Source organism: Peromyscus californicus, unplaced genomic scaffold (genome assembly GCF_007827085.1).
Source record: "Peromyscus californicus insignis strain IS unplaced genomic scaffold, ASM782708v3 Scaffold_11__1_contigs__length_118956290, whole genome shotgun sequence".
Classification (NCBI taxonomy): Eukaryota; Metazoa; Chordata; class Mammalia; order Rodentia; family Cricetidae; genus Peromyscus; species Peromyscus californicus.
In genome coordinates this window covers 33,047,277-33,119,365 of record NW_026294402.1, presented here as the reverse complement: position 1 = coordinate 33,119,365, position 72,089 = coordinate 33,047,277, and the positions used below count along the sequence as shown (strand labels likewise).

The following is a 72,089-nucleotide window of genomic DNA, read 5'->3' as shown; positions in this document are numbered from 1 at the left end:
AGATGTCTGGGTTGTTTCCAATTTCTGGTTACAATGAATAGAGAAGCAATGAACGTATTAGAGCAAGTATCATTGTGACAGGATACTTTGGGTATATGCCCAAGTGTGGTATAGCCGGATCTTGAGGTAGATCGATTCCTAACTTTGTGAGAAACCACCGTACTGAATTCTGTAGTGACTGTACAAGCTTGCACTCCCACCAGCAATGGATGAGTGTTCCATGTATTCCATATTCTTGCCCACATGAGCTGTCACTGGTATTGCTCTTGCCATTCTAATAGGTATAAGATAAAATCTCAAAGTGGTTTTGATTTGCAATTTCCTAATGGCTAAGGATGTTGGACATTTCTTTGTTTCTCAGCCATTTGAGTTTACTGTATTGAGAATTCTCTATTTAGATCTGTACCCCATTTTTAAATTAGAATATTTGGCACTTTGATTTCGAGTTTCTTCAGCCCTCTGTCAACTACAAGGTTGATAAAAATATTTTCCCATCCTGTGAGCTTCTGCTTTGTCTGAGAGATGTTGTCTGTACCTCATTTTTAAATTGGAGTATTTGGCATTTTGATATCTAGTTTCTTGAGTTCTTTATATATTTTGGATATAAGCCCTCTGTCAAGTGTAGGGTTGATAAAAATATTTTCCCGTCCTGTGAGCTGCTGCTCGGTCTAAGAGATGTTGTTCTTTGCCTTACAGATCTTTTTAGTTTCGTGAGATTCCATTAATTAATTACTGATCTTAGTGCCCGCTCCAATGGTGTTCTTTTCGGAAAGTTTTCTCCTGGGAAAAAGTACTGGGACTGGGTTATATCAAATTGAGTTATTGGCCAATGTGGTCCTATGGATATCCACAAACAACCCAGGCTCTTGTCAAAACAATAGGTTTCTCTCCACAACTATCAACAATGCCACATTACTGAAGACAAAACCCAAACAACTCATTGTATATGGAGTGGCCAAGCTATTGCCTATATAGAACATTCACCCCTATGTTCTACTGTTTTGGGTTCTAGAGGTAGTTTGAAGTCTACCAAAAGAGAAACATACACCAACACTGCCATAAAACCTTTGATCTACAGTGCAGTCCTGCCTGCAAAATATGCTGAAGCAACATTGGCCCAAAGCTTGTGGAAGTAACCAACCATTGTCTGATTTTTACTTAAGGCCCATTCCCTAAGATGGAACCCATACCCAACACTGCTTGTTGATCAAGAACCAGAGACCTAGGGGAAAATCAAATACTATTGGGGAAAAAAAGCAGCAAAAAGAGACAAATGACTTCTAATGGTATTCTTTTATACTCATAGATCAGTGCCTTATTCAGCCATTATTCCTCTTGTAACAGATAGGAACAAATAGACCCACAGCTAGACATTACACAAAGAAAGTAAGAGACCTTGGAACACTCAGTCCTAAATGGGATGTCTCCATCAAATCCTTTCCCTCAAGCTTAGGGAGCCCAGTGGATGAGGAGGCAGAAAGAGTGTAAAAGCCAAAGGAGATGGAGGACCCCAGGAGAACAAGGCCCTCTAAATTAACTGAGCAAAGCTTATATAAACTCATAGAGACTGAAGTATCAAGCACAGGGTCTACGTGCATATCATGGCTTTCAATTTATCATTTTCATTGGATTCCTGAATGTGTGAACAAGGGAGGGGGGAGTCTTTGAGTCTTGTGACTTTCCTGAGGACTTTTCATTGTATTGATTTGCCTTGTCTAACTTCATGTAAAGTTTTTTGTTTTTTCTTATTGCATTTTGTTTTGTTGTTATCTTTTAGAAGTCTGTTCTTTTCTAATGGGGGACAGAAAGGGAGTAGATCCAGATCGGAAGGGAGGTGGGGAGAACCTGGGAGGAGTAGCAGGAGAGAAAATTGTAAACAGGATATATTGTATGAGAAAATAATCTATTTTCAATAAAGGAAAACATAGTGGAAAGGGGAATACACTGATTTTCTAGCTTTTATAATCTATCAAACACAAGTGAGCTAAAAGATGTTCCACATTTATTGTTTGTTAAAAAATAATTATTAGTTATAATCAAATCAGACAGGAATAGGGGCTTGAGAATCAAAATAACAGTGAACATGGGAATATATATCGTTTTCAACATAAGGAACCTCCAAAAAATAATATCTCTTATATAAGCATGTGTGTACACATATACATATATAATATCCCATTTGTGCTGACAATGCTCTCCCTAAGAGTCAGAGACTAACAAAATGCCAGTATTCAGCATGAGAAAACCCATTTTGATTTGTTGGTAAAGGGAGTCCAATAGACTCCAAGAGCTATATAGGATATTGCTATTGTCCTTGGTTGCCTCCAAGAAGTTGAGATTAAATCACTATTGCTGAAGACATCGTACACTACAGACACAACACTTAGAAGAAGAGGTTAGGATTTGACCAGTAAGCCTACCCCTAAGGACTAGCTTTCATAGTACTACAAGGTGCTATTTGAATTGCCAAAGAAGAGAAATAAGCAATAATCCTAGACAACAATGTCACTTATAACCACAGCAATGGTCAACACAGCAAGATACTCCTAAAGGTGAAAAATGGCACCTCATATCTAGGAGTATCTAAATGAACTTAATGTCAACTCAGTAGGAAGAAAATCATGCCTGATTCTGAAAACCTAGCCAATACCCAAAGCTAGTGAGGTCATGGCTATTAAAGGAGAACTTACTATGACCACTTTACTAAACCAGCATAAATCTTAACTGCATTCTAAATATTTATCCTTGTACCCACAAATAGGCATAGCTTTTACCATCCATCAATGAAGCTTCCCTTTGCAACAAATGAAGATTATTACAGAAAACTGCAAGTGGTCAAAATGCAGAAAACAATTGATCTTTGGTTCCCTGTCCCAATTTATAAATCTACACTACAACTCCTGCACCTAAAACTCAGGGAACATCAGGAAAGAAGGCCCAGTAAGATTATGAGCCAGAGAACCAGGAAAGCTGTTGAGAGACTGTATCCTTAGAAATGACACACCCATGATAACTCCAACAATATTTATGCCTAAATGGGACCTGAACAAAGAAAACACCATATAAATAGACATACTAATGTGGAAGGGGTGAAATCTCACTAGGCCCCACACTTACACCAAGAAATGCTGACAGTGAAAGAATTAGTCATCGTCAGGGATAAACTCACTAACTGGTTATTGAATACCAAGTAATCTGCCCTGAAATCATACACACAAGCAACCATGTGAGAGAGAGAGAGAGAGAGAGAGAGAGAGAGAGAGAGAGAGAGAGAGAGAGAGAGCTTGTATGTAAAATCAAAAGAGGCCATGAATTTAAGAAAGAATTGAAAATTAGGGGGAAGATGGAAAAGGGGGGAAAGAGCGCAATAATGTAATTATATATATTAATTAAAAAAAAAACACTGCCCCTGCTCCAGCTTAGAAGATGCAGATGTTATACAAAAATGGGCCCAGTCATGGCAACAGCTAAGTTTCACAGACCATTGGCTCTGTTGTGACCTGGTGGGACCACTAGTATCATGCAGCATGTCTGCAGAAATGTTGCTCTCAATGACAGGAAAGAAGAGTCCATCACCCTGAGATCAAGGTTACAATTAGAGCAAGCATGTTCCATCTGTGTGCTAAGAAGGATATTTCATTTTTTCTGTGCTTATTTCTTCTGAATTGAGACATTCCTTCCTCAAGAGAAGAATGTCCTAAGACTCAGCGGAGATCACAAAACTTACAAGTCCCCTCCTAAGATGATATAAGTCACAAACAGTTTCTCAAAGAAGGGGGACTCTTTGGTAAGTCTTGCCTGAAAGTTGGACGGGAACACTAGAGAAGCAGCTTTGGCGAATCACCATTCATGTTGGGTAGGTTTACAGTGACAAGGCTGCCTTTAGTTTTCCCATGCTCTTTAAGTAACCCAAATGAATCTATTGCTTCATCAAGTTGTACTTGCGTGGAATCCTTTCATTTACCTCTTTTGGATGAACCCTTTAGGATCAGTAGATGTTGAGCCATGTAAACAAAAAACGTCATGTGGCTAAACTATACTGAAGCACATCTACCATGAATTCATTCAAGGTAGTAGTAGAGGTTTCTTAGCCTGCCTTCCTCCACCACAGGGGCAGTGCCTAATGGTGAGCACCTGCTCTGCCACTTAGAAGAACAGATTCTACCAGCAACCTCACTGTGTTTTATCCCCCTCTATCTTTGACTGCTGTCCAGCTATAGAAGGACCCTGCTTCAGCTGTTATACTGAAGCAAGAAGTGTCATGTTATTTCATTCTTATTCCTGACAAAGCCATGATTTGCTTGTAAGACAGACCAGCTAAGTTTTGACCTCACCAGAGACCTTTCTAGGCTACCATCTGCCAGGGTAATGAGCTTAAATTCCAACTATGCCATCATATCCAACTGGTCTAGGATTAATTTCTTCATTGGAGATGCATGTGATAGTTTTGAAATTCTGTACTATCTATTCATGAAAGAGAAGGGGTGAGAACTGCAGAAAGAAGTATCCCAGATTTATCCACAGGTAAGTTGATGTTGAGAGCACATCAAGTGAAGAATTCAGTAGCATTTAACTTCATTTGAGTGACGTATTGAACTAGATGGTAAAACAGACACCGTTCCATGAGTACCAATACACTAAACTTCTGAGATTTCTCACTTCATGGTTTCTTTGCCAGTTCAATCCAGAGATATGGCCATTTATGTTGACAGTGCCTATTCTTTGTTATTCAAAGTTATTAAGCTTTTACCCCAAAAATGACTTAATATGATTTTAATAAGTTAATACCAGGTTTGACTTACTATGTTAATTTTTTAAAACTATGTCTATACCTAATAATTTTAGTAATAAATATTATTAAATATGAATTTAATTTAAATATTAAATCATTTCATTTTCCTACATCAACAAAAGCAATTAAACTTTTAAATAAGCCCATTATTCTGAGGTGATGGCTCAATGGATAAAGCACTTACCATGTAAGATGGAGGATTAGAGATCAAATCTGAGAATCCACATAATAATATCCACAGGTGGCTACCTCGATCTGCCTGTAATTGCCACACTCAGATGAGAGACGAGGAACCCTTGGAGCAGGCTGACTATCTAGACCAGCTATATTGGTGAGCTTTGCAATCAATTGAAAACTACTAAATCAATGACTAAGTGAATAGTGATGGAGAGAAACTCCTGATAACAACCACATGCACATGCACACTGTGTGTACACACATTCATATGAACACCACACACATGTGAAGATGGAATAAATAAATAAATAAAAATGTCTATTTGATTTATAAAACTGAGCCAGGCTATGTTCTGACTTGTTCTCCCCCAGTCTAAGCTGCTGTCTACAGAAGAATACTCAGTGATGCTTTGCATCTTGAACTTATGACTCAACACTTAATCTTTATCTAAGTAGACTTACTTTAGGTTTGAATTTTACACACCTGACCCTGTATCCTTAAGAAACATTGCATGTCTACTATAATACATATATATGAGTAGATTTCAAACCATTTTTCACAAGTCTGATTATTCATGTGCAGCAAAGAATACGGCAAAAAACAAAAATATAAAATATATGTGAAAAGTCAACTTTAAGCAAACTTGCTAATTATACAAACATGAATAATAATGCTTAATTCTAGTACCAATAATTTTATTCAGATTGATTGAAAGATTTAACTGGAATAAGAATTTCTCAGCCTATATATCCAAACAAATATTTTAGAACTTTTCAAGTATCATGATCTACATAAATAAAAGAATCACACTTTAAAGATCCAAGGAAGACATAAACACTGTTTTTTATACTACTGCCTCAGAACAGAAACACTCCTGGTGGAAAGGGGAAGGCTCCTGATATTCAGTACACACACAATATTCATAAAGCACTGCCTCAAGAATATGTTACCAGTAAACAGTTCCTGAGAAAACAAAAGCCTCTGTGTAGAACTGAGTGTTTATCAATGTTGAGACTTGAGTGAGTCATTAACCATACTGGCTAGGGCTTATCAGTGATGCAGCTACACCTGAGTCTCCCATATTCCTGTCAGACCCTGTGAGCAACCCCAACCTACTCATAGTTTCACCAGGATTGACTTGTGTTCAATCATTTCTTTGGTCTGTTGTTGGTATCCTAAGTAGACTAGTTGGAAGCTTATCCTTTTGTCCCCAGAAAAAGTCAAAAGATGTAGATGGAGGACTCTCTGTTCTGAACTGTTTTGGGTCCTGTGGACACACACACACACACACACACACACACACACACACACACACACACACACACATGCAAATGCTGTACAATACAATTAACTATTCTTTCTGTGCTCTACCTAAGTCATTTCTCTCTACAAATGAATATGTGACATATAACAGGCTCCTGAAATATATATTTAACTAAGGGAACATGACTCATCAGAAAAGCTTACTAAAGCTCCTCAGTCTCAACATCCTAGAAAAATGATCACCAATCATAAAGAGATGAAAACATTTATTACTCTGTCTCCCATGCCTGCACTGCTTTAATGTGAGGTTTCTGTAGGAATTTGTGTATTTTCTAGTTGGATCTCAAATCTTTGCATTATGGCATCATGGCTGAGTCTATTTCCTGAGAGAACCCCAACATCTGAAATCACTATGAAATAACTCTCTAGAAATTCTTTTTTTTTTCCCACAATTACCTACCCTTGCATTTCTTCATCAAATCCACGATGGGTGTGAATCTAGTATCTGATTCATATACTGTGTGGCCTTAAAAAGGCATATAAACTATTTCCTTATCCAGATAATAGATACATATAAAAATAACAGTATAGATTTATACATTATTTTTGTCCCTGAGAGTCAAACTCAAACAAAAGCAGGTATGCACTTTATCCCTAAACCTTAAATCCAGCTGTGGTTTTGTTTTTATAGGAAGCAGATTGATTTTACAAAACTGCATCCATCATATATATACAACAGAAGGAATAAATAGTCCTGTGTTCTGTATCCAGGAATGTGAATATGTCACTTTAAAAAAAAATCATAGATCAATCCTTGTACCATAGAAAGACAGTAACAATTTCAGTTCTATTCAAAACTAAATATTAGATTGTCTATGTATTGTGGTGGTTGATTAGAGGGATGAGGCTGATTATATCCTCAGAGACTTGCAAAAATCAAATGCTAAAATAGTAAAGAATTTCATTATAGATATGAGATTAGAAGTCTGACATAAGAAAACCTCTCTGAAGGACCTCAGATAATCTTGAAATTTGACAACTATGTTATATCTACATCTTTTTCCTTCCTTATCTCATCTAAATTTAGTTAATGAAACTCCATGTTGTCTCAGGAAGAAAACATGCAAAGAAAACCAAAATTGTCTCAGAAATGGAAGAAAGAAAGAAGTAGAACATAAAGAATACACTTCATGAATTTCCTTGAAGAGAAGGCACACACCAAAAAGCCATAGGTATTATTATCTTTAGGAACAGAAAGACAGGAGAACAGAGTCTTGATCTGATACAGGCAATGAACAACATCTTGGAGCCATAGTAAAGATGAAAACAACTCAAATGGAAAAAAAATAAGACACCAGAGTAACATCTCATAGTGGCAGGATGAGGGATTATAGTAGAAATCTCCAGACTCTAGGTAGATGAGAAGAAAACAGAACAGGAGAAATGCAATGAGAAAGACAAAGAAAAGAGAGGGACATATCAAAGCAGTGGGGCAGGGATAAGGAACCATCACTGTTCATTCAGCTGTGATTCTCTTCATGGTTTTCTTCACAGCAAGTTTGACATCTTTGTTCCGGAGACTGTAAATGAGAGGATTCAGCATGGGGACCACAAGAGTGTAAAACACTGAGAAAAATTTTCCCTGGCCCACAGTCTCAGCGGATGAAGGCTTGACATAAGCAAGCAGCCCAGATCCATAGAAGAGACTAACAGTTACGATGTGAGACCCACAAGTGCTCAAGGCTTTGGACCAACCCTTACCTGATGACATATGAATGATATTGAAAAGTATCATAGCATATGAGACTAAGATAATGAGGCTAGATAAAATGATAATTGTTCCAACAACAGCAGAACTCACAAGCTCATTGACATAGGTGCTACTGCAGGAGAGCTGGAGAAGAGGGAAGATGTCACACATGTAGTGGTTGATGATGTTAGAATCGCAAAAGCTGAGCCTGATCATAAACCCTGTGTGAACCATGGCCCCAGCAAAACCCATCAAGTAAGAACCAAACATCAGCAGACCACAGATCTTAGGGGACATAACAGTTGTGTACTGGAGGGGCTGACAGATGGCCACATAGCGATCATAGGCCATGGCTGTCAGCACATAACACTCCGAATTGACAAAAAAGCAGAAGAAAAACAGCTGAGTCATGCATCCTCTAAAGGAGATGGTGTTCTTCTCCAAAACAAAACTCATCAGCATTTTGGGAGTACAAACAAATGAATAACAGAAATCAATGCAGGACAGATTGAAGATGAAAAAGTACATGGGAGTGTGAAGGTGTGAGTTTAGGCAAATGAGATTCACTAAGCTCAGATTTCCCAGAACAGTGGCTGTGTAGTTTAACAAGAAGAGGGCAAACAGTGGCAGCTGGAGCTCTGGTTGAACTGTTAATCCCATAAGAATGAACTCAGTCACTGAAGAGTTACTTTCTCTAGCCATTTGCTTCATTGGTTGCATCTGTAATAATGGGAGTAGAAAATGACATTAACAAGTAACCCATTTTTGATTCCAGAGGCAGAACTGGAGTTACTGCTTACTAATTTGGGGGTTTAGTGAACACACAGCACTGACATACAATTTATCTTTTTTGTTCCTCAGAAAGCCCTGTTTCCTTTTCTCTCATACCCACTTTATTTCCATATATCTACAGGAAATGCATATAGAACTTCAATGTCTCTGAACATTATTTCCCCTGGTTTTCCTGGACTCTACCAGGAACTAGGGCAGTAAAGAGTAAAGTGAAATAACCCATAGGGATTTGTCAAGGCAAAGATCATTTACTGCTCACCTTTGTTACCTGGAGCCTTCCCTGCTATCAGAACTCGTGATTTCTTTCTCTTCACTGTCTTGAGAAGGTTGCAGTTAACAATAATGAAGCAGGTTATAGTCATCAATGAGATTTGCCTGTGCTATTCTAGGAGTAGTATAGGGGGAAGTAACATAATTTTGAGAACTTCACCAGAAATTTATTTTCACATATAGAAAAGAAAATCATTTTCTTCTATGTATCTCTAAAAAAATGAGAATATTCATCTTAAGACCAAGAGATCTTAGAAAATTATTAGAAATCCAGGAAATTATTCTCTTTTTTATAGGACTTCTTCCCACATTGGATGAGCTCTTGAGGGTAGATGTAGCTGAGCTTATGTTTGTATCCAGTGTCATAACTAGTGTTGGATGCTTAGAGATAATATAATTTCCCAGCAGGAGTACCTGTTCCTAAGGGCAGAGTTCTGACTGGTCCCCTTTCTCATTCTCCTCATTATACTTTGCACAACTCTGAAAGAGGAATGTCTAGGGACATGCCCACTTGCCATTTGGAACTTTCTTATGATCATAGTAACAAAAATTAGACCAGTGAGCAACATTGTACAAAACTATTGTACAAGGAGGATTTCAAATCAATATAAATTTAAATCTAAATTTCCCAGTTTGTAACTACAAAACTGCAGATTTCTCTGACACTTGTTTATATATAATTGCAAAATAGACTGATAAAAATGATTTGATTTAGTATCAGTATACACTTCTTCCCTAGAATACATAAATCTGTGGTTCAATTTTAGTACTGCAAAACAATTATACAGTAATAGTGTTAAGTAAAAGAGCTATCTCATTTCATGATTCAATGAAATGATTTACAAAATGTATTTGAACTCTACTGCATATATGAAAAGGGGCTGGTAAGTGTTAACTGTCCTTTATTCCACATTTTTATTCAGATAAATTAACCTTCTCAGTTTGGGCACTATTGCCATATGAAGTAGATATCATCTTGTGGTGCTATACTATGGAGTGGAGCAGAAACAATATCCTTGGACCCTACCCCCTTCACGTTAATCTCCTCTCAAAGATCACATATAGCAATTTCACCAAAGTATTTTTGTAGCTATTTTAAGACATTCTACTGGTACTACTTGGACTAAGAAAACTAGGTGCCAAAGCATGGTGCACCATTATGGTGAATACTGTGAAATTCAGAACTGCTGCTAATAGAGGATACACAAAATCAAATTTTACAAAAAATTACTAAGCTGTTTTCCCCTGGATAAATTTAAAATGTCAATTTAAAACAGTAAAATTAAAAATCAAAATGTTAACCCTTTGTGTATAGATAATTTACATGGTTCCTGGTTCTATCCTGTTTCTACCTGTAGACCAATCAATTGATCATGGGCTATTTTTGTAGTTGAGATGATGAAGTTTTTACTCAACCTTAATTCACACCAAGAGATGATATTTTATATTTTCTACAAATTATATTATGACACACATTATTTGTGTATGTGACTTGTCAATGCACTTTTTTCTTGAGTACTTGGGATCAAACATCTGGACTTCACATATATGCAAAGTGTTCTTATCCACCAAACTACATTCCCAGTCCTGTTTTACTTATTAATATTAATTTTCTGGTGATTTTTGAATGTATAGAATAAGTTTCTTTTTTCTTCTTAAATATATCCCTACTGTAGTTTCCCTTCCCTCAACTCCCCCCAGTTTCTTCCCACATCTCCTCCCCTCTGAATCTACTCCCTTTCTGTCTCTTATTAGAAAAGATCAGGCTTCTAAGAGATAACAACCAAACATAACAAAAGAAGATATAATAAGATACAAAAAAAGAAAAGAAAAAACTCACATTGAAGTTGGATAAGGCAAACCAACAAATGAAAAGGAGCCTTCAGAATAGTCATGAAAATCAAAGACCCATTCTTTCATATTTTCAGGAGTCCCATAAAAATACTGAACTGACAGCTGGAACATGTACACAGAGGACCTTGTGCAGACCTGTGTTGGCCCTGTTCTTGCTGCTTCAGTCTCTGTGAGTTCTTTTGAGCTTTGCTCAATAGATTTAGAGGGCCTTCTTCTGTCATCCAGCATCCTCTCTGGCTCTTACAATCTTTCTGGCTCTGCTTCTGTGGAGCTCTAAGGGGAGAAATTTGATGGAGATATCCCTTTTAGAACTGTGTGTTCAAAGGTCTCACTCTCTGTGTAATGACTGGCTGTTGGTCTCTGTATTTGTTCCTATCTACTGAAGCAGGAAGCCTCTCTGTCTCATAAAATCCATTCTATTTCCCCCTCCCAAAGAGATCTATATGCCACCCTTCCCTTCCTCTATACCTAACCTTTCTGGTTCAATAGATTGCAGTTTAGTTATAATTTATTCAATGCCTAATATCCAGATTAAAGCAAATGCATACCATATTTATCTTACTGGTAAAAATCAACTCAGAATGATTTTTTTCTAGAACTAACCATTGGCCTGCAAATTTCATGGTGTCATTTTTTTAACAGCTGAGTAATAATCCATTGTGTAAATGTACCACATTTTCTTTATCCATTCTTCTGTTGAGGGACATCTAGGTTATTGGCAGTTTTTGGCTACTGTGAATAAAGCTACAAAGAACACTGTTGAGCAAGTGTCCCTGTGGTAGAATGAAGAGTCCCTTGGGTGTATGCTAAAGAGTGGATCATGATGTAGATAGACTCCTGACTTTGTGAGGAAACACCTTGTTGATTTCGGTAGTGACTTTACAAGTTTGAACTCCCACTAGCAACAGAAGAGTGTTCCCCTTATTCCACATCCTTACCAGCAAGCAGTCACTTGTGATATTGATCTTAGCCATTCTGACAGGTGTAGGATAGAATCTCAAAGTAGTTTTGATTTACATTTCCCTAATGGCTAAGGATGCTGAATATTTCTTTAAATGCTCCTCAGTCATTTGTGTTCCCTCTACCGAGAATTCTTTTTAGATCTGTACTCCATTTTTAATTGAATTATTTGGGTTTTTTTTTTTTTGATATCTAGTTTCTTGAGTTCTTTATATATTTTGGATATTAGTCCTCTATGATGGCTATTCCTATCATCAACTGGACTATATCTGGAATGAACTTTAATCCAGAAACAGAGGGCACACAGACTTGAGTCAGGAAGACAACATGCCTTTGATCCAGCCCTTGAGGCAAGAAGGCACACTTTTTTAAATCTGGGCCACACCTTCTGTTGGAAGCCTATATAAGGACAATAGAAGAAGAAAGGGTGTGTTATTCACCTGCTTGCTCTCACCTCTGTCAGAACATTTATTTCTTCTTTGAGATCCCATCAGCAAACTGAGACACCCAGCCACATGGGACTAAACAGCTACTAGATTCTTGGACTTTCCATTCATAACTAGTCATTGTTGAACTGCAGCCTGTAAGTCATTCCAATAAATTCATATATACATATATATATATATGTGTGTGTGTGTGTGTGTGTGTGTGTGTGAGAGAGAGAGAGAGAGAGAGAGAGAGAGAGAGAGAGAGAGAGAGAGAGAGAGAGAGATTCATTCCATAAGTTCTGTGATTCTAGAGAACCCTGACTAATACATCCTCTATGTGATATGGAGTTTGTAAAAGGCTTTTCCCTCTCTGTAGGTTTCCACTTTGTCCTAATGACTGTTTCCTTTACCTTACAGAAGCTTTCCAGTGTCATGAGGTCCCATTTATTAATTGTTGACCTTAGTGCCTGTGCTATCAGCATTCTATTCAGAAAGTCTTCTCCTGTGTCAATGAGTTCAAAGCTATTCAACACTATTCTATCAAGTTCAGTGTATCTATTTTTAAGTTCTTTGATCCATTTGGAGCTCAATTTTGTGAATTATTGATTTATTTGTATTCTTCTGTATGTAGGCATCTGGTTTGACCAGTACCATTTGTTGAAGATGCTATCTTTTTTCCAGTGAGTATTTCTGTTTTTTGTTTTTTTTAATCAAAACTCAGGTGTCCATATGTATGTGTATTTATGTCTGGGTCTTTAACTCTATTCTAATGATCAACATGACTGTTTTTATGCCAATGAATGAGCTTTTTTTGTTGTTTTTACTGTTAATCTTACCAATTCATGAGCATGGGTGACCTTTCAGTCTTCTGATATTTTCTTCAAGTTCTGTCTTCAATAACGTAATGTTTTTATCATTCACATCTTTCACTTGCTTGGTTAGAGTTAGCCCACAAGATTTCATATTATTTGAGGCTATTGTTAAAGGTGTCGTTTGCCTGATTTCTTTCTCAGTCTGTCTGTCATTTGTATATAAGACAGATACTGGGTTTTGTGAGTTAACTTTTGCGTCCTGCTAGTTTTGTGAAAGTATTTATCAGCTGTAGGAGTTCCAAGTGGAATTTTTAGGATCTTTTATGTATACTATCATATCATCTTCAAATATAGATACTTTGACTTCCTCCTTTAGAGTTTGTATCCCCTTGAGCTCCTTCATTGTCTTATTGCTCAAGCTAAATCTTCAAGTACTATATTGAATATGGAGAGAGGGGACAACCTTATCTTAGTCCTGATTTTAGTGGAATTGTTTTGAGTTTCTCTCTATTTACATTAATGCTAGCAATGGGTTTGTTATTAACTGCTCTTATGTTTTTAAGTATATTCCTTGTATCCCTAATCTCTCTGGGACTTCTATCATCAAGGAGTGTTAGATTTTGCCAAAGGTCTTTTCTGTATCTGATGAAGTGATCATGTGGGGTTTTTTCAGTTTGTTTTATATGATTGATTACATTTATTAATTTTTGTATATTCAGTCATCCCTGTATGTATGGGATGAAGTTTATTTGATTATAGTAGATGATCTTTTTGATGTATTCTTTGATTCTGTTTCCAAGTATTTTGTGTGAGTAAAGGCAGGAATAAGAGTGACTCTCTTAAAGCAGCCAAATGACTCATCATCTAATTAATAAACTTTAAACTCCATTTACCCTAATGATATCCCATTCCAAGTTGATATTAATCTTTTCTGACTCTATGTTACCCCATTGCTCTTATACAAATTAATTGCCTATTCTGCCTAGTTTCTGTTCATTATTTCCCTTAATAACTAATATCCTAGTATATACCATATTCAACAGGCATTAATAATATGAATGCATAATTGTTTTAACTATTACTGCACAATTTCATTATGGATTTATCCATTATTATTGCTGCTTCTAAAATTAACATTCTACTCTCAGGGATATGCTGGAGATCACACCATAAAGCCTAACCACACAGGCTGAGTTGTCTACTAAGTCATTCTCCCAGTGCACTGGGGGGAATGACACAACAACCTTAACACAACAGGTTTCACTTGAACATTAAGTATTTGAAAGAATAAAGATGATTAAAAAATCAAAGAAATAATATAGTCCTGGGTGAAAGAAAATATCCATTGCACAAGCAGAAGACAAAAAATCAAGACATGATTCTTGTTGTGGTTTGTATGTGAATTATCAATCACGGGCTTGTGTGTTTCAATATTTGGTCACCATAACTGGCAGTGTTGTTTTGGAATGTTGTAGAAACTTTAGAAAGTAGTGACTTGTTAGAGGAACTGAGTCCCTGTGAGCAGGCCTTAAAGTTTTATATCTGGCTCAGTTTCCTCATTGCAGATGCTCTGTGACAAACTATCACACACTTCTGTCATCATGTCTACTCTACCATGGGCTGAATCCTCTTGAACAGTAAGCTGAACTAAACTCTTCCTCTTTCAGATTGATTCTTGTTAGTATTTGGCCATTGAATAGGTGAGTTTCAGCTCCAGGGAGAGATGTCTGAAAAAGTAAGTTGGAGGGATTAGAGACATGATGTGGTAATTAAGTGTTGCTCTTGAAGAGGACCCAAATTCAATTTCCAGTACCCATATAATGGCTCACAAGTGTGTGTAACTCTGGTCCCAGGATATCTGACAAAGTTTTCTGAACACCATGGGCAACAGGCACAGACAAGGTGCACAAACATATATCCAGGAAAACACCCATACACACAAAATGAAATATATATTTAAAATAAAACTATAAGAACAAATACAGCATTACATCTAATATTCACTTATGAGTGAGTACATACCATGTTTGTCTTTCTGAGTCTGGGTTACCTCACTCAGGATGATATTTTCTAGTTCCATCCATTTGCCTGTAAACCTCATGATGTCATTGTTTTTCTCTGCTGAGTAGTACTTCCTTGTGTACATGTACCACATTTTATTTATCCACTCTTCAGTTGAAGGGCATCTAGGTTGTTTCCAGGTCCTGGCTATTACAAATAATGCTGCTATGAACATAGTTGAACATGTGTCCTTGTGGTATGATTGAGCATTCCTTGGGTGTATGCCCAAGAGTGGTATAGCTTGTCTTAAGGGAGGTTGATTCCCAATTTTATAAGAAAGTGGATACTAGATGTAAAGCAAAGGATAACCAGACTGTAACTCACAACTCCAGGGAGGCTACCTAGTAAAGAGGACCCTAAGAAAGATACAGGGATCACCCAGTGACAGAGAAATGGATGAGATCTACATGAACAAACTGGGGGTGAGGGGGCTTAATGGAGGGCAAAGGTCGGGGGAAAGAGAACTTAGGGGAATGGGAGGTCCCAGCTGGATCAGGAACAGAGTGAGAGAACAAGGAAAGAGACACCATGATAAATTATGACCCCATGGGAAAAGGAAGAAGAAGAGTGCTAGAGAGGTCCCCAAAAATCCATAAAGATACCTCCACTATAGATTACTGGCAATGGTCAAGAGAGTGCCTGAGCTGACCTACTCTGGTGACAGGATGGCCAAACACCCTAACTGTCATGATAGAACTCTCATCCAGTGATTGGTAGAAGCAGATGCAGAGATCCATAGCCAGACCCCAGGTGCAGCTCCAGGAGTCCAACCAGTGAGAGAGAGGAGGGATTATATGAGCAAGAGATATGGAGACTATGATTGGAAAAAGCACAGGAACAAATAGCCAAACTAGTGGAAACACATGAAGTATGAACCAATAGCTGAGGAGCCCCCATGGAACTAAATCAGGCCCTCTGGATAAGTGAGACAGTTGATGAGCTTGAACTGTTTAGGAGGCCCCCAGGCAGTGGGACTGGGACCTGTCCTTGGTTCATGAGCTGGTTTTTTGGAACCTAGGGCCTATGCTGAGACACTTTGCTCAGCCTTGGTGCAGGGAGGAGGGGACTGGACCTGCCTCAACTGAATCTACCAGGCTGGGATGAATCCCCAGGGGAGATTTTGCCTTGGAGGAGATGGGAATGGGGGGTAGATTGGGGGGGAAGGCTGGGAGGAAGGAGGACAGGGGAATTCATGGCTGATATGCAAAATTAAATTAATTATAAAATAAAAATATTATTAAAAAAAGAAAATAAAAAATAGATCTTTCATGTATTAACAACAGAAAAAACAATAAAAACAGCAATAGTAAAATGCTAGAGACCCACTCCAGCTGCGTTTGGGGCCCTGAGACAGAGGTGTGAAGTAGGCACCAAGAAGAGATTGTGACCACCAGTTTTCTTTTAAGCAAGTGGCCCCAAATAGCTTGAGTCAACTTTATTTATACAATTTTAAGTTTGCATGAACAGTTTTACAATCAGTTTCTATTTCTTGAGTTTCTAAGAACTGTTACAAAAATTGCTAACCTGTTTCCAGTCTCTTTCCCTCTCACTGCCCAGTTCTCTAGCATCAGAAGCATGAGCGGTCTTGCAATCTACAAAGAACTTTTCTAACTAGGCAGGTCTGCAGGTTAAACAATGTGCCCAGTTGGCAGCACATACAGTTACAGCATCATGCATGGTGAGAGACAGTTTTGTCTCTTGTGGTTAATATTTATATTCATATCATCCAGTAGGGGCTGGATTCTCACCATCAACCTCACAGCCATCAAATGATGCCCACCATGTCCCTAATTGTTTATATAATTCTCTGCTCCAAACTTCTATAGGATGGCCCAGGTCTAGTGACTGGGCTATCCAAGCTCTTACAATTAGAATCATTTTTCCCAGAATAGTTATGTAAATATGTAACATTAAACTCTATGACCTACTATGACTCAGTCAGGCCACCTGCAGGCTGTGCCATAAAGGCAACATCCTGTTTTCTTAAGAAGCCTGGATTCTTAGTCACACTTGAAACATCACAGGCTTTAGTGACTGAATCAGCTCCACTGTATATTTTGAGCAACAGTCCCTCAGGCTCACTCACAGGAAGTCATGGGGTGTAGGGGAGTTTTTCCCTCAAAATTCTCATCTCATCCATGACTGACAAAGTTAAACTAAAAGCAGCAAGCAGGATGGCTAGCACAGTGAAAGTAAGGAGAGCACATAGTGCACATGCCCCCTCCTGGGGTCATGCACAGAATCTTGCTGCAAACTTTCCACAGGTCCTTGCCAAGTGGTTCAGGATCTCCAGAGCTCTTGTCACAAGGAGCTTATACTATTCTCAGGCATTGTTCCCCAAAGAAGTTGCATGGCTCCAGCTATTAAAGGTTACCTAATATTGAACCTTGCCATCCACACACATGCATTTGTATGTATGTGCCCACCTGAATATTTACATGTGTGTACACAATAAATAGTGTGTATGTGTGCTAATATGAAAGGAAATGAAAATTTCAAGTAAATGGATAGAACTGGAAAAATTATACTGAGTGGGGTAACACAGGCCCAAAATGAAAAAAAGCAAGATGTTCTCTCTCATATGTGGGCTCTAGCTTTGATTCATTAGATTTGGGTATGTAATTAGAGATTGTATATAGTTGCGATGAGGACCAGACTTCAGCAGCTCAGGGATTGAGGGGAATCCACAGAGTCAAGAAACCAATTACTCAATTTGATTTTGCTATCTGGGGGAGTAAAACTTAATTCTCAGGCAAAACACACACACATACACACACACACACACACACACACACACACACACACACACACACACACACTTCCAACATGTCAGGATCTCATCTAGGTTGCTGATGAATGGTAAGCCTTCGGCAGGTCAGAGAAAATGAGGAGGATATGTAGAGCAAACTACTGGACAGACAAATAGACACACAAGGACTTTCTGAGGGCCAAAGCTTAGTTCTTCATTTTATTACTCTTACTGTTGCTTGTTCTACTCTGTTCCTTTTCTGTTCTGTTCTTCCACCCTCATGTTTCTCTTCTGTCTCTCGATGTCTTCCTTCTAGCCAACTTTATTTTACCTTTACAACTTGTACACCCCAGCAAAATTTTTCAGGCAGTATAAAAAATACAATGTAGTTACATTCTATTTTTAAGTGAATGATTACTATTATTACAATAAAAACAGCATGTTTTCCATACTCCTTACATGATTAAACATTTTACCTATTACAGGTAAAAACAAGTTGTCCCAAACCCCCACATACATTCATAACCAAGCAAGTTGTTATAGATTAGCAGAGTATAAGCAAGCAAGGTATTTTTCTCAGCCAGTTCCTTTTTCGGCAGACTGCATTTTGTGGTTACAAAGAGAGGGTCAATCATTTTATTATTTATCTCAAAAGGTAATCTTACAAGAAATTATTAAAAGTCACACATACAAACTTTTATATATAAAAAACAATCAGTCAGCTCTACTTTAAATCCTTGGCGTGCAAACCCACTCATCAACAGTTTTATATATATATATATATATATATATATATATATATATATATATATATATATATATATATATATATATATATATATGTCAGGAAGCTGAGGGCAGAAATGGTACAGGGAATTAATCATTACCCTTGATCACCAACCAATCCCAGCAAGAAAGGCATGCCAGCCAGCAATAGCCAGGCTGTCATTGTTCCTGTTCCCTGACCTCAATGAGTCCTTGTTCAACTATTAAAAGTGTGTCTTTACAAACTTTAAATTGTTCCCCACGATTTTCTTCTCCAAAACCATTAGCAAAAACATCTTAACCTAACCTTAAGTCAGTTTTGAAGCCTGGTTTTAGTTATGATGTATAGTGAAAACCATGAACACAACTCCCAACTTTAAGATGAAAATAACTTGAGCTAAATTAGCTTCTGAGGCTCAGTTGTTTTTTTTTTAATCATTAACCTAAGCCACAGTCTACACAGCTTCTCAAGAGAAGCTGCTTGACACTTCCTTCGTTTATTTTCTATCTGCTTCAGGCCCTGCTTTATCAGGGGAGGGGGCAACATCATATCCTGCCTTCACCTATATCAATTTTCCCACTAAACTAACCTTTATTATAATACCTTACTATATTTGTTAAAAACCCTTAATCATCAAATTCTTTTTAAACTAACACTATTATTATATAAAATCATTGCTTCAATTAAACAGTACAGCTTAAGAGGAAATCATCTTCAAAATAATCCACAGGTAAAAATGTCCAATAGAATGGGATATTTCCATGAGATAATTGTACTACATTAAAGGCAATGGAGATCCCCCCACAGCCATTCACACCATGCCAGACACCAGAGAAAAAGTGGCTGTAGCAAGCATATAAAGGCACAGCAGTAGTAATAAACATTTTTGGGGCCTTGTCTATCTGAGATTCACCCATCCATGCCTTGCATTTTGGTGGGCCAATCTGCTGAAATTGGTTTTCACCTACTGCTACCCTGACATGGCCACCAGCAACTGTACAAGCTGGGAAATTAAAAGGGGCCATTGGAGGGAAGTAGAGCATAGGTGAGAGATAAGTAGGGAGGTAGAGTCCTGGGAAAGATTTAAAGAGAGATGAAGGAGGGAGAATGATCCAGACAAGAGGTAGAAGGAGGAACAATGACAATAAGGTAGGGGTACATGGAAAAACTATATGAAAGCCTAATATTTTATAAACCAACTTTTAAAAGTAGAGTTTAAAGTGAGATATGCAGCATTGCTAGATAATCCTGCTCTTAAAACCATGAGTTATTAAACAAAAGTCCCAGTGCCAATAGTGTGATATTTCCTTATCAACTGTTGGTCTATGAGACCTCAGAGTCCCCCACCCACAATATACAGGAGTTTTCAATTCTGCTAGGCTACCCACCAACACTAGGTTATAAGACAATGTTGGTGATGACACCACACACCTCAGCGGCAAGACAGAGAGAAATCAACTGGAGTTGAGCTAGGAGCCTCCTACATTCCTTGGTGATGGATGGTGCTATGTAGGCTGCTGGAGGGGATGGGTCCATCTGTCACATCAACAGTCTTACCCATCTGTGAACTCTAGAATTTACAATACAAATCTTCCAGGCAAGATGTGCCCAATAATGCAATGATAACAGGACAGTTATGGGGATGCACAATAATTCTCTAGTTGGTTTCCATGCTGCTTCACAGGAGAGACTGTATGCCAAGCATTAACTCTATAATCAAAAGCCATAGTTAGGAGGCCATAGCCCCATGGAGTGTATTACTACCCTTGTTTAGCTAAATTGACACAGCATCTAAATATATGTTTATACCTGTAGAAAAGGCTACTCTCAGCCTTAATCAGAGAAACTTCCTTTGCAATGAATGATGATCAATGCAGAGAATCAACGTTGTTCAAGGTTCTGGAAATAAGTGACAGTTGAGTGTTTATTTCTAAGCAGGACATTTATACCACCCTTCCAAAGCTCAGAGAACATCACAAAAAGAGAACAGGAAAAAAATAAGGGTCAGAAGATAGGGAGAAAGTTTGCAAAGTGCTATTTTCTGATCATGACAGAGCCATTGGAATTATGAAATCACAGTAGCTGTGGTTGTCTCCACTAACCCTGCCCAAGACTGGGCCTGATAACACTCAGACATTGGATGTGGAAGGGATCTTATGGCTCCAGCCCTTCCTGCATAGCTATTGATACCTGATGGACTATAAGAGAAGAAAGCCATAGTCTTCAGTTGAGTACCCACAGTCCTATGAAGCTCCACCATATAGTTCTAAAGCCATGAACACATAGAAAGTTCTGGCTAAATTCAATCACCTACAAAATTAAAATTAAAGATCATAAACAAGGGAAAGGGGTTTGTAGGGAAGAGAGATTAATAGAAGGGGTGTGAGACACTTATTTTAAAGGTAGAGGATTGAGGAAATCAGGATATATCATATACATGTATGAAATTGTAAAAAGGAACAAATTTTATAAGAACAATTAAATTAAACAATGAATGTGGAAAAGTACAGAACATAAAGATAATCCATCAGGAGTTTCTCGCTGGAGAAGACTGATTCTCTTTCTCTCAGCAACCATTAATTGCCTGTGGTTCTCTGTCTAAGGCCTTGTGAATAATCTCCTAGCCACACTGGCTTGTCAATTGTTAGTGCCAACTGTTAGATCTTATTTAGGATACCTTATTTTGCTGTTTCCCTATCATATATAGAAGATTCTTGTTGATGACACCAGATGAATAGGGGAAATGAAATAAATATAGTACTGGCATATAAAATTTCAAAAACAATGAAACAAAGATAATGATGAACATGAGACAATGTCATCTGTGTAATATATGCAAAAATGTAGAATATAGTTTTGTGTTATTTTATCATGAATAAATCAATTTTATATCTAAACAATGGCATAATGTCTAATGAGCTTCTTAAAGCATCTGTTCATTAAAGAAAGTGCAGCATACCTTGGGAAAAAGGTCTTTAACAAAATTCCTCAGCCTTGTCATGTCAGAAAAGGCATCATTTATCTAAAAAGACCAATGAAATGTTTCTGTGCAGCTCACCCTACTTGCTTCATGTTAAAACCACTCCTGCATGGGGAAATGAGCATTTTTTAAACCTGCCTTGTAGATAATCTCTTTCCTTGAGATATTTTTGCTGGTGTTTCCTTTTCCATCAAATGCCTAATTTGAACTCATTACAAAACAATTCTGAAGAAGTTCTTCATATTCTGTCACAATTCTCTTTCTATACATTCATTCCTTCATGGACTCTAGAGACATGCCATCTATATTCTCTAATACCGTAAACTGTGTAGCATAAAGCAAATCTTATACCCATTTTCTTTTCCACAGTACAGGAAAAGAAGAATTATCTGTAGCAGCATATTTTAAAATGTGACACATGGCAGGAATTCAGATATTTTTTACTAAGAGAAAAATGGGAGATATAAAACTTATACATTAAAAGTGATGGTCTTAATTGCCCTGTGTTTAAGATAAAAATACATGTATATGGGTATAACTTAATATATGTATATATATATATATACATATGTTTATATATACATATTAATGTTAATGATCAAGGCTAAAACCATGGACAAGCATATATGTGATCAATGGAACATACTTTCAGCTGATGTTTGTTTTTGCCATTAGACCTTTTGTTGTAAGAGAAACCTCATCATGTAATAAGGAAAATAGCAACTTTTGGCATTATGTATAATACTCTGTTCAATAGTCAGGAACTTTAAAAAAAATCACAGACAGCTGGGCAGTGGTGGCACATGCCTTTAATCCCAGCACTCGGGAGGCAGAGCCAGACAGATCTCTGTGAGTTTGAGGCCAGCATGGTCTATAGAGCAAGATCCAGGACAGGCACCAAAACAACACAGAGAAACCCTGTCTCGAAAAAAAAAAAAAAACACAGACATAATCTACTGATCAAAACTAATGATAATTTCATTTATATTCAGGACAAATTATCAGTTTACCATAGCAATGTAAGTTGAGTTTGAAGAATAGCATGGTCAGGAATGTAATTTAATATAGATTCAAATATTTAAAAATTTGAACATTAATCAAAGAAATAATATAGTATCATTAAAGGCTCATAGTTAAAAACTCAGGGCTTATATGAGCAAGAATTGTTGAGACCAAGGTTGGAAAAAGCACAGGGACAAATAGCCAAATGAATGGAAACACATGAACTATGAACCAATGGCTGAGGGGCTCCCAATTGGATCAGGCCCTCTGAATGGGTGAAATAGTCAATTGGCTTGATCTGTTTGGGAGGCATCCAGGCAGTGGGACTGGGTCCTGTGCTCATTGCATGAGTTGGCTGTTTGAAACCTGGAGTCTATACAGGGTTGTTTGGCTTGGCCTAGGAGGAGAGGGCTGGACCTGCCTGGACTGAGTCTACCAGGTTGATCTCAGTCCGCGGGGGAGGCTTTTCCCTGGAGGAGGTGGGAATGGGGGGTAGGATGGGGGAAAGGTGAGGGGGGGAGTAGGGGGGAGAACAAGAGAATCTGTGGCTGATATGTAGAACTGAATTGTACTGTAAAATAAAATAAAATAAAATTTAAAAAAAGAAAGAAATATCTTTAAAAAACTCTGAAAAATTCTCATATTATTGATGACTTTATAGTCCACAATTTTTTGTCATCCATTTTCACTTTTAAAGAAGTACAAATAATTAATTCCCTGAAACAGGAAATGGATCTGAAGAATTCTTTTATAAAAGCAAAACAGCAAAAGTTGAAAACCATCAACTTCCCTCATTCCTTGGATGGATAAAATACATCAGGGTGAAAAAAAAAAAACAGTTGATAGTTTCAGTTTAAAGTAAGAAAATAGCAGTTCCAGCTCATTTCTTCCAAGTTCTGTTTCTGAAGAACACAATGTCTTCAGAAATACGGTCTTGCCTTCAAATTCTGGAGGGCAACCAAGTTCCACAAAAATAGCCTACACTATTGGGGAGAGTTTCTTCAACTCCCTTGCACAACAACTCAAAGGCAGGCTTCCATGCCTGGCACTGAAGATTTTGTGGGGACCAGCTCCCAGAGTATCTAAGGGTGTTATCCAAGCCAACAAAGGGGGAAACAATCAAGAGTCCTGCCCAGCTTAAAGCCTGTGAATGACAACAATGGCCACCATTGCACGATATCCTCACGGGTGCAATGATGGCACTTATCAGTCCTAAAGCAACCAACAGTTGTCTAAGTGTCTTCAAGCTTGCATAATAGGAAGGAATTGATGTCTGTTACTGTAAACCTAATGACTAACCATGGCTGGTGAAGCTATGGATCCTAGAGAAGAACCTGCTACTGTCATTTTCCCCAACCAGTATAAATTTCCACTCCATTCAGAGTACTTATACACAGATAAGTATAGCTCTCACCATCATTAAAGATGCTTCATTGGGTAGCAGATGGAGACCATTACAGAAATCCAAGGTTATCCAAAATTCATAGAACAACTGGTCATGGGCTGCCCATTCCTGATGAATATATAACTTACTATAACCTCTACACTTTAAGTTCAGAGGAAATCAAGGATGAGGGTTGAAAGAAGATTGTAAGAGCCAGAAAACCAGGATGTCTGCTATGAAATAGTGTCCTCTATATATGACAGGGAATTGTACCCACGAAATCTCAAAAAATATGGCTACCTAAATAAGATCTTCACAACAACAACAATAACAACAGTTGTCATGTCAGTGTGAATAGGAGAAACCTCACAAGTTCCCACCCTCAGATGAAGAGCTATAGGCAATATAAGCTGCTGAGAAAATGAGAACTCAATCTTCTCCAGGAATGAGCTCTCTGATAGGTTATCTGATCCTGAACAGCTGCCCTAAAAGCATATAAACATAAGTAACACCAAATAAACTAAATATATATGCAAATCTATACTGTTATATGTGCATATATATTACATTAAACTAGAGGTCATGAACTGGACAGAGTTGGGGAAACACAGGAGGATTTTGAGGGAGGAAAGTGAGTCACAAATAATGTATATATAATATATAATATATGCACATATTATAATATTATATGACTCATGAATGAATTTCTCAAATAAATTATAAAAAATATGAAAAGGTATCATTCCAGGGTCTCTGTCTGATAGAATCTATTTGAGGCAACAGGGAAAATAACCTGAACATTACCATGACCCTTCATTCTTTGTGTGCAGTCAAGAGAATAAGAGATTCTTAAGAACTATATCATAGACATAGTTCTAGTATCTGTGTAAAGAAAGCTACAATTTCTATTAAATTCAAAATAAAATATAAATGTGTTAAAGTATTATACGAACTGATGGATTTGAGACATTGGGCATAGAAGTATGCCTAATACACACTCAAATAACTATAAAAAATAAAATCTTACACCAATAAATTGTACACTTCCATCACAGAGTTGAAGCTAAAAGCCTAGAATAAGAAGCACTCTCAAAAAGACACTGAAAAATTTCTGATACTCTGGTAATTCTCCCACACCCACAGTTTTTGTCATCTTTATCTTTTTAAAAATATATCTACAGGAAATTAGACTGTCAAATCCATGAATAGTTTCAAAAATGTTTTCCAAAAAGTAAGAAAGTAATTTATTACAAATAATGCATAGTTGAGATTATATAGCCCAACAAGGTCTTAGTCTGACATAGATAATGAACACCAGCTTGAACTTAAGGGTCTCAAGCTCCCACACAGGCACGCACTGATTTATATATCATGTTGAGAAGGAAAAAGATGGGTAGTAGAAATTGTGTTGATGTTATAGAAATATGAGGGGAAGGAAAAAGAATGGAAGACATATAATGAAAAAGACACTGAAAACAAATGGGGACAAGCTATGGAAAGTGCCACTGGTTTAATTAACTTGTGATTCTCTTTAAGGTTTTCTTCACAGCAAGTTTGACATCTTTGTTCCGGAGACTGTAAATGAGAGGATTCAGCATGGGCACCAAAAATGTATAAAACACTGAGAAAAATTTTCCCTGGCCCACAGTCTCAGCAGATGATGGCTTCACATAAGCAAGCAGCCCAGATCCATAGAAGAGACTAACAGTTATGATGTGAGACCCACAAGTGCCCAAGGCTTTGGACCAACCCTTACCCGATGACATATGAATGATATTTAAAAGGATCATAGCATATGAGACTAAGATAATGAGACTACATAAAATGATAGCCGTTCCCACCACTGCAGTACTCACGAGCTCATTAACATAAGTGTTACTGCAGGAGATCCGAAGAACTGGGAAGATGTCACACATGTAGTGGTTAATGACGTTGTTACTACAAAAGTTGAGCCTAATCATTAAGCCTGTGAGGACCATGGCAGTAGAAATCCCTATCAAATATGAACCAAACATCAGCAGACAACAGATCCTAGGTAACATGATAACCTTGTACAGTAAAGGCTTACAGATAGCCACATAGCGATCATAGGCCATGACTGTCAGCACATAACTCTCAGAGTTGACAAAAAAGCAGAAGAAAAACAGCTGAGTCATGCATCCTGTAAAAGGGATGATATTCTTTTCTGAAACAAAACTCATTAGCATTTTGGGGGTAAAAACAAATGAATAACAAAAATCAATGAAGGACAGATTGAAAAGGAAAAAGTACATGGGAGTGTGAAGATGTGAATTCAGGAAGATAAGACTCATTAAGCTCAAATTACCCACCACTATGGCTGTGTAGTTCACCAAGAACAGGAAAAACAGGGGCCACTGGAGCTCAGGTTGGTCTGTTAGTCCCAGAAGAATAAACTCAGACACTGAAGAATCATTTTCTGTAGCCATTTGCTTCATGGGTATATCTGAAAAAATAGAAGGTGACATTACAAAGCATTTCATCTTTGACTCCAGAAGGATAAGATGAAATTATTTTGTTTATAAGTTTGGATTGAGGGAACACATAACAAGCCATACAAAGATCCTCAGCTACTCATGTTGATTCCTGAAGAGCGCTTATTTCTTTATCATACCCATAATATGTATATCTATCCAAAAAGCTTACTGATAAATTACTCAACTTTTAATGTATTTCTATCTCGTTCCTTCATTTTTAATAACAATTAAAACTACATAAAAGCAAAACATAAGAACGTCTATACATTATTCATAATTTATATACCTTTTGGTTTCATGATACATACTCAAGACAAAGATGATTTTCTGCTTACCTTCATCACCTGGAGCCCTCTTTCCTTTTGGAGCTCTAAGCGCCTCCCTTCTTTCTGTATTAAGAGGACCAAGTATCCAATAATAAAGAAAGCTATAGACATCAGCACAAAGGTGTTTATGAAGTCCTAGAAGAGTCACATAGGAAATTTTTGTATGAGAATTCCTTGACAAATTTATTTTCACATAGACAAAATAAAATAGCAATCTTATGTAAATCTCCAAACCATTGCCTCACTCAAATGAGAATATCTATTTCAAGGTCAAGATTTCTGAGAAAATTCATTAGGATCATGATAAATTATTGTCTTCTTTATGATTTCTTCCCAGGTGGATCTGTGCCTTGAGAGTCTTAATTAGTAAGCTTGTGCTTGCATTCAGTGCCACAGAACTAATGCTGTATCTTTTGAGATTCAAAGTTCTACTCAATTTATGATCTCCCACCAGGAGTACCTAGTCCCCTTGGCAGAGCTGTGAGCATTCCTCTTTGTCCTTCTCTTCTATGCTTTGTATAAGTCTACAAGAAGAGTGTCTAGGGACATGTAACCTGCCATTTGTCACTTTTCTATGGGCATCTCTGATTACAGTAATACACATTAGACCAATGGATTAACACTGTGCAAAAAAAGTTCTACAAAGACATTGGAAGGAGAGGAAGTCTTCCAAATCAGCCTGAGTTTATACTCACTCCTTTCCATTCTCTAACTACAAAACTGAAGACTTCTCTGACCCTTGATTATATACAATTATATCTACATATTCTTAAGTAAGTCTATAAAATAGCCTCAGGAAAATAGGGCTTGAGATGTGGACCAATGTAAAGTTCTTACATATAAAATTCTGTTGGAGTTCATTCTGAAAAATCAATAAAATTGTATTAAATAAAATCGAAGATATATCTCATTGTGGTTTTGATATATAGATGATGCACATGATGTAGTAAAACTGTATTATACATAAAAAAGGCCCTGGTAAGTGTTAGTTCCTTTGTCATTTTCACATTCTTGTTCAGATACATTAAGTTTCTAACCTGGTCACATTTGAACAAAATACATTTTTAGTGTGGTGCTGTTGTCCTGTGTAGAAAAGAATAAACAGCATGCCTGGTCCCTTCCTCTTCCATGTCTATCTCTCCTCTCCATCACTCACATATGTCGGCTGTAGCCAATGAAATTTCTTTAAAACATTGCCAAATGCTCTGTGGATAACAATGGAGATCAAAAAGAGGGACCTGACATGGTAACTTCATTGAGTAAAGAAAACTGGAAGAGTGAAGACAGTGTCAACAATAACCTGTGTGTTTTCAAATCAGTTGAGGATGAAGCTAACAATTTCTCTACCAATTGTTTGCACCATTTACATTCCCCTCAGAAATGAATTAGAATGTCTGATACTTTTAGTTTTCTATCCTTTGAAATACTCATTGTTTTCATGGTTACTTATTTTAGTCATTTTAATAAATGGTTATTAATACCTTCTTGTTTTATTTTTCAAGTCCATATATTATTTAAATTCTTTGAATACTTAATAGTAACTTTTAAATAGCATGAAAGACAACTCCAAAAACTCAATTTTACATGAAAATAACTCCTTTCTTTCATTTGTCTTGTTTCATACCAAAGTTGTTTTGACAAATAATATTTTATCCTGTGAAAGTTCTATTCATTTATACATTTATTCATAATATCAATCCACTCCTACTTCCATCCAAATACAGTTAATGAGCCAACCTGATCTTTCCTCCAGCTTTACATCCTCTTATTTATTGTTACTAGTAACCCTAAATCCAGTTAATACTGTATATAAGCATATGAATATGTGGTTATCCACTAGGGCATTAGTAACATATCAGTGGCCACTTCTCAAAGGAAAGTATACTTCCTCCTTCCACAGCCATCAACTGCCAATAATTCTTCAGACAGAAGTGTGATCTCAGGACACTTTCTCCATCCAAACAAATAGTGGCATGAAAATGGTCATTGAAATTTCATTCATTGTAGGAAAAAAGGGACAGATAAATAACAAAATTATTTGTGAACAAATTTCATTAATAAAGCATGCTTGGACCACAACAATATACCAAAGTTTGACTAATCACTGATATAAAGGGCAGTTCACTAAAATTTATTTTCTGGCTGATAGACAAAGATTTTAATTAATATTTTCAATTAAATACCATTATTGAATGACTTATGCTGCACAAAGAAAGATGTATGATAGTAATCTCATTGTGGAATAAAGTGATAGTTTTCCTCTGTCCTCCAACAGCATGCTTTTATCATTTCATCTACTTCTTTACTTGGTGTTCATATCATTTTTCCATTTTTTATTAAATTCATTTTTATATAGTGGGTGTGTTTGTGCTCATTCATAAACAAGCCATGGTTCATGTGTGAAGAAAAGAGAAAAACTTGAAGAAGTGAGATATCTTTTTCCATCATGTGGGTCACAGGGATCTAACTCAGGTTGTCAGACCTTGTGACAAATGACATTCCCCACTAATCCATTTCTCAGACCCCATTGACTTTATAAAGTTCAAACAGAAAGGCAGAAAAACAATATAAACAATTTAGGGCCATCATCAAGATAGTATGTTTGAAGATTACTTATGTAGACTTTCTGTGCTATCCAGTCTTGTGCTGAAGAGTATCTAAAGATGGAGGAAAGATGGCACCAAGATCCCAGGGAAACCATGGTCATAGGTTACTATGGACATGATGGCTTAAGTTATCTAACACTAGAGTTTTTTAGTTATACATCCAATACTTTCATTTCAATGCTTCATTTATGAATTTTAATGCTTAAAAATAGTTAATTTCAATGCTGTTATGGCTATTCTTTGTTATCAGCTTGACTACAACTGGAATATCTGAAACCCTCAAAATGGCTAGGCACATATGTGACAAATTTTTGCTTAATTGGATCATTTCCAATGGAATGATCCACTTCTAATCTGGATCTTTGAGGTGAGATGACACAACTTTAATCCATATCTTTTGAAGTGGGAACACTCATTTCTTATTTGGGCCACACCTTTCTGCTGGAAAAAGGGAAGCTGGCTCCCTTTGCCTGCTTCCTCCTGACCTCACTCACAAGTCCATTCCTTCATTGGCATTAGAGTCTAATTCTTGAGATTCCAGCACATACTGAGCACCAGCTGTGACATCCAGTCTTGTGAACTAAAACTGGATTTTGGGACCTTCTATACATAAGCAACCATTGTTGGATAAGATGGACTACAGTCTGTAAGTCACTCTAATAGATCCAGATAGATAGATAGATAGATAGATAGATAGATAGATAGATAGATAGATGCATATATACATTGATAGATTATATTGTATATACATATATACACATATATATAGAGAGAGAGGAGAGATTAATTCTTTTTTATCATGATTTTACTGAATTATCCTTAGTTTTTCTTCTTTAAGTTTTATTTTATTTTATAATTTAATTTTACATATCAGCCATGGATACCCTTGTTCTCCCCCCTCCCGCCCCCCCCACCCCCGCCTTCCCCCCAGCCCACCCCACATTCCCATCTCCTCCAGGGCAAAGACTCCCCTGGGGATTGAGTTCAACCTGGTAGATTCAGTCCAGGCAGGTCCAATCCCCTCCTCCCAGGCTGAGCAAAGTGTCCCTGTATAAGCCCCAGGTTCCAAACAGCCAGCTCATGCACTGAGGACAGGTCCCGGTCGCACTGCCTGGGGGCCTCCCAAACAGATCAAGCTAATCAACTGTCTCACTTATCCAGAGGGCCTGATCTAGTTGGAGGCTACTCAGCTATTGGTTCATAGTTCATGTGTTTCCATTCATTTGGCTATTTGTCCCTGTGCTTTTTCCAATCTTGGTCTCAATAATTCTCACTCATACAAACCCTCCTCTTTCTCGCAAATTGGACTCCTGGAGCTCCACTTGGGGCCTGGCCATGGATCTCTGCATCCGGTTCCCTCAGTCATTGGATGGGGTTTCTAGCACAACAGTTAGGGTGTTTGGCCATCCTATCACCAGAGTAGGTCAGTTTGGACTTTCTCTCGACCATTGCCGGTAGTCTATTGTGGAGGTATCTTTGTGGATTTCTGGGGACCTCTCTAGCACTTTGCTTCTTCCTATTCTCATGTGGTCTTCATTTATCATGGACTCTTATTTCTTGTTCTCCCTCTCTGTTCTTGATCCAACTGGGATCTCCCACTCCCCTAAGTTCTCTTTCCCTCCACCCTTGCCCTTCATTACCCCCACTCATGTCCAGGTTGTTCATGTAGATCTCATCCATTTCTCTGTCATTGGGCGATTCCTGTGTCTTTCTTGGGGTCCTGTTTTCTAGGTAGCCTCCCTGGAGTTGTGAGTAGCAGTCTAGTCATCTTGAGAGAGATTAATTCTATAAGTTGAATTACTCTAGAGAACTTTGACTGATACAAATGCTAATTTAAATTTAGGAGGTAACTCTTTCTTTTCCTCTGAGAAAAAAATTATTAATGTTTGCTAAAAATATTCCAGATATATCTATATGCATGTACACAAAGATGACATTACTTTGGTTACAGTAACTAGCTGGTTAGAAGAAAGAACTTGAAATATTATCCTGAAAATCTTGGTTTTTTTTTTTCTTAACTCTCCATGTGAGCAATCAGCTAAAAGCACCCACATAATGCAGAGGTGGGATTGATGGGATGCATAGAGAAAGGAAGACCTACCTGTTCAGCACATATCATCATGAAAATGGGGAGATATTTTATATACTCCCTTTACCCCTTAGTGCATCTAGAGTCAAGGAACAGAATTTTTACATGTGATTTCCAATCAGGAAGTCTTAGGTCTATATCTTGGCTTTTTCAGTGGTCAATTCTTAGTCACCTTCTAGAGCAAATACAAAGACTGTATAGCCAAACCTAAATCTTTGTACAATGAGTATACATCAAATACTAATTTAAAACTATGTCACAATAATAAATATAATAAATAAAAAAAGGCTATCAACTTGAGAGTGGGGACTGGGAGGGGCTGGAGGGAGGTGAGGAGGGGGGTAACTGTGTTTCAATTTAAAACATATTTAAACAACTTTTATAAGAAAAAATACAATGTTCCATCACACTAAAAAACCAAATTCATATATAAAAATAAAGGACTACATTTATAATTATAATTCATTGCATGGATAGTTTTTAAATACTTTAGAAATTGTTTTTGTTATGGCTGTATATAAAACCTCATGAATTTTAGACTGTCTTTTAATGTTTCTTTAATGAAAGACTTGTGCTTTAGTTTTCCTCTTCATAACTCAATTCTACAATGCGATTAGTAATTCTGATAATTGTTTTTATTATTTAACTGATAATGCTTTGGGTCATAGAGAACTTTAACTTCTTCAAACAAGGTAGAGACAAGTTTGAGGAACACAATCTATGTCAACCTCTGACTACACATGCATGTGCAGACACATATAAGAGAACCCACACATATGTACATACAAATATGTACATGCATGCACAACAGAACTTTAAAATCTAGTACATTTGTAGATAAAGCATTTTGCTCAGTAATATTTCTTTAAAGTGTTGCTTGTAGAGTCCTTTATTCTAAGGGGTTAATATCTAAGATCATAAATTTCAATTCTCTAAAAGTGTGAATAAATATCAGAAAGTCCAAAGTGAGGAGCCAGGAACATCAACATCAGAATTGTATAGGAAGTCAGAGGCACTGGGACTCAATGATTTACACTTACCTCTTCACAATAGAACACAGTGTTTCCCAGTAGGTGCAAATATGTCCACTGCTCATGAGAAATATGAACATCACCATTGCTGAGGTCACACTGTGTGATAATTTAGAAATTCAAATTTAGGTCTAGAACATGTCTATAAAGTAGCATATGCCTGAAAACAGGCAGTTGAAGGAACATGATTGCAATAATTTATAGCCCTGTCTCCTAAGTTTATGAGCTCTTACCATGCCCCTGGTAATGTTTGTTCTGTCTGATGGTGGAATGTTTATGAATGGTATATTTGTTGTGCACACTTATTCAAAATATATCCCTCTTGAATAAACTATTTTCTTTTATACTAGATTATTTTCAAAATAATAACTATTGTTAATAATTAGATGTATGTTTCTGGACATAATTTGCTGCATAATGCTTTGTGATAGAAACAGCTACTACTTGGCAATTCTTGGTCAATAATTTAATAATTAAATGTATAAATTTCTTTATACTCAGTATAAAGAATTATTATGGATTAAAAATTATGCTTAGCTTACACTTAGTCTCAATTGAAGAATTCTATATGGCTATAGGATACATTACACAGATATACATTATAAATTGAGTGGCTCCAGATTGGAGGGAAAGTAGGGAGGAACTAGGAGGAGCAGAGAGAGGCGAAAATGTAAACAGCATATATTATGTGAGGGGAAAAAGTGACTAAACCGTGCAACTTAATGTATTCATCAACTTACATATTTATAATAGTGTATCAGTTTAGAAACCTTCTTTTAGCAAATGTGTAACATTACGGCACATGGTCATGGACTATATAACTGTGGTATGTATCTTAACAAGTATAACCCAATGGTTAGCATCGTCCTTGCCCTGTCTATGCTACTCCACTCCTGTGGTAACTGTGAATTTACTTTCTATTTCTGTGACTTCAATAGTTGCTGAAAGAGAAGTACTCCCTGTTCTCCTGTGTGCACCCAAAAATATGTTCATGCATTATAAAATTGTGGGGAAATTTCAATCTCAATAATTTGAAATTGTTAACAAGTTGCAGCCTCCCTCCATGCCATAAACATCCACTTAGTGTGAGGACCCTTTCAGAAGGGATTAAAGTTAACTCAATCCTCTGTCTATATCAGATAGAAAAGTTACATTCTGATGCACATTTCTAACATAATTTTGTTGTTCTCTTTGAAAATTTTAAAAGTCTAGATTTTATGGCCAGTTCCTTGTAAGCCTGTGAATAGTAATATGGCTTAATGACACAGTTGACTTTTCATATTTTAGGTGTTTGTCTTTTGTAATTCTACAAAGTTGGAGATTAGTCCATAAAGTAAATGAGACATAAACACTTTGTTTTTAAGAATACTTTCATGCTTTTCTTCCTAGAACAAATCCAGATTCTATGACTTTTCCTCTATGGGTATAACCATAATATCTTCACAACTCAAGCTTGACTCTTGAGAATATTATATTTCCTAATATTTTTATGAGTATATGTTTCCAATGTACTTTAATTTTCCTGATTTGGAAAATTAAAATTCAAGTGTACATCTTTGGAGAAAGCAAATCCAAAATCTGTTTAGAGGGTTACCACCACAGTTTCCAAAAGCTGACCACTCAGATGGCTTAAAATTTCATATTGGTTAACTTTGGTTAGATGACATTAGAGTAATGAGAAATTGAATTTATCTCTTTACACATTCTTAACAACTTCATCCATAATAGAAATTTGGTAAATATATTGGATTCACTTATATTTAAATGACTTTCAGGGAGGAGTAATTCCAAGAAGTTTCCTGTCTTATTAAAAAATTGAAAACAAGATACAAAATTAAGCCTTAGTTATTTGTATTTTTAAATGTGCATGGTGCCAAAGATAAAAGATTGATGTCATGCTTTAATTTTAGAATATTCATGATGAATTGTGACATTTTAATAAATGGCTTACATATGCAATGCTAATTTTCACATTTTAGGTGTGAAACACAGATAAGATACAAATCAGAAAAGTATCATAATGCTAATTATGAGAGTTATTTACATTGAATCCATTTAAAAAGTATAAATTTTTGGTTCTTAGGATGATTGTCTTCACACTGCATACACTGTATCTTGTTCATATCCACCTCTGTGTTGCTTAGATTTAACTTGCAACTGACACAATCTAGAGCTATCTGAGGAGGGAATCTTATAAGGAAGTTCCTAGATCGGGGTGGTCAGTTCGATGTAGGAACAGGTAGCTCATTCTGGGCAGCACAATTCCATAGGCAGAGTGTCCTGAGCAGTGTAAAATAACAAAAAAAAAAACTACCTTAGAGTAAGCAAGCAAGCTATGATGTGTTTCTTCTCTTTATTCTTGATTGTGGGCATGATGTGACCAGCTGCTTGAGTTCCTGCATTAATTTCCTTGAAATCAGGGGTTGTATGGGGTTTAAAATGAGGTATAAACACTGACCAAGATAGTATGGCTCTGGACTGGCAACTTAGCAGCTTTCCACAACACTGTAAGTTGTAATCAGCATTCCATTCTTAGAGAATCTGTAACATGGGTGTAACTTTTTCTTGGAACTTCAGTGTACAACACTGGATCAAAGATGGTGGACAGAACTATTCTTGGGTATGTTTTACTTAAGTCAGGCACACTTGATGTGAATACTGAATATGCTTATTGTGCATTATAAAGACAGAGCATATGTCATGGTGTGGTTGGTGGCTGGTGTGTTATCATGAGCTTTTTGACATGTGCGCCACAAGAAACAACCTCAGAGTCTTCTTTTAATGTAAAAGGTTTTAACTGCAACCAATAGAAAGGACACTTTGAAGATAAATTAATTTAGGTACTCACATACAAGTACACACACAAGTACACACACATATGTGTGTATACACATGCTATGTCCTGAGAATAAAAATACATTAATTGAGGGATAGAAAGATGGTATAGGTTTTCAAGTATTTTATTGAAATTTTTTCATCTATGCTCAGAACGGAAATTAATCTGCAACTTTCTTTCTTTGTTGTAGTTTTGTGAGATTTAGGCATTGGGGTAACTGTGACTTGTAAAAAGAACTAGGCAATGTTCCTTCAGTTTCTGTTTTATGGAATAATTTGAGAAATTTTGGTGTTTATTCTTCTCTGAAGGTTTCATAAAATTCTGTATTGAATCCACCTGGGCCCTGGGCTTTTTAGTAGGAAGACTTTACTGCCTCTATTTCACTAGGGATTATAGATCTGTTTAAATTGTTTATCTGAACTTGATTTAACTTGTAGGTGGTACACATCAAGAAATGTATCCATTTCTTATAGATTTTCCAGTTTGGTGGAGTTTATCAGCATGACTTTATGATTCTCTGGATTTTCTAGATGGCTGTTGTGATGTACCCCTTTTGTCTCCAGTTTTATTAATTTAGATCTTATCTCTCCATCTTTTAGTTAATTTGGCTACAGTTTTATCAATCTCATTGATTTTTCTCAAAGAAGTATTTTTTTTTTTTTTTTTTTTTTTTTTGGTTTTTCGAGACAGGGTTTCTCTGTGTAGCTTTGCGCCTTTCCTGGATCTCGCGCTGTAGACCAGGCTGGCCTCGAACTCACAGAGATCCACCTGCCTCTGCCTCCCGAGTGCTGGGATTAAAGGCGTGTGCCACCACCGCCCGGCCAAAGAAGTATTTTTTAATGTCATTGATTCTTCTGATAGTTTTTTGTTTGTTGGTTCTTATGTTATTGATTTCAGCCCTAAGTTTGGTTATTTATTGTCTTCTACTCCTTTTGTGTCATTTCTTCTTTTTTTCCCTAGCGATTTCAGATTTGCCATTAAGTTTCTAACACAAAATATCTTCAATTTCTTTATGTAGACATGAATTGCTGTGAATTTATCACTTGGAAACAGCTTCCTTGTGTCCCATGGTTTGAGGTATGTTGTTTTCATATTCATTCAATTCTAAAAAGTTCTAAATTTCCTTCTTATCTTCTGTATTGACTCACTTTTAATTCAGTGGGGAACTGTTCGGTTTCTATGAATTTGTATACTTTCTGTTGTTTCTCTTGTTGATATCTGTGGTAGTCAGAGATGATGCAGGTTTTTATTTCAATTTTCTTATATCTGCTGAGATTTGCTTTGCATCCAAATGTATGGTAAATTTTGGAGAAAATTCCAGCAGCTGAGAAGAAAATATCTTCTTTTGTTTTGGGGTAAAATGTTCTGTAAATATCTGCTAGGTCCATTTGTTGTTTTTTTTTAATTTCATTTAACTACAGCATTTCTCTATTTAGGTTTTTGTCTGAATAACCTGTCTATTGGTGAAAGTAGGGTATTGAAGTCACCCATGATCTCCATGAGAGGGTCAATGCATGCTTTAGTTATAGTAGTGTTGCTTTTATGAAGTTGGGTGTCCTTGTGTTTGTTGCATAAATGTTCAGAATTGCAATATCCTCCGGATGGTGGATTTTTTCATTTGATTAGTGTGTGGTGCCCTTCCCTATCACTTCTTATTAGTTTGATTTGAAGTTATGGGTAGTCTCTTACAAGCCTTACTCCTAGTTATCTCATTCATTTCCCCAAACTACATAAGACAGCATTTACTCTCCTGTCCCCATGAGTAAAATTGCTCAGTGTGTTTACAGTTCAGTTCTATTCTCTTCAGAAATTCATTTCTCTCTGAAACCCACATAAATCATTTTAAATTAACATGTACATAAGATTTGCTCTTTTTGATAAAAATTTCCATGAATTTTAAAGAAGTAATGATGTCATGTTTCCACCATTAGTGTAACATACAATAGTTCCAATCTTCAAATTTTCTTGCTTTCTTCCTATTTCTTCCTTGCAAGTCAGGAGTCACCAACCAGACACAGAGGAAGCAAGATGTGAAGGCAGAACTAAGAAAAGGTACCAAGCCACATGGCTAAGCACAAATAATAATTATGGGTTAATTTAAATGTAAAAGCTAGTCAGTAATAAGCCTGAGCTAGTGGCCAAACAGTTATAATTAATATAAGCCCCTGTGTGCTTTTGGGGGGGACATAAGTGAGAGATTTGTCCTGACCATGGGTCAGGTGGGACACTGAAAAACTTCCAACTACAAAGATTTTTTTCACTTAACTTTATGACTTGTCATGGCTTTGGTGAACTTGAGACTAATTTCTTCCTTTTTCCTTGTACACATGTACCACAGCTTAATTGTCCTCCCAGCTTGTGATGGGCATCTTGTCACTCTTAGCTTTTCACAAACATAAAGAAAACTGCTACAAACATTTACATATGGGTTTGTTGTAAATCACTACTCTTGAGATCACTTAAAAGTAAATAGCTGGTAGCAGATAGACTGAGATACAGCACTCTTGGAAACTGGCAACTTCTCTTTCACTGTGTCCACCATTTAGATACTTACCAGTAATGAATGAGAGTTTCTATTGTTCTATGTGGGAATGGCTTTCCTGAGAAATGTTGTTTCAAGCTTGCCTTCACAAATAAAATTTTCACCCAACATGTAACCAAGTTAATGATGTGCTTTGAGATCATTTGTAACTATGTATTCTGCTCACATACCATGTACTCATCTTTTCAAATTAGCTGACTTATAAAGAAAACATTTTAATTGATCTTCTTATTGTTTAGATTTCCAATTAACTCCTTCAAACTCAGCTGACTGCACAACCTCAATTGTACTATTATCCCTATTATTCCTTTGTGATCCATCCATGCCCCTGACTTGGAACAATCTGTGTTTGTGAGGCCTGTTAAGCTGGTCTAAGACCACTGCTGAAAGCAGCAAGGCATGGAAAGCAACACCCTTTCCCATGCAAAATACTTTGGAAGCAACATGTGGGAATAGAGTGATAAGACCTGATTGTGGCTTTCTGTGCTGTTCTGAATCAGTACGGTCAGGAAAACAAAATCCTTCCTCTGTACTCACAAAAACGATATGTTTTCAAATCCAAGTTTAAATTGTCCATTACTCTTAGCAACTGAATTTTATATATTATTCTAGCATCCTGTGACTTTTACTTGACATTGACTGAAGAATTATTCCCATTCTTGTTAAATATTTAAGACTTTCTTCATTATAATCCTATCTGCCAACAAAGAAAGCTACATTTCATTCCTCTTAATCTATGTAAGTGGTAAATATTCAAGTTTATCTCGCCATGAAGCAGTACAGTTGAAAACTAGTTTAAACAAAGTCTTGTAAGTATTGTTTGTTCTAAGGAAAGTATAAAAGAAGATTAATGACATACTATTTCATACATACTACAGTGGTTAAATTTGGTAAGACTCTAAAAATCTAGAATATATGCAAGTAAAATTATTCAAAGACTTTAGAATATGTATATATAATTTTTCTACTTTACTCATACATGCATGTAGCATAAAATGAATAAATGCCATGTATTTGTTTATATATAATACACATAAATACATGAGATGTGATCAATAAGAATTACTTCCTTACTGCGCAGAACATCTTGAATGCCACTGTCCATTGAAATATTATACTACAGTCTAACAGCAAGAGAATAAATAAATTAATGAAAATACATTCAAAGGCATTATAAGTGACACATATTTACTAGAAAGATTTTAAAGAATACTCAAAATTATGCTAATGGGAATAAAAGCAATACATACCTCTAGTCACTGAAGAAGGTGGTTATTGATTGAAAAGAATATGAGAAAAAAAAACATGAAAAAACTTTCTGGGGGTGGAAAATTTTATACCTTCTTTCTAAGGATGATCATACACACATATACTTATAAAAGTGTTAAATAAACTGAATTTTTTTTTTTTTTTGGTTTTCAAGACAGGGTTTCTCTGTGTAGCTTTGCACCTTTCCTAGAACTCACTTAGTAGCCCAGGCTGGCCTCGAACTCTTAGAGATCTGCCTGGCTCTGCCTCTCGAGTGCTGGGAATAAAGGCGTGTGCCACCACCGCCAGTCCTGAATAATTTTTAAACTAATTACTATAATTAAATTGGCATTAAGTAAAATTTTAAATAGATTATGAATATATTTATGAATTACTGCCTATAAAAATTACTATAGTTTGACATTTTAAGCAATGTGTTACTCAATTAATCTATAGGAACTTTTTTATGGACAACTAGAGTACATTTTAATAGCATAAATTTGATCTCTGGTATTGAATTTAAAATACTCAGTCATCCACATTCTTGCCCTTTCAGAAGTATGAGACTGGAATACAACACACATGCTTAGAAAAAATATTCTGGCATACAGTATATATCTTTCTAAAATTTCAAGGAAATTATTTGACATTGATAAAATATAGCTAAAGAAAAATCAGGTACAAACAGGGATGTTCATATGCTCCCATTTCGTCTTTGTGCCTCTCAAGTTCTGCAAACATTGCATGGTATTTACATTTCTATCATCAATTACGAGGCTAGCCTTCAATTCTATTCCTTAAAATATTCAGTGTGATATGAAGAGTTTCAGTTTAATAGCAGATAAAAGCTTATTTCAAATTAACTGAAATCTAATTCATAAGTGTTAAACAAATATGCAAAGAAGTAAGAAAGTTTAAGTAATAACTAGGAAAAAACAAATTGGGTTAATTGTACCCATAATTAAAAGTAGGAGACAAAAACAAAGAGAACTTGTAGTTTTTTTTTTTTTTTTTTTTAACACTTTGGGGACCCATCACCCAGCTTCCAAATAATCACATGGAAACTTATTGCTTATGAATGCCTGGTCTTAACTTAGCTTGTGTCTAGCTATGTTTTCTTAACTTTAATTTTTCCATCTACCTTTTGCCTCTGTACCTTTACCTTTCTCTATTCCATAAACCTCTCTTTCCTTCTTACTCTGTGGTTGGCTGTGTGGCTGGGTAACTGGGCCCCTGGTGTTCTCCTCTCCTTTTGCTCCCCTCCATTTCTTTCCCTCCTATGTATTCACTCTGCCTGCCAGCCCTGCCTATCCTTTCTCCTGCCTTGCTATTGGCCCTTCAGCTCTTTATTAGACCAATCAGGTGTTTTAGGCAGGCAAAGTAACACAGCTTCACAGAGTTAAACAATTGTAACCTAAAAGAATGCAACACATCTTTGTATCATTAAACAAATATTCCACAGCCTGAGCAAACATAACACATCTTAAACTAATGTTACACAACTCATCAATGCATCTTATGTTTAAGAAAAAAAGAAAATGTCAATTGAGGACTGATAATTAAAATGAGAACTACTTTATATTGATCTTATAGACATAATGAGTATAATGTCTGAAATATAAACACCCAAAGTTTAAAACCACATACACCCACTCTGATTATGAAAAAAACAAAATAAATATCAGTGTAGGAACATTCTACAAAATGCATGGCCATGTGTTCTGCTTGTCATTGTCATATTCCTCCAAAATATCTGAAATTGAAGTTGGTGATGATCAGTAAGAACAGAATCTGGAATATCCAAAGTAGTATCTGCCTGAAACTCATGAACACAAACAAGACTTTAGGGAAAAAACTACAGAAAATTCACTAACAAATGCACACTGAGAAATATGTGCCAGTGTTTTGCTTGCAAGAATATTATTGAGAATGTTTTGCTTCTATGTTGTGAAGGATACTGGCCAGTAGTTTTGTTTGTTCTATCATTACATGGTTTTAGTATTAGAATGACAGTGGCTTCATAAAATGAGTTTAGACATGCTCTTTCAGTTTTTATTCTCTTTAATAATTTAATACATATTAATTTCTTAAAATGGAGTTTCAGTGTGCATATATACTACATGGGTAGGCTCCGTGCCCAGAAGTAGATGACCAAATGAAACAAACTTACTGGTGTTTTTGCAGATTTTTTGTCTTGAATAGGGCAATTTTTTACTTAATGGTCTTTGTTTGCAAATTAAGCTTTCCAATTTTGTGAGTTTTTATTTGCGTGTGTGTGTGTGTGTGTGTGTGTGTGTGTGTGTGTGTGTGTGTATGATATAAATCTGTTTTGTTAATCTGTTGATCTCTTCTTGCTTTAATTGTGGGAGCCCATTTTCAGGTTCCTAGTGGCTTTACCTAGCAGGTCTGCATAGAGAAGATGATTAGACCACAGGCCTAAATGCAGGTGTCTGAGATGGTCTGCACTTGGCTGTGCTGAGGGGAGGTCTTTTGAACCACCCCTTGGTGTTTCTCTAAATACCCTAGGGCAGAGACAGTCAGGGCCCATTGGAATGGGTTTCAGGCCCTCTCAAAGCGATCCTGTATTTTCTATCTGTTTATCTCCACAATCTAAATTCTTCTATCTAATATATCCTGCTACTCTTACTCAAGGAAACTCTGGGGAACTGTGGGGTTAGTGGGTAAATGCCCAGCATTAAATCTTGGTACTTTGGATGAAGGTAGAAATTCATCCATTTTATTTAGGGTTTCTACATTAATGGAATATAGGACTTGAAATTATTCCCTTATAATGTTGTGAATTTCTGTGGTGTCTGTTGTAATATTTCCCTACTCATTTGTGATTATGTTAATTTGAGTTTACTGTTTCTTTCATTTGATAATCAGGCAAAGTATTTGTCAGTCTTGTTTATCTATTCAAACAACTAGCTCTTAGATTTGTTGATTCTTTGTATTGTTTTATTTGTTCCTATTTCTTTGATTTCTGGTCTGGGTTTTATTATTTCTTCCCATCTACTGGATTTGTCTTTGATTTGCTCTAGTTTTCCAAATTCTTGAGTTGCATCATTAAGTCATTTATTTGTGGTTCTTCTAATTTTTTATTAAAGGCACATAAATCTCTAAATTTCCCTCTTAGGCAGTTTTTAGTGTATCTGAGAGAGTCTAGACATAATAGTATCAGAAGGGGTTATGAAGGCTAAAGGAGAAATAGCAACAGTTCTATCAATTATAAAGTCTATGAACCAAAACAATATGTGGCCTGAGGAAAAAAATATTTTCAATGGTGCAATAGTGACAGTTTTATCTTGGTAGTAGGCAACAGCTATCAAATTGAACTGAAAGCCCATTCAATGAAAGGGGATTCATGCTCAGTATTATAAACCTAGACAATTATTCCTACCTGAAGCAATCATAAACCCCAAGAGAGAAAGTATTACTGTTATTTTCCTGAACCAACATAGTTATATTTTAACTGCATTGTAAGTATTTATTCTTTTTTATTCTTCTCTCATACATTATATCCTAACATTTTTCTCCCTCCACTCCTCCCAGTACCCCCACCTCCCATCTCCCCTAGATCCACTACTCCTCCATTTCCCTCAGAAAAGAGCTATCAATTAAACACAGTAAAACATTTTTCAATAAGACTAAGCACAAACCCTCATATCAAGACTAGACAAGGCAACCCAGGAGGATGAAAAGGGTTCAAAGAGAAGTCAAAAGGGTCAGAGACACCCACACTCCCATTGTTAGAAGTCTCACAAGAACAATAAGCTACACAACCATAACATATATGCAGAAGAACTAGCACAGACCCATGCAGGTTCCGTGGTTTGCCACTCACTCTCTGTGAGCTTATATGAGCCCTGCTTAGTTGATTCTGTGAACTGTGTTCCCATATGATGTTCTCACCCCTCTATCTCCTACAATTTAAGTATTTATTCTTTAGCTCTCATCCTTTATCAAAGAAGTTTCTTTTGCAGGAGATGGTGACTATTATAGATATTTGAAACTAGTCAAACACAGAGAAATTTATATCAACCCCAGCTGATACATCTACAGTGCAAGCTCTACACCTAAGTCTCAGGAACACTCGTGGTGGAAGGGCTAGAAAGATTGTGAGAGCTGTATCAGAATACCTGTTGATAGATGATATCTTCTAGATATGATAGGAAAGCTGTACCCATAAAATCTCAACAATATAATTTCATAAACAAGACCCATAATGACATCACCTGTTCAACTTTTCAAAATGGGTAGAGAAAATTTCACAAGGCTCCATCCCTAGATGAAGAGCTACATTCAATCGGTGGTTGTTGAGAGGGGAAGAGTCATTAGATTTCTAATGTCATATTTTCCTTGACTGTTAAACTTAAGATGTTGCCCATTATATTAATGACACATGAGGTACAACAATCAATGTAATTAAGATTTTATTTTAAAATGGATTTAATACGCACTTAACATTTGTTAATAAAGGATTATGAAACAAAGTTTCCAATTTCAATTATGTAAATGGAGATATAATGAGGCACAAATTGGATAAGAAATATAGGTAGACTACGTCTATATTTTTAACAAATACAAATACATTGTCATTAAACATCCACTAATATCAAATGAGTTTGTCTTTAAAACTTACCTTGCATCTAATTTCTTGCAATATCAGTTTTTAAATTATAATTTTATTTAATTATCTATAACTATTATCAAATTTTAATTGTTTATCTATAACTATTATCAAATGTAGGATGAATAAAATGTTAATCAGTTCATATTTCTAGGTTGATATAAATAATCACACCTGTAAAATCAGTCTATTTGATTTGACAAAACTCAACCCAGACAACATGTATATAGTTTCTCCACCAGGCTGTAGTCTGACTATAACATCACAGTAGACAGGAGAGTACATTCTATTCCTTGACTCATATTGAATATTTGCTAAATTCCAAGGCTTTCTGGAAATGAAACTTTATACAACCTTATCAGTTTCTTTAATAATCATTCTATGCCTTTATTAAACTATGTCTTGTGATCAAAATTTAAAACAAACCATTTTAATAACTTGACTAAATCAAGTACTATAACAAATGAGAACAAAATAAGTATATCTTAGTAGACATTCATACTTTGCTTGGAAAATTAAACTATTTAAATATAAAAACATTATAATGAATATAAATGCATCAATATCTAATACTAATAATCAGGTTGAATTGAAGTTCTTAACTTGCTCTTTCTTCTAAACCTATGTTACTAATCTACCATTTCAGGTCTTTTCAAACATCATAATTTTCAAGTAGATATGAGAATTATATTTTGAATAATCATTTGTATCTGATTACTGTATCTCCACTGATGAGTACAATCTCTGAATTCATGCCATATTTAGCTAGAAAATGACAATGTACTTTCTATACTAGATACATATAAGAAAATTTAGTAGTAGCCGGGCGGTGGTGGCACACGCCTTTAATCCCAGCACTCGGGAGGCAGAGGCAGGCGGATCTCTGTGAGTTCGAGGCCAGCCTGGTCTCCAAAGCAAGTTCCAGGAAAGGCGCAAAGCTACACAGAGAAACCTTGTCTCGAAAAACCAAAAAAAGAAAAAAGAAAAAGAAAATTTAGTAGTGCATAATTTTCTATTTATTTTATTATGAATAAATAATTTTACTTTTCAGGAAACACATAACATCTAAGAGGCTTCTTAATCTATACATTTTATTACAGAAATATTGACATACTTCACAAAAAGGCTTGAACCAAACACGGCTCCAACATCCTTGAAAGAATGATCAATAATCTAAAGAAACAAGATGAAATGTCACATTTTAGTTTGCTCTATTCACAGGGGACTAGACCTACCTGGACTGAGTCGACCAGGTTGACCTCAGTCTGTGGGGAAGGCTTTGCCCTGGAGGAGATGGGAATGGGGGGGGGGGGGTTGGGGGGAAGGTGAGGGGGACGGGAGGGGGGGAGAACAAGGGAATCCGTGGCTGATATGTAGAACTGAATTGTATTGCAAAATAAATTAAAAAAAATAAAAATAAAAAAAAAATAATGCTATTGTGGGAGCATTTGCTTTTCCCACTTGGCTATTAAAGCCTTGTACTGTAGTCAACTTGACTAGACCAACATTCTCATGTTCCCTTATTTAGACCCATAATGAAACAACTCTGAAAAAGGTCTCTATTTCTTCATAACTCTTGCAGTATTTTCTGAATAAATAAATACTATTCTTTTTTACAGTAAACACCTATTTATCTTAGAAGCAATCCACAGCTGATCTTAAGGCTTGGTGATACAATGTTACAGGCTTGGTTTCCTAACTATAATTTCTAGGATTCAAAACAGTGCCATGAATTTATTTTCCTAGAGATAATATAAAAGACAAAACATAAAATAGTATTATCTTTAGGTATAGGAAATATGTCAGACCAAAGTCTTCATCTGGTACAAGTAGAGTGAAGATCAGGTTAGATAATTTGAAAGTGCAGAGGAGTCTCTAATCAAGAGTAGGGACATAAAGCTATATAATAGCTGATGATCTGTGCTCTCTCTCTCTCTCTCTCTCTCTCTCTCTCTCTCTCTCTCTCTCTCTCTCTCTTTCTCTCTCTCTCTCTCTCTCTCTCTCTCTCTCTCTCTCTCTCTGTGTGTGTGTGTGTGTGTGTGTGTGTGTGTGTGTGTGTGTGTGTGTGTGTATGAATGGTACAGTAGAAATTCTGACCATAATGTTGAAAGAAAGGAAAAGGAAGAATAGAAGTAAGGTAATGAGGGGAAGTGAGAAGCCTTACAATGTAGTCAGAGACTATGGCAAACACACCTGTTCACTCAGCTTATGATTATCTTCATGGTTCTCTTTGCAGCAAGCTTGACATCCTTGTTCCTGAGACTGTAAATGAGAGGATTCAGCATGGGCACCACGAGAGTGTAAAACACTGAGAAAAACTTTCCCTGGTCCACAGACTTTGCAGATGCTGGTTTGACATATGTAAGCAGTCCAGAACCATAGAACAGACTAACAGTTACAATGTGAGAACCACAAGTGCCCATGGCTTTGGACCAACTTGTAGCTGATGACATGTGAACAATATTTAAAAGGATGGAAGCATATGAGGTCAAAATAACAAGGCCAGATACAATGACAACTATGCAAGCAATGAGAGAACTCACAAGTTCATTGGCATAGGTGCTGCTGCAGGAGAGTTGGAGAAGGGGGAAGATTTCACACATGTAATGATTGATGATGTTGGAATCACAAAAACTGAGCCTTATCATACAGCCAGTGTGGGCCATGGCACTCGCAAATCCCATCAAGTAAGACCCAAACATCAGCAGGGAACACATTCTAGGAGACATGAGGATGGTATACATCAAGGGCTTACATATGGCCACATAACGATCATAGGCCATTGCTGTCAACACATAACATTCAGAATTAACAAAAAAGCCAAAGAAAAATAGCTGAGTCATGCATCCTGTGTAAGAGATGACACTCTTTTCTGAAACAAATCCCATCAGCATTTTGGGGGTACAGACGAATGAATAACAGAAATCAACAAAGGACAAATTGAACAGAAAAAAGTACATGGGGGTATGAAGGTGTGAATTCAGACAAATGAGAATCATTAAGCTCAAGTTTCCCATCACAGTGGCTGTGTAGTTCAGCAAGAACACAAAAAACAAGGGCAGCTGAATCTCAGGTTGGTCTGTCAATCCCATAAAAACAAACTCAGTCACCGAAGAGTCATTCTCTACAGCCATTTGCTTCATGGTGTCATCTGTAGAAACAGAGATAGCATATGGAAAGTGTCTTTTAACAGGCAGGGATAGCTGGAGCTGCTGGATTTGCGAGCTCAGTGTTTTGTGAAGACACTACAAGGCATACAAGCATGACAACACAGGTTGATTCCTGAGGAATCCCTGTTTCCTTCTTTCCCCAACTATGATGTCTGTCTCTTTCCAGAGAGAATGCCGATGAATCTCTTATTGACTCTAGAACATCATTTTCTCCATTCTCTTTAGTCTTCAGTAAGGATTGGAGATGAAAGAAGCAATAGTTAAAAAACATCAAAAACCCAGAATTTATAGCCTTGTGACTGAAGGAAAATTATCAAGACATTAGATGAGTCAGTGATCAGCTTTGTTACACAGAGATTTCACCACAATTACAATAAATAGATTCTTCCCCAGTGTCCTCAAGTGTCTAAAATCTTTGATGATGAACATGGTAACAACCATCAGTGAAGGTCTGTCTCTCACTCCCTGCAAGGGATACACTGTGGACTGTGACAGTTTCTGCGTGAGATTTTCTTTAGAAGATCCTCTTCACTGGAGAGGGGAAACAGGATCCTTTTATGAGACTGTAAGATGCCATCTGGCTAGAGTAAGAACCCATTTCATGTTCCAGAGTTCAGTGAAAATTGTTTAGAATCCTGGAAAATTATTCTCTCCTTTAAGATTTCCTCCCAGGTTTCATGAGTCCCTTGAGTGAAGAAATTACTGAGCCTGTATTTACATCATGCGCCATAAACATAATGTTGGTTCATTTGAGACTGAATGTTTTTCTCACTTTATAAATCCCTATCAGATTTGACAAAGTACTTTAGAATCTTCATCACAATTGTCTACATACTCTTCAAGTAGAAAATGGAAGTGTATACCACATGCTTCATTAATACTTTCCAATAAATAACAAGAATTGTATTAACACATTGTAAATAATAGATTAAAATTCTAAACTGTTTTATAAAAATTAGATTGAAAAGTATAGATAGTATATATGTAATATATATATATATATATATATATATATATATATATATATATATATATATATAATTTAAAGCCAGACTTTCCAAATTCCACACATTGAATCTGTAAATAATTATGCAACTTCTCTGACCTTTATTTATTTATATTTGTACCTGTGTATTTCTCCACATACCTATAAATTGAGACTCATAAGATAAGGCTTGCATTGCAGCTCAGTGGCACTACTCTTGTCTTACATATATAAAAGTATAGATGCAATCCCTGTATCACAACAAGTAATATAACAATAATAATAGAATAAAATATAAATGTGAAATGTATAAATTAAATGAGATGATTCTCACAATATGTTAGGACTGACATAGATATATAAAAAGCAATTGTTGGGTATTTTTCACCTTTTCTTATTGCATGTCCTTATTCATATAAATCAAGTTTCTTATCCTTGGAATTATTGTTATTTGGATTAGACAAGCATTTGTTTTGGTGCTGTTCTGTGTAACATCGCTGGTCCCTGCCCATCCCACAGGAATATTATCATTTCTTCCACCATACACACACAGATGTTGGAACCAATAAAACTTAAGCATTGTTGAATGTTCCATAGTACAATAGTGACTTAAAAAATGACAGATTACAGTGTGATGCTTTGTCATGTTGAGCAAATTAAACAGAAGAAGAGATACTAATTGGGTTAAGAAGGTATTTTCTTTATCACTTCATATTTTTTTAATTTAAATCCAACTACATATTTTCTTCCTTCCTTATATTCCCTACCACCCCTTTCATAAACTAAAATTTTTCCTCCACAAATTGCCTTTGGTCATGGCATTTTATCACAGCAATAACCCTAACTAAGACAAGAACCATATGTTCAGTTTACTTCAGGAGTATAGCTGAGGGAACACACTGAACTATATAGAGATAAAAGAAAGCTCCATATTTAAAAAGCCTGTCATAGCCTAGGTGACTATCAAAAACTGCATCCATGGAGCTGTCTGCAAAACTAGCATCCACCTATATAGGTGGGAGAATGAACTCCAGGCAGCTCAGCTGGTAAGTGTCCCTTCTGTAGCAGTTATTTTCTGCTTCTGTGACATTCAGGATGGTCTTGTGACTCTTGTAAGTTTAAGCTTTCCTATACATGTGAGGTTTCTTTGTGTACTCATGAGCCTCCCTACTCCCCCCACCCAGAAGAGAATATTTCAATTCAAAGAAAATGGCTATGAAACACTCTCACGCATATACTGGTAAATTTTGAGTTATTTTTTTTTTTGAGTATCTATGAAAAAGGCAAACAGCTAATCCCTATTGCAGATAGATAAGCAGTCACTCCTGAGTTATCTGTAGTAGGATAATTCTTTCCTTATTTGTATACTCTTGACAACTGGCTTGAAATTAATTGACCACGAGTTCAGGGTTTACTTTGCACTCCCAGTTCTCTCTCTCTGATTTGTCTACAGGTGTTCCATAGCACAGTATCCTGACCACTTTCTAGTAAATCTTGTAATTTGGAAGTCTGAGTATGGCAACTTTAAATTCTGTTGTGTGTGCGTGTAAATATTTGTATGTACATATGTGTGGGTTCACTTATATGTGTCTGCACCTGCATATGCAGTCAGAGGTTGACATAGACTATTTTCTTCAAACTTGTCTCTACCTTGTTTGAAGAAGTTAAAGTTCTCTATGACCCAAAGCATATCAGTTAAATAATCAAAGCAATTATCAGAATTACTAATCGCATTGTAGAACTGAGTTATGAAGAGGAAAACTAAAGCACAAGTCTTTCACTAAAGAAACATTAAAAGATGATTAGTTTAAAATTCATGAGGTTTTATATACAGCCATAACAAAAACAATTTCTAAAGAATTTAAAAACTATCCATGCAATGAATTATAATTATAAATGTAGCCCTTTATTTTTATATATACATTTGGTTGTTTAGTGTGGAAAAAAAACTTATATGTTTTAAAAAGTTTTTAAAATATGTTTTAAATTAAAACACAACTAATTCCTCCTTTCCTCCCTCCAATCCTTCCCAGTCCCCACTGTCAAGTTGATAACCTCTTTTTTGTTGATTATTATTGTGACATAGTTTAAAATTAGTATTTAGTGTATATATTCATTTTACAAAGTATTAGGTTTGGCTATAATTTCTTTGTATTTGCTCTAGGAGGTGACTGAGAATTGACTACTGAAAAAAAAAACATGATAGGGATGTAAGACTTTTCCTGACTGGAAATCACATGTAAAAATTCTGTTCCTTGACTCTGGATGCACTAAGGAGTAAAGGAAGTATATAAAATATCTCCCCATTTTCATGATGACAAGTGCTAAACAGGTAGGTCTTCCTTTCTCTATGCATTCCGTCAATCCCACCTCTGCATTATGTGGGTGCTTTTAGCTGATTGCTCACATGGAAAGTTAAGAAAAAAAACAAGTTTTTTCAGGCTGTTATTTCAAGTTCTGTCTTCTGACTATCTAGTCACTGTAGCCAAAGCAATGCAATCTTTGTGTACATGCATATAGACATATATAGAATATTTTAGCAAAATAAAAAAAATTAGCAAAAAAATAAAATAAATAAAAATTGCCTGGGCTACAGAGCGAGATCCAGGAAAGGCGCAAAGCTACACAGAGAAACCCTGTCTCGAAAAAACCAAAAATAAATAAATAAATAAAAATTATTTTCTCGGCCGGGCGGTGGTGGCGCACGCCTTTAATCCCAGCACTCGGGAGGCAGAGCCAGGCGGATCTCTGTGAGTTCGAGGCCAGCCTGGGCTACCAAGTGAGTTCCAGGAAAGGCACAAAGCTACACAGAGAAACCCTGTCTCGAAAAACCAAAACAAAAAAAAAAAAAATTATTTTCTCAGTGAAAAATAAACAGAAATAGTTACTTCCAAAATTTAAATAAGCATTTGTATCAGTCAAAGTTCTGTAGAGTAACTCAACTTACAGAATTAATCTCTCTCTTCTATCTCTTTCTCTCTCTCTACATATGTATATATACATATATATGTATCAATGTGTCTATATACACATCCATCTATTTATCTATCTATCTGTCTGTTTGTCTGTCTGTCTACCTGGATTTATTAGAGAGACTTACAGACTGTGGTCCAGATTATCCAACAATGGCTGCTTATGTATAGAAGGTCCCAAAATCCAATAACTGTTAGTTCACGAGACTGGATGTCACAGCTGGTCCTCAGTATATATTGGAATCCCAAGAAGAATTAGACTCAAATTCCAATGAAGGAATGGACTTGCTAGTAAGGGCATGAGGAAGCAGGCAAAGGGAGCCAGCTTCCCTCTTCCATGTATAGGCTTCCAGCAGAAGGTGTGGCCCAGATTAGAGATGGGTGTTCCCACTTCAAAAGATATGGATTAAAGGTGTGCCATCTCACCTCAAGGATCAGATTAGAAGTGGATCATTCCACTTGAAATGATCGAATTAAGTGAAAAAAGTTGTTACATGTGTCTATTTGGGGGGTTTCAGATATTCTAGATGTAGTCAAACTGATAACAAAGAATAGCCATAACAGCATTGAAATTAAGGAAAGTATTGGATGTATAATTGAAAAACTCTAGTGTTAGATAACTTAAGCCATCATGTCCATAGTAACCTATGACCATGGTTTCCCTGGGATCTTGGTGCCGTCTTTCCTCCATCTTTAGGTGCTCTTCAGCACAAGACTGGATAGCACAGAAAATCTACATAAGTAGTCTTCAAATATCTTATCTTGATGATGGCCCTAAATTATTTATATTGTTTTTCTGCCTTTTTGTTTGAACTTTATAAAGTCAATGGGGTCTGAGAAATGGATTAGTGGGGAATACCATTTGTCACAAAATCTGACAACCTGAGTTTAATCCCTGTGACACACATGATGGAAAAAGACATCTCATTTCTACAAGTTTTTCTGTTTTTCACACATGCATCATGGCTTGTTTGTGCATGAGCACAAACACACCCACTATATAAAAAATGAATTTAATTAAAAAGTGGAAAATGATATGAACACCAAGTGAAGAAGTAGATGAAATGATAAAGGCATGCTGTTGGAGGACAGGGGGAAAACTATCACTTTGTTCTACCATGAGATAACTATCATACATCTTTCTTCTTGGCAGCGTAAGTCATTCAATAATGATATTTAATTGAAAGTATTAACTAAAATCATTCTCTATGAGTCAGAAAATAAATTTTAGTGAACTGCCCTTTATATCAGTGATTAGGCCAACTTTGGTATATTGTTGTGATCCAAGCACTCAGAGTACGATTTATTAATGAAATTTGTCCACAAATAATTTTGTTTTTTGTCTGTCCCTTTTTTCCTACAATGAATGAAATTTTAATGATCATTTTCATGTCAGTGTTTGTTTGAATGGAGAAAGTACCCTGAGATCACACTTCCATCTGAAGAACTATTGGCAGTTGATGGATGTGGAAGGAGGAAGTATATCTTCCTTTGAGAAATGGCCAATTATATGCCCTAGGGGATAACCACATACTCATATGCTTACAGACAGCATTAACTGGAATTAGGGGTTATTAATAACAATAAAAAAGAGGATGTAAAGCTGGAAGAAAGATGAGTTTGGCTCATTAAAGGTATTTGGAGAGAAGTAGGAGTGGATTGATACTATGAATAAATGTATAAATGAATAGAACTTTCAAAGGATAAAATATAATATGTCAAAACAACTTTGGTATGAAACAAGACAAATGAAAGAAAGGAGTTATTTTCACATAAAATTGTGTTTTGAAGTTATCTTTCATGGCATTTAAAAATTACTGTTAAATATTCAAATAATTTAAAAAAGATAAAGACTTGAAAAATAAAACAAGAAGATATTAATATCCATCTATTAAAATGACTAAAATAAGGAAACAGGACAATGCTGAATATTTCAAAGGATAGAAAAATAAAGGTATCAGACATTCTCATTCATTTCTGAGGGGAATGTAAATGATGTAAATGATTGGCAGAGAATTTCCTAGTTTCATTCTCAACTGATTTAAAAACACACAGATTATGGTTGACACTTCTTTCTTCACTCTTCCAATTTTCTTTATTCAATATAGTTACTATCTCAGAGTCTCTTTTTCTGATCTCCATTGTTAACAACATAACATTGACAGTGTCTAAAGAAATTTCTTTGGCCACAACTGACACATGTGAGTGATGGAGAGGATAGATAGACGTGGAATAGAAGGGGCCAGGCATGCTGTTTATTCTTTTCTACACAGGGCAACAGCATCACACTAAAAATGTATTTCATTCAAATGTGACCAAGTTAGAAACTTAATACATCTGAACAAAAATGTGAAAAAGGATAAAGCAACTACCATGTACCAGGGGATTTTCTTGTGTCTACTACCATTCTAATACATCATGTGCACCATTTATATATCAAAACCACAATGTGATAGCTCTTTAATTTTATTTAATACTGTTTATTGTGTTTATCAGAATGTACCCCAGAAAATTTTTAAGCATGAACTTTTGGTCCACACCTCAAGCCCTATTTTCCTGAGTCTATTTTGTAGGCTTACATAAGAATATGCAGATATAATTATACATAATCAAGGGACAGCAAAGCCTACAATTTCATAGGGACTGGAAAGGAGTGAGTATGAACACAGGCTAGTTTGGTAGACTGTTTCTCTCCTTTCAGTGTCTTTGTGGAACTCTTTCGCAGAGTGTTAGACCATTGGTCTAATGTGTATTACTGCAATCAGAGATGTCCATAGGAAAGCGACAAATGGTAGGTTAGCATGTCCCTAGACACTCTTCTTGTAGACTTATACAAAGCATAGAGGAGAAGGACAAAGAGGAACGCCAACAGCTCTGCCAAGGGGACTAGGTACTCCTGGTGGGAGATCATAAATTGAGTAGAACTTTGAATCTCAAAAGATACAACGTTAGATCTGTGGCACTGAATGCAAGTGCAAGCTTACTAATTAAGACTCTCAAGGCACAGATCCAGCAGGGAGGAAATCATAAAGAAGAGAATAATTTCTCATGATCGTAATGAATTTCTCAGAAATCTTGACCTTGAAATAGGTATTCTCATTTGAATGAGGCAATGTTTTCAAGATTTACATAAGATTGCTATTTTATTTTGTGTATGTGAAAATAAATTTGTCAAGAAATTCTCAAACAAAAATTTCCTATGTGACTCTTCTAAGAGTTCCTAAACACCTTTATGCTAATGCCTATAACTTCCTTTATTATTGGATACTTGGTCCTCTCAATACAGAAAGAAGGGAGACTCTAAGAGCATCAAAAAGAAAGAGGGCTCCACGTGATGAAGGTAAGCAGAAAATCATCTTTGTCTTGAGTATGTATCATGAAACCAAAAGGTATATAAATTATGAATACTATATAGAAGCTCTTATATATTGCTTTTATGCAGTTTTAATTGTCATTAAAGACTAAGGAAAGTGATAGAATTACATTAAAGGTTGAGTTGTTTATCAGTATACTTTCTGGGCAAACCCACATATTATGGGTATGATAAAGAGGAAATAGATGCTCTTCAGAAATCAACATGAGTAGCTGAGGATCTTTGTATGACTTATTATGTGTTCCCTCAATCTAAGCTTAGAAACAAAATAATTTCATCTTATCCTTCTGGATTCAAAGAAGAATTTCTTGGTAATGTCACCGTCTATTTTTACAGATGCCACCCATGCAGCAAATGGCTACAGAAAATGACTCTTCAGTGTCTGAGTTTATTCTTCTGGGACTAACAGACCAACCTGAGCTCCAGTGGCCCCTGTTTTTCCTGTTCTTGGTGAACTACACAGCCATAGTGGTGGGTAATTTGAGCTTAATGAGTCTTATCTTCCTGAATTCACATCTTCACACTCCCATGTACTTTTTCCTTTTCAATCTGTCCTTCATTGATTTTTGTTATTCATTTGTTTTTACCCCCAAAATGCTAATGAGTTTTGTTTCAGAGAAGAATGTCATCCCTTTTACAGGATGCATGACTCAGCTGTTTTTCTTCTGTTTTTTTGCCCATTCTGAGAGTTACGTGCTGACAGTCATGGCCTATGATCGTTATGTGGCTATCTGTAAGCCTTTACTCTATAAGGTTATCATGTTACCTAGGATCTGTTGTCTGCTAATGTTTGGTTCATATTTGATAGGGTTTTCTAGTGCCTTGGTCCTCACAGGCTTAATGATTAGGCTCAACTTTTGTAGTAACAACATCATTAACCACTACATGTGTGACATCTTCCCAGTCCTTCGGATCTCCTGCAGTAACACTTACGTTAATGAGCTCGTGAGTACTGCAGTGGTGGGAACGGCTATCATTTTATGTAGTCTCATTATCTTAGTCTCATATGCTATGATACTTTTCAATATCATTCATATGTCCTCAGGTCAGGGTTGGTCCAAAGCCTTGGGCACTTGTGGGTCTCACATTGTAACCGTTAGTTTCTTCTATGGATCTGGGCTGCTTGCTTATGTGAAGCCATCATCTGCTGAGACTGTGGGCCAGGGAAAATTTTTCTCAGTGTTTTATACATTTTTGGTGCCCATGCTGAATCCTCTCATTTACAGTCTCCGGAACAAAGATGTCAAACTTGCTGTGAAGAAAACCTTAAGGAGAATCACAAGTTAATTAAACCAGTGGCACTTTCTATAGCTTGTCCCCATTTGTTTTTAGTGTCTTTTTCATTACATGTCTTTCATTCTTTTTCTTTTTCCTCATATTTCTACAACATCAACACAATTTCTACTACCCATCTTTTTCCTTCTCAACATGAATTGTAAATCTGTCTGTGCCTTTTGGGGGGCTTGATACCCTTATATTTAAGCTGGTGTTCATTATCTATATCAGACTAAGACCCTGTTGGGCTATACAATCTCAACTATGCATTATTTGTAATAAATACCTTCCTCACTTTTTGGAAAACATTTTTAGAATTATTCCCTGATTTGACAGTCTTATTACCTACAGATGTATTTTTAAAAGGTAAAGATGACAAAAATTGTGGGTGTGGCAGAACTGCCAAAGTACCAGCAATTTCTCAGTGTCTTTTTGTGAACGGTTCTTATTCTAGACTTTTAGTTTCAAACCTAGTATGGAATTCCATAATTTATTTGAGTAATGTTTTATTTTTATAGATATTTGAGTATGTATTAGACATCTGCCCAATGTCTCAAATCCATCAGTTCTGATAATACATTAACATATTTATATTTTGTTATGAATTTAAGTAAAAGAGTTGCTTTCTTTTCCCTGACACTGGAATTATATCTATGATATAGTTCCTAAGAACCTCTTATTTTCTTGACTATGGACAAAGAATAAAGGGTCATGGTAATGTTTGGTTATTTTCTTTATTGCCTCAAATGGATACTGTGATGTAAAAATATAAAAATAAAATGGAGGAATCAACTTACTCCTTAAAAACATTACCTGCTAGGTTTAATGCTTAGGGATATAGTCGTTACATGCTCTTGTCTGTTAGTTCAACTTCTAACAGCAAAAGAAACCTCTACTTACACTTCTGTCTCTCTGTATCTCTCTACGCATCTATAATTTAGATAAATAAATGGCTGTGTGAATTTTGTAAAGTCATACAATGGATGATGCAAAGCACAATTTAGTACCCATTGTGTATCATATGAAGAGATGAATGGGGGCAGGGATAGAAGAGACATCTTAGTGGACAAAGGAACATGCAGTTCTTGAAGAAGACCTAGATTTGGTTTCCAGCGCCCATCTACAACGTACCCCAAAATTGTCTGTAAGTACAGTTCAAGGGGACCCAATGCCCTCTCTGGGCCTTCATGAGTGCCAGACATGTATGTGGCATACATATATACATGCAAGCACAAACACATGAAAAAAACTAAAAGAAAAGCAAGAAATGCATAGGAAAGAAACAGAATTCTGAAGAAACAGAGTGAACTTCAGGAGAATTATTCCCAATGATTGCAAGATGGAGATTGTATCAGAATCTGAACTAACACAGAGATTGAGGGTTCTATAAGAATGTGAACTACTACAGAGATGGGGGGTTGTGTTAAAATGTAGATGACTATTGTAGAGAGTATATTTACAGGGATTTGAAATACAAATGAGAAGTTACACACATTCCTATAAGAGCCTCACATTGAAGTCCTGCAGGCACAATGAGTGTCAAAATGTTTCATGCTGTCTTTTCCATTTGTGATTCTTTTTTCTGGTATGATGGAACTGAGGAATTTGGTTAACCCTTTCTGGTGAGGCATGTCATTATTCCCAATGTTAAATATGTACTTTAAGAAGTCTGTTACATGTTATATCTTTATTTGGCCAGAAAAAAGTTTATTCATAAAATACAGAAATAAGAATTTGCATTATATCACACTTTTTCTTCTTCTACTGTATCTGCATGAATGAGTTAAGAGCAGATGATTCTCAGTGAATGTTGTGACTTTTCCTAGGAAAGCAATAATAAAGTCTATTTACTCCAGATGAGGAACAAACAGTGGACCCAAGAAATAACATTGCACAAGTCTGGCTTGGTGACACACTGAGTATTTGGGGTTATCTATGTAGGTAGGCCCAGGCAGGACACTGGCGGGAGTATGGGGGATGCATAGGCAGGTGCCTCACAGAAGAAGCCACAGAAGCATGGTGACTGATTAAAGCTGCCTCACTGAGGCTCGCTGTCTAACTTGCAGTCAGTGCCCTACATTCTGCTTTCTCCCAGAAATTCTTTAGTGCTAATGTGTCCTCTGGACACTGCCTTGTCAGTATGGTGAGTTATGTGAGCTTACAGAGTATGATGAACTTCTTGCAAGAGGGAATGCTTCAATTTTGAGGAATAGCTACACAATATTTAGTATGTCCTATGTATGATACAATGAATCTTTAAACTGTTATTTTTATATCGATAATTGAAAAATTCTAAGAGATTTTGTTTACAAATATGTGGTTAGACCAAAAAAAGGCTGTTAAAAATGTTAAATTGACCTAACTTATATTCGTTGTCCAGGAAAGTTAAGCACTTACATTTACTTTAATATTAAATAGATTACTACAATGTTCAATTTTGCAGGTGTCAACTACTGTTCTTCTGTTTTATTCATTACAGTGCCTGACTAAATGGAGTTGTGAAAGATGGCTTGAAATTTTTTCAGAAACACATATATTAATAAGCAAACAATGTTTATTAAAACACAGAATAAGATGTATAAAACTCATATCTATAAAGCTTTGATACGTCACCAAAATGTAAATGTGAGTTACAAACATATAAAGTGTGGCTTGAGTTTCATATTGCAGTCAGCATAATAGCCGGGTACAGAGCAAATCAGCAATTAGCCTGGATCAGTTCTGTGAAGTAAAATTTGAATTTTTAATTACTTATATTTTCCTGAGAAAATTTAATGACTTACTCTTTTAATAAAATATATTTTAATAATATTTATTCTTAAAGTACTGGCCAATATTTTTAAAGTAACATAAACATAATGCTAGCTAAATACAAGCTTATTTGATAATAAAAAAGTTTTATTATGTTATATATGTATTTGTTAAATTATGTATATATCTCTACACATTGCTTATATTATCCTGACATCATAGGTTCTTCAAATATATTACTGAAGTTAGGAAAGCTCATTCCATTAAATTTATATTAACATATACCAGATTCATAATGAATCTCTTCCACACAAATGCATAGTTACATTGACTCATGAAAATTCAGTATCATCAACATAAAGGCAATATACATATGTTGAGCTGTCAAAGAAAATATGAAATTAAAATGTCTCAGAAACAACACTTTCATGCCCAAAAAGGTGCCTGTTTACCCACCTAGTTCATTCCATCTCCCTAAGTAATTGAATGTTCATGGTTTCTTGATTTGCTGCATTCATCAAAAGTTTAAAATGTTTTTCTCTGCAGTTCTCACCCTCACTTGTTCATAAATAAGCATCAGAACAGAGCCTGGCCACAACAGCATGTATTTAGATGAAGAGGTGTTGGGCCCAGGCCAGTCATATGTTTTTCCACATTTGGCATTTTAGTATTGGTCGCTCTGGCAGATAACTGCCTAGAAAGGAGTATCATGGGGTCAAGAGCATGGAGGCCTGATGTGCCAGCACTCCATAGTTCTGTCAGGAGCAAGAATGAGGATAAAATGGCATTGACTACTCTGTCATAACAGCTTAAGCAAAGACTCATCCTATACTGGGACAGCAGCTGTGGTGGTTATGGAAGAGGATGTCTGTGACTACAGTACAAAGTCCCTTAGCTTGATTCAGGTGCTCAAGGATCGTCAGCCTCATGTGCTGTCTTTGTGGTGGTGGTGTGCCATGTCAGGAGTCTTAATGGATAACTCTCTTGAAAGAAAACTCTAACTTTTTCTCCCTTGATAGTACTTCTGTTCAATTCTAGCTGACATAGTTCTTCAGTGGCCTCAGAAATAGTTGTATTTTGGGTATTCCTATTCTGAAAATGTTTTGTGTTAACCAGGTGGATTTTGCATGCATGAGATTTCAGAAATACTTGAAATCGATTTTAAATTGTCCAAAGTTAAATGTGCCAAAAGAACAAATGTTTAAATGTGATTCGACTTCAATGTTTTAAATGTTTGTAAACAATACTTGATATGCCAATGTGGTGTTTCCCATCTATGAATGTAGTTATATAGAGCTTGTCTTTCTGTGTCCATTGATGACTTCTAAACTGAGGATAGAATGATGATTGCCAAAGTAAGGAAGAGGCACTTAGAAGGGAGAACTGAGGCCTTAGCCAAAATGTATGGTTTATTTGAGAAAGAATACATTTTATTGTATTGCAAACCAGGCAACTGTAGTCAATAATCCTGGTTTTTCTCTCTCCTCACTCTCTTTCTTCTTGTCTCTCCCTCTTTCATTTCCTTCCTGTTGTTTCTTACCTTCCTTTCTGTCTTTGAAACAACACCCACCTCATTTCTATTCAGATGCTATACAACAGCCTTGAGGTGACACACTTTTTCATAGTAAAGTAGACTCTGCATATATTTGTTCATTGCTGCCAGAATTTTTGTTTGAACGCTTGAAAATTCACCTTAGTTGCATGTTTACAGCTGAGTCTGCCACTATTTATTGATGTTCACAGAAGTCACAAAACATTTGGGTCAGCTTCACACAACTTGATCATTCAAGATAGACAGCATGAACTTCAAGTTCTTATCTCTTTATGTCTCTAAAATTTCATAGAGCCTGTGTGAAGGAAGCTGAAGGGCTGTACACAGTGCTGTCTGTGTCATAGCCCTAACCTTAGGAACCCTCTTTGTAAGGGGCTATTGTAAATACACCCCAAATTTTTAACCTTCAGAAACTTCCTTTCTTTTTCCTCAAACAAATCCATTCTTTTTCTGGGAGGAAATTCTATCTCTGTTTTCTCAAGGTTACTTACTGCATATTCTTGGAAAGATAGCTCAAAACAAAGCTGTTAATTTTTCATTGTGAGATATGTAGAATTGAATAATTACTTCCCGATGATAACCAGACCAGATAAATATAATGCCAGCTTATATTTAAGAATTCCTTTCTGTTCATTAGCCATCATTTAGGCTACATTTCGCTTGCTTCTAAGGTTACCTAAAATATGGGCTAATGTGGTAAATAAGTTTCATAATGCTATGAAAAATTATTCATTAGAGATATCATTTACATGTTTAAAAATGTCCCTGTCTCTCAATTTGTCTTTGTTTTCTGTCTTATGTAAATATATTTTGTTACTAAAATTGTGCTTAGTTTTAGCTCTTTACAATAGAGATTACTTCACTTTCTATACTTTATGTTCACTCATCTATGGATAAATCATCATAATAATACATAAACACATACACACACACACACACACACACACACACACACACACACACACAAACACACACATTGGAACACAGTCAAGGAATGAGGTTGTGCAAGGGGAATTCTGAGTGCTTGTGAGAAAACTCCAAGAAAACAAAACAAGATTCTTGTGACCACAGTTTCTTCAGCAACACAAAATTGTTCTTGGAATATGCTTTTGTGCTTGTCCCAGATGTGGTAAACAGGAGTCAATTTACTTCAGCTGTTGTTATTCATGTGTCTCTATGGAAAAAAAAAAAACGTTTTTGCCACATGTAACTTGTCCTTGTGATTGAACACCTTATTCATATGATTCTTCTTAATTCTCAGAATATAAACTGCCAGATGCTCTGAATAAAGTTGGCTACTGCATGAGACTTTTGTCTGCCTCATTTTTAGACTCTGCTCTCCCAGGTTCCCACTGAAACTAGAACAGAAAACACAAACACACACACACACAAACGCACACACGCACTATCTCTCTCTCTCACACACACACACACAAACACACACACACACACACACACAAAATGAACTAGGGTGGCATGTTCATAAAATATAAGAATTAAAGAAACTAAGGCAGAAGAATCACAATTTGAAAGCCAGCCTGGCACACATAATGAATTCCAGGCCAGGCTGGATGACACAGACATACCTTATCTCAGTAGCAAAGCAATGAAAACAATAACAAACAAACAAAAACAAAAAAGCATCCTCAAAAAGAAAATGTAACTAAGAACATTGTTAGTAAACTTTAAATTTAAAGTAGCTTTGTAATCCCAGCACTAGAGAGGGAAGGGTACAGTATAAGAGTCTTGAATTTGCAGACTACCTGGGCAACCTGGTAAAATCATGTTTGAAATAGTTAATAAATGAATAAAAATAGAAGTTTCAATCAGCTGTTTAAAGGCAAAGCATGATACAGTTATAGTCCAGAAATAGGTACACATTTTCATCAGTAATTAAGAATTTAGTTTACTTGGGTATATTACGTAATCCAAGGAAAATTATTGCTCAAATAGTTGTGGAATTATTGTATCAGCGATTGTCTCTTTCTTAGAAGGTCAGTATTATAGTACACTTAGCCTATAGCTAAATGAATTTGATAAATTTTTTTTTCCAAAAGTTTATTTTGCATTTTTTGGTATTATAAATAATAGCCAATAAGGAGGAATCCTTCAGTGCGACTAACTTGATTCCTTTGCCATGTGTCCAAATTGCGTTATACAGTTAACAAAGGGATTCTACTATCTAGCTCTGGTGGGCAACCAAGAGCAATGCAACATCCTCTATTAATTGGGAAGCCTCTGTATATAGCTCATATAGAGGTATCTCATGTCGGGAACTTGGGTTCTTGTTGAAATGCTATGACTTCTGTATACAGCATAACTGCATTTTGATTTTGTCTGTTCATTTAAAATATGAATATATTTTAACTTCATCAATTTTTCCTTGTTATGAATTTCCTTGCATAATGGTTTGAATAAATTAAGAATCAAATTTCATATAATTTGAGATAAAATTTGCCATGTGTATGAATTAAAATTATTCATTAAAACATTGAGACCAAGAAAACGAATGAAGATTCAGGCTTGGTCATCATGGCTAGTAATGGAAATGGTAAAAAAAAAATTCCTTGCAATATTTGACAGGGTTCAAGGGTCAAAAGTTTCCATAGGAAGAGATAACATCGAAATTTTTATCTGATTTTATCTATGTGTCTTCTTTTTCTGTTTTTCTGTCAATAAATAAACATGAAACAGTGGGGCATGTTGGCCCATGCCTTCAATCCCAGCACTTGGGAGACAGTAGCAGGAAAATCTCTGAGCTCAAGGCCAGCCTGGTCTACAGAACAAGTTCCAGGACAGGCAAGGCTGTTACATGGTAAAATCCTGTCTTGAAACAAAACAAAGAACAAACAACAACAAAAATATTCAAAAAAACAACAAAAAAGAAATATAAAATAAAACACTTAATGACAGAGAGTACTTTAAAATGCATATCTAATGAGAAGCGTCTATGTACAATAAGTAAGTAACACTAAAACCTCAATCACAAAGAAACAAAACAGTAAGACATGGGCAGAAATCTAAATAGCCATATCAGCAAAGAAAATATGGGCATGGAACATCAGCATTTGAAAAAAAGAGTAAACTGTATTTAAAATTAGGAAATTATAGAATTAAACACTTCAATATATTATATCCATCAGGATGACTAACATAAAAAAAAATCCTAATACAAAAATTCCCTAACAGTGAAAAGGATCTAGAATGATGAAAACTTTCATTTGCTTTTTATGAGATTTTAGAATGAGAGACATTTTGGAGACAGCGTGATTTTTTTAATTGAAAAATTTTCTATAGACATTATATTTTGACCATGTTGATCCCCTCCAGAAATTCCTCCCATATCCTTCCCACCTTCCTATCCGCCCAAGTTGATTCTCTCTTCTCCAAAAATTCCAAACCGAATCAAACTAAACCAAACACAAGTACAAACAGAAACAAAAAGAAAAATAACAAAACAAATCCTCTTCTTATTTCACAGTCCATTTGCTCCTAGATACTTGTATTGACTGGTTTGAAAATAAACGTGAGGACAGAAAACTTGCACGTGAATGTAGCAGCTTTACTCATGGTTGCCAACACCACCAAGATATTCCTCAAAAAGTGGGTCCATAAACAATCTGTAGTACATTCCATATAAGGGAATTGGAAGAAATTAGCTACTAGGGCTTGTAGAAAGGTGAAGGAGTCTAAAGTGCACATTGCTAAGTGAAAAACTCAGTCTGCATAAGCTGGACACCAGTGAGTCCAGTGGCACTACCATGTGGAGTAGCTAAACTCCCAGTGACATGCAAATGTCAATGATTGCTAGAGATTAGGAAAAGCAGAGAAGAAACAGCGGAAACACTGAGGTTCTAAGGCCAGGAGCCACCTCTGAATGATGCTGTGGTGCTGTATGCAGGATGCCATGCATTTTCAAACCTTGGAGAATCCTGTAGCACAAGAGTGCATCTTCTTCTTGAGGTTCTCTATTAGCATATATTGACTGTGTAATCTAATGGTCTTCAGGATGGAATTTTAATGGATATAAATAAAGTACTTTCACCATCTTTGTCCTCATCCCACCCTCTCGTGAACTGAGCTTCTGCACAGAACAGGAACCATGGTATCTCTCTGAATATAACATTTCAGTTGACTTGATCTGCATTTCCAAGCTGTTTCCTTCAATTTTCAGAATTTAGTTCTATCATGCATCCACAATCTATTGTCTTTATCCACTCATCGAGTTCTATACTTCTATACTGGTTCCGTAACTTGACTACAATGAATTATTTCAAAGAACATGGGTGTGCAGGTGTAGCTTTTGGACACCAGGAGTGACATAACAAGATCACATGGTGACTCTATTTTAAGCTCTCCTGGAGGAATCTCCACTCTCATTTCCATAGAATCTGAACCACTTTAATTTCCACCAATTCTATATAAGGGTAACTTTCCCTCAATCTCCTAGCCAGTTGTTTTTGTTTGTTCGTTTGTTTGTTGTTTTGTTTTGTTTTGTTTGACAGACCTTCTGAATGAAGTGAGATAGAATCTCGATGAGTTTTTTTTTAATTCTTTTTTGTTCTTTTTTCTTCCTCTGGCACAAAATTCATACAAATCCACCTGTTTCCAGGATTACAGACATGAGACTCCATGTATGGCTTCAATGTATTTAATTTATATTTTTCCTGATGGCTAAGAAGAGAGTATTTTTTCATATATCTCTTTCATATATTTTCATATATATTTTCCATATATCTAATATTTTCATATATTTCATATAGAGCTATTCACAAGTCTTTATTAAAGACTAGCTTTTCAGTTCATTTGCTCATTGATTATTTTGCTTATTTACTTTTTGCAACAAAATATCAAAGTAAGGATTTTGTGTATACTAGGCAAGCAGTCTTTCAGAGTGCTTCAATCCCAGCTCATACTTGCCCATATCAATTTGCTGATAGAATTTTTTCTACTTCGTTTTTTAGTACTTTATATGTTTTGGATATTTACATATTGTCAGATCAATAGCTGTCAAATGTTTTTCTTCTATTCTGAATGCTGTCTCTTTATCAATTATTTTTATTGTGCAGATGCTTTTTAGTTTTATGTGATTTCATTCATTATTTCAATTGTTTTCTGTACTCTTGTAATCTTATTCAGAATATTATTTGCTGTGTCCAGATCTTGAAGAATTTTCCTCTAGTGATTTTGAATTTCAGGTTTTATTTTAAGGACCTTGGTACCTTTCTGAATTGGCCTTTGTACAGAGCACGAGATGGGAATCCAGTTCCATCTTCTATATGTGGATATCCAATTTTCCCAACAGCATTTCTCGAAGAAGCTGTCTTCATCACCATAAAATTAGAGCCATTTTGGTGAAACTTAGAGGACCACTGATGTGTGCACCAATCTATCTTTTATGAGCTGTACTACATAGCTACACAGAGGAATATGGAGCTATCAATATAAATAAGGTTGGAGGGAGTTATATAACCTTTTGGCAGCTTTATAGATAGAAAACTTACAACATGGATTTAAACTCAGAAGGACTTAAAGTGACTTCTCTATTATTTAATCTGTTATTTAAAAAATTTCCTCCGTTGAATGTTAAAGTATTGCATATTTGTTAATGAAATCACAAAGGATTGTAGGTTTTTCCATTAGAAATGGAAAAATATTTATATCATTGGTTTTCCTTTAGTAGATTTGTTCTTACGCAGTGGAAAAATTCCCAAAGGACAACACACAACTCTGCCCTGGGAACTAGGTACTCCTGGAGGGAAATTACAAATTGAGTACACTTTGAATCCCCAAAGATTCAGCATTAGGTTTATGGTATCTATGATAAATAGGCTCAAAAATTTCTACCATCAAGGGGATCATGCAACCTGGGGGGAAATCATAAAGGTGAGAATAATTTTCTGTGCTGGTCCATTTAATGGACTATAATTTGAATGAGTTAATGTTTGTAGCTTCATTTTTTTTTTCTGTCATGTAGGTAAGTAGGAAAACCTAGATAAATTCACAAGTACAAATTGTGTCATTTTGCCAGTGTACTGGTTTTAGAAGGTCAGAGATGGATCTGCTCTGATTCTGATGAATGTTAACTCATTTATCATCAGAAATTGGGAAGAAAGAGCTCTTGTACTTCAACAGCAGTGAAGCATCTTGAATAAAGGTAAGCCCTGAATCACCCATATTTTTATAATTTCCATTGAAGTACAAAGCAATATAAATCACAGAATTCAGAGCAAGCTACAGGATTACTTCTTTTAACCCAAATCATTCATTAGTAGAGGCTAAACAATGGGGAAATCATCAGCAATATTCCCACCAGCATTACCTCAGGACAGAGTCACTCATTGTGCATGGGGGATTGAGAAAATGTGGTATTTATGTTCTTTGGATGCCTTGCTGTTTTTTCCTTAGACAACCCTGAGATCTTAAACAATAAACTCCAGCTCTCTCTCTGGGGTCATGATGCAGCAGTCCTTGTTAAGGTCACCTGGTTCTGACTGATGTTCCTACAGATGCTACACATGAAGCAAATGGATACGGAGAATGACTCTTCAGTGACTGAGTTCATTCTTGTGGGATTAACAGACCAGCCTGAGCTCCAGCTGCCCCTCTTTGTCCTGTTCTTGGTGAACTACACAGCCACTGTGGTGGGAAACTTGAGTTTAATGAGTCTCATCTGTCTGAATTCACATCTTCACACACCAATGTACTTTTTTATCCTCAACTTGTCCTTCATTGACTTCTGTTATTCATTTGTTTTTACCCCAAAAATGCTGATGAGCTTTGTCTCAGAAAACAACACCATCTCCTTCACAGGATGCATGGCTCAGCTATTTTTTTTCTGCCTTTTTGTTAACTCTGAGTGCTATGTGCTGACAGCCATGGCCTATGATAGGTATGTGGCCATCTGTAGGCCCCTTCTGTACACAGTAGTCATGTCTCCCAGGACTTGTTCCCTGCTAATGCTTGCGTCACACTTGATGGGGCTCTCTACTGCCGTTGTCCACACAGGATGTATTATCAGGCTTAGGTTTTGTGATTCCAAAGTTATCAACCACTACATGTGTGATACATTCCCCCTCCTTGAGCTCTCCTGTGGTAGCAACCATGCCAGTGAGCTTGTGAGTTCTGTTTCTGTGGCTGTAGTCGTTGTTGTATCCAGCCTCATTATTGTATCCTCCTACGCTTTGATTCTTGTTAATGTAATTCATTTGTCATCATCTAAGGGTTGGTCCAAAGCCGTGAGCACATGTAGTTCTCACATAATAACTGTTGCCCTCTTCTACGGATTTGGTCTGCTGGCTCACATCAAACCGTCATCGGCAGAGTCCGTGGTTCAGAGGAAATTTTTTTCAGTAGTTTACACTTTTGTGCTGCCTTTGCTGAACCCCCTCATTTACAGCCTCAGGAACAAGGATGTCAAACTTGCGGTGAAGAGAACACTGAAGAGAATCACAGTCTAAGTGAACGAGTGGGATTGTTGACATCATCCATGCCTCCAATTTGTATCTTTCTCTTCACTTCTCTTTCCTATCAACTTCCTTCTGTGATTCACTTTCCATCTCTTCATTTTTCTTTCTATAATATTTTTAAGGTAGAAAAGGAATATTTTCACTCTAATATCTTTTCTTCTTTCCCCATGAAATACAGTTATATTTTGTATTTCCATGTATACAGTGGAGTTACAAATTCATGGTCTGGAGACCTGTATTTTGAGAGTGTGACTCCAACTTACTCCTGTATCCTGTATGAGATAGAGACCCTGGGATGATACCTTTTCATATTTTTCCATTATTTATTTATTTAAAGAATTTCAATTATGAGTATTATATACATCATTTGTAATGGACTTTCCTCCCTCAAACTCCTCCTGTGTTTCCCCAACCCTGTCTCCAATTCATGACCTCTGAATTAAGTTAATATAGATGCACATATAACAGTATAGATTTGCATACATATTTAGTTTAGTTGGTGTTACTTGTGCTTATATACTTTATGGCAACTTTCAGGATCAGATAACCTATCAGAGAGTTCATTCCTGGAGAAGACTGAGTTCTCCTTTTCTCAGCAGCTTTTATTGCCTATAGCTCTTCATCTGGGGGTGGGACCTTATGAGGTTTCCCCTATTCACACTGACATGACAACTGTTGTTATTGTTGTTGTTGTGAAGGTCTTGTTTAGGTAGCCATATTTTTTGAGATTTTGTGGGTACAATTCCCTGTCATATATAGAGGACACTATCTCACAGCAGACATCCTGGTCTTCTGGATTTTCAACAGTCTTTTTAACCCTCATCCATGATGTCCTCTGAGTCTAAGTTGTAAGAATTTTATAGTGAGTAATGTATTCATTGAGGATGAGTAACCCGTGACCATTTGTTCTCTGAACTTTGGTCAACTGTAGATTTAGATTTCTGTAATGGTCTCCATCTGCTACAAAACAAAGTGTCTTTAATGATTATGAGAGCTATACTTACCTGTGGGTATGAGTATTTTGAATGTAGTGAGAAATTATACAGGTTTGGGAAATGGACAGCAGCAGGTTCTCCTCTAGGGTCCAGAGAGCCACCAGCCATGGTTATTTGGTTAGGTTTACAGTATCAGGCAACAATTCTCTCCTACTATGCAAGCTTGAAGACACTTAGACAACTGTTGGTTGCTGTAGGACTGAGAAGTGCCATCATTGCACCCGTGGGGATATCGTGCAATGGTGGCCATTGTTGTCATTCACAGGCTTTAAGCTGGACAGGACTCTTGATTGTTTCCCCTTTTGTCGGCTTGTATAACACCCTTAAATACTCTGGGAGCCAGTCCCCACAAAATCTTCAGTGCCAGGCATGGAAGCCTTCCTTTGAGTTGTTGTGCAAGGGAGTTGAAGAAACTCCCCCCAATAATTTAGGCTATTCCTGTGGTCCTTAGTTGCATGCCCCCCCCCCGCCGCCGCCGCCAGGATTTCAAAGCAAAACCTTATTGATGAAGACATCATCCTCTTCAGAAACAGAACTTGGAGGAAATGAGCTGGAATCTATATCTTCTTATTTTAGACTAACACTACCAACTGTTTTATTTTTTCCCTGATGTATTTTATCCATCCAAAGAATTCCGGGAAGTTGATTTTTTTTTTCAAATAAATCCATCTCTGTTTTGCTTTTCTGAAAGAATTCTGCAGATCCATTTCCTGTTTCAGGGTATTAATTACTTGTACTTGCCTTAAAAGAGAAAATGGATGACACAAATTATAGACTGTAAACTCATCAACACTTTGAGAATTTTTAGTTTTTTAATGATATTTCTTATTCTGTGTTTTCAGCCATGTGCCTTTAATGATACTCTATATTTTTTTGGACTAATGTTCAGTTTTTACAAATATTTGAAGCTGGATTAAGTTACCTTTCTGCCCATGATTTTCTTCAAACCCAACTTATATTGCTATGGTGAACTGATAATTTGTCCTGAATATAAATGAAATTATCATTAATTTTGATCAGTGGATTCTGTCTGTGATTGCTTTTAAAAGTTTCTGGCTATTGAACAGAGCATTGTACATAATATCAAAAGTTGCTATTTTTTAATTACATGATGAGGATTCTCTTACAACAAAAGGTCTAATGGAAAAAACAAACCACAGCTGAAAGTATGTTCCATTGATCACATATATGCTTGTCCATCGTTTTAGCCTTGATCATTAACATTAATATGTATATATAAACATATATATATATAAAGGTTATATTCATATACATGTATTTATATCTTAAATAGGGGACAATAAAGACTTTCTTTTAATGTGTAAACTTTATATCTTTCATTTTTCTCTTAGTAAAAAATATCTGAAATATCATGCCATGTGTCACATTTTAAAATATGCTGTTAAATATAATTCTTCTTTCCTGCATTGTGAATAAGAAAATGGTTAAGATTTACTTAAGTTGGGGAGTGGTGGCACACGTTTTTATTCCCAGCACTTGGGAGGCATAGGCAGTTGGAACTCTGTGAGCGAGATCCAGGACAGACACCAAAACTACACATAGAAAACCTGTCTCAAAACAACAACAAAAGATTTACTTAAGGCTATACAGTTAATGGTATGAGAACATATAGGTGGCATGCCTTTAGAATCTCGGGTTTTTAAACATTGTGAATTCTATGAAGGGATAAAAGTATAGAAAGAGAATTGTGGCAGAATATGAAGAACTTCTTCAGAGTTGTTTCATAATGAGTTCAAAAGTAGGCGTTTGATGCGCAAGAAAACATCAGCAAAAATGTCTCAAGGAAAGAGATCATCTACAAGGCTTTGATGGCACACTTAAGAAATGCTCATTTCCCCATGCAGGAGTAGTTTTAACATGAAGCAAGCAGGGTGAGCCGCACAGAAACATTTCTTTGTCTTTTCAGATAAATGATGCTTTTTCTCACATGACAAGCCTGAAGAGTTTTGCTAAAGACCTTTTTCCCAAGGCATGCTGCTCCTTCTTTAGCAAACAGATGCTTAAGAAGGCCATTAGACATTATGCCTTTATTTAGATGTAAAATTGATCTATTCATAATAAAATAATAGAAAACTACATTTACACATATTATACAGATGACATTGATGTTCATCGTTATCTTTGTTTCATTGTTTGGGGAATTTTATACGTGAGTACTATATTTATTTCATTTCCCTCATCCATTTGCTGTTTTTAATTAGAATCTTCTATATATGAGAGGGAAATAGCACCATCAAATATCAAACTGAGGTTGCTTAAATAAGACCTAAAATAATGACACCACCAATTGACAGGCCAATTTGGCTGGGAGACAATGCACAAGGCTCTAGAAAAAGAAACATATGCAATTAATGGTTGATGAAAGACGGAGAATCAGTCTTCTCCAGGGACAAACCCCTGATGGGTTATCTTTATGTTCTATACCTTTCCACATTTGTTATTTAATTTAATTGTTCTTACTAATAAAATTCATTCTTTTTTGCATTTTCATAGATGCATATGATATATCCTGATTACCTCAATCCTCCACCTTTAAAAAAAATCTCTTTGCCTCACACCCCTTCTATTAATCTCTCTTCCCTACAAACCCCTTTCCCTTATTCATAACCTTTATTTTAATTTTGTAACTGACTGAATTTAGCCAGGACTTTCTATCTGATGGAGCTTCATAGGATCTAATATTTGAGTGTTATCAGGCCCAGTCTTGTGCAGGGTGATAATAAAGCTGTTGTGCTTTCATAATTCCAATGGCTCTGTCATGTTCAGAAAATAGCACTTTGCAGACTTTCTCCCTATCTTCTGGCTTCTTATATTTTTTTCTGTTCCCTTTTTGTGATATTCTCTGAGATTTGGAGGGGTGGTATAAATGTCCTACTTAGAGATAAACACACAACTGTCACTTATTTCCAGAACTTTGTGCAACCTTGAGTCTCTACATTGATTGTCATTCACTGCAAAGGAAGCTTCTATGATTAAGGCTGAGAGTAGCATTTTCTTATGGGTAAAAACAAATATTTAGACACTGTGTCAGTTTAGCTAAACAAGAATAGTAATACACCCCACAAGGCCTATGACCTCCTAACTATGGCTTTTGATTAGGGATTTAATGCTTGCCGTAAGTCTCTCCTGTGGAGCAGCCTGGAAACCAACTAGAGAATTATTGTGCATCCCCATAACAGTTCTGTTATCAATGCACTATTGGGCACATCTTGCCTGGCACATTAGTATCGTAATTTCTAGAGTTCACAGATGGGTAAGACTGTTGATGTGACAGATGGACCCCATCCCTTCCAGCATCCTGCATAGCACCATCCATCACCATAGAATGTAGGAGGCTCCTAGTTCAGCTCCAGTTGATTTCTCTCTGTCTTGCCACTGAGGTGTGTGGTGTCATCACCAACATTGACTTATCATCTAGTGTTGGTGGATAACCTAGAAGAATTGCAAATGCCTGTGCATTTTTTGAGAGGTGGGGGAGGCTCTGAGTTTTCATGGAATAATAGTTGATAAGGAATTGTACCACATTTGACACTGGGACTTCTGTTTAATAACTCATGATTTTAGGAGCAGCATTATCTAGCGATGCTGCATATCTCACTTCAAACTCTATTTTTAAAAATTGGCTTACAAAATAGTAGGCTTTTATATAGCTTTTCCATGTTCCCCTACCTTATTGTCATTGT

General features: G+C 36.2%; 5 protein-coding genes across 5 annotated transcripts; 2 read left to right on the top strand and 3 right to left on the bottom strand.

Moving 5' to 3' along the window:
• Positions 1–2,206: 2,206 nt before the first annotated feature.
• LOC128102592 (olfactory receptor 143-like) lies at positions 2,207–8,705 on the bottom strand. The gene is made up of 2 exons (XM_052726488.1): positions 7,758–8,705; positions 2,207–2,290 (listed from the first exon to the last, which is right to left on the bottom strand). The coding sequence occupies exons 1-2, from the start codon at positions 8,700–8,702 to the stop codon at positions 2,207–2,209; spliced, it is 1,029 nt and encodes a 342-aa protein (XP_052582448.1). The 5' UTR covers positions 8,703–8,705.
• Positions 8,706–25,554: 16,849 nt separating this feature from the next.
• On the bottom strand, positions 25,555–26,879 carry LOC128103489 (olfactory receptor 143-like). Its single transcript, XM_052727925.1, has 2 exons — positions 26,871–26,879; positions 25,555–26,490 (listed from the first exon to the last, which is right to left on the bottom strand). Exons 1-2 carry the CDS (start codon positions 26,874–26,876, stop codon positions 25,555–25,557), a joined length of 942 nt encoding a protein of 313 aa, XP_052583885.1. The 5' UTR covers positions 26,877–26,879.
• Positions 26,880–46,044: 19,165 nt separating this feature from the next.
• Positions 46,045–46,986, bottom strand: LOC128103483 (olfactory receptor 143-like). The gene has a single exon (XM_052727917.1). It carries the CDS (start codon positions 46,984–46,986, stop codon positions 46,045–46,047), a length of 942 nt encoding a protein of 313 aa, XP_052583877.1.
• A 7,687-nt stretch (positions 46,987–54,673) lies between these two features.
• Positions 54,674–55,630, top strand: LOC128103478 (olfactory receptor 143-like). Its single transcript, XM_052727904.1, has one exon. The coding sequence runs from the start codon at positions 54,680–54,682 to the stop codon at positions 55,628–55,630; it is 951 nt and encodes a 316-aa protein (XP_052583864.1). The 5' UTR covers positions 54,674–54,679.
• Positions 55,631–66,418: 10,788 nt separating this feature from the next.
• On the top strand, positions 66,419–67,381 carry LOC128103470 (olfactory receptor 143-like). Its single transcript, XM_052727893.1, has one exon. The coding sequence runs from the start codon at positions 66,419–66,421 to the stop codon at positions 67,379–67,381; it is 963 nt and encodes a 320-aa protein (XP_052583853.1).
• Positions 67,382–72,089: the final 4,708 nt, after the last annotated feature.

Coding starts and splice junctions, on each gene's coding strand:
- LOC128102592 (XM_052726488.1), bottom strand. CDS start 8,702: ATGCAACCAATGAAGCAAATGGCTAGAGAAAGTAACTCTTCAGTGACT. Junction 2,291..7,757: donor AAACCATGAAGAGAATCACA/GCTGAATGAACA, acceptor TATCCTATATAG/CTCTTGGAGTCTATTGGACT.
- LOC128103470 (XM_052727893.1), top strand. CDS start 66,419: ATGTTCCTACAGATGCTACACATGAAGCAAATGGATACGGAGAATGAC.
- LOC128103478 (XM_052727904.1), top strand. CDS start 54,680: ATGCCACCCATGCAGCAAATGGCTACAGAAAATGACTCTTCAGTGTCT.
- LOC128103483 (XM_052727917.1), bottom strand. CDS start 46,986: ATGAAGCAAATGGCTGTAGAGAATGACTCTTCGGTGACTGAGTTTGTT.